We start from the raw sequence: 68,738 nt of genomic DNA on the forward strand, positions 1-68,738 counted from the left end.
ATTGGTTTTAAGGGGTTTCACAAGGTAGAGTGCTTGAAATCGGATCTATGCCTACGCAATTGGGCCATGCTCTTTCTAAGTAGAGCAATTCTCCTAGAAAATGGATGAAAAGTGTAACAAATTTTTAACTAATTATTCCGAAGTGTTACACTGATAATCGTGTTTAGAACGTGTTTGTGTTTGTAATTAGTCTGGTTTTTGTCAACGCGCGGCGCGGCGGCGTCTGCTACAGCCTCGTTATCGATAGTTGCGAGGGTAATTCCCGCGAATAAAGGCTAACAATCCTCGTCTGCGGCGATGATTCGAGAAACAAACACTCCGATGTTTATATATCGAGGTCCGATGAAGCCATCAATAACGGAATAAATCAGACTGATTGTGAGAACTTGTAGAATACGATGACACTCAAGTTTTTTTCAGAAATTGATAAAACGGCGACGAACACAGTCAACAGAACACAAGAAATAGTTTATAATATATATCAGAATTTTAATAAATACACTTCATTGGTTTAATATGTACCAGAGTTTCAGAGATGATACAGAGAAAGAGGGGAGAAGAGAGAGAGAGAGTAGGAAAGAGCGACCTTTCATATAGATTTACATAACACATATAAGAGCCATGATAATCGATAATTTATATACCTTTTTAGTAGCTTTTTTACATATAATTATCATAAACGTTTTGTTTTTTGAAATTTGTTTAATTAAATTAGGTAAGAAAATGTAGGATTTAATATTTTTTGAAATTCTGTACAATTCTATAGACATGCACCATTTATTCCTATACATATTCCATCGCGATCTCCCTGCAAAAATATGTAGTTTCCTTCTCACTGCGCGCGCAGATAATTCTATTTTCGGAATTTGATTTTGGACGAAAAGACGGCGGCGGCCTTCTACGTGAAGCGCCGTACCTTGAAGGGATTTGAGTACATGACCCAGATCCACAATTCCCGGTTAAGATTTGACTTTATGTTTAAAACAATTGAAATAATCTATAATTTTTCTTAACGGAATATTGTAGACCTGGAATCCTCATAAACCTCGGATTTGACAGACAATAAATACAAGGTGCAAGGGTAGAGCTGAATTACATTTTTAGAGTCAAATACCTTTGGAAAATTGACAAAAATACACAATAGGTTTCATGATATCACTTATAAACTTTGGTCCCCTGAACATGAAAGGTATCCATGATACATACAATTTTCATATAAATAGCTCAGTAGCATAAGTCTTTATTCGCCCAGTATGGTCGTCGCATTCAAATAAATTAAAGTAATTTAGCACAGTACCAGGATTTCCCTGTAGACGTAGACACAGAGAATTGAAGGTTGCACAGTGTACGCCAGAAGTCAGTTGCTCGAAATTTGGTTAAAACTAGCCGAGAAATTCCATGGTAAAAATTAGATTGGATTTGCAATGTACAACGGTATGAGCTGGTTAACTCTAACTAATTGAGCAACTAACCCCGACAAAATAACTCCAAAAGTTTCAATAGTCTACTTAAAACATTGTCTTGAATCTCAAAATGCTTATAGTTTGTTGTACAATAAAATGTGCAAAACTTCACAAGAACCGGTTCCGCAGTTTGTTGATTAAATTTGACTCGAAAGTTTAAATAAGTTCATTTTAAATGTTCTTAATCTGAAGTCAAATATTAGGGATTGTGTGAAACTGGGTTCTTGGACTCTGGAATCTTCACCAGACTCCACAATTCAAAAAACGACTATTTTGTTTATTTACTGCATTTCGAAAAAAATATCTCCGCTGTTGCTGCGTTCTGAATAATGATGTTGGTTTTGTTATCGGTTTGAAAATATGCGGGACGTCGCCAACGAAACAATTATGTTCAAGTGTTTTTGTAAAAGACTCTCACGCCTCTAATCCATACCCATCATTCACAGACTCTCTCCGACAGGGGCTACAGCACAATGAAGATATACATCATTTCATGAACTACGATCGCAATCTTCGACGTCAAAACATAAAAACTTTCATCACATGAGAAAAACATCGGCGAACAACTGTTCGAATATAATCTCTATTCGTTATCGTAAATGTTGATTATAGAATTATGAGATATAGATTTAGTCCCACTGCACCGAAATATTGTTATGTATCATATCTGATATTATTGCGGTAGTTTTGAGGCTTTACAGGAATTATCTGTAATAATACACAACTAACAACAGCTGCGCGTGAACCGACAACGAACTCGGGTCAGACTGTTCGATTGCATTCCAGCGATTTGATCGGTTTTACGTGATTCGTGTAGGCTTCGGTAGCCTTGACCTTTGCGAGAAGGACCAATCAGGGCGCTTTACGCGACGCACGTGACGTAGAAAATGTCCAGCGTACAAGTTCCGGGTTGCGCTGCGGTCTGCGAACTTCGGTTTTTACTCAGAACCATTTTTCCTTCTTCTATCTGGTCGATTGTATTGCTACAAAATATAGAAATTTATTCTCGAATTAAAAACAACATCATGAAAATATCGTGACACTAAAAACTTGAAGCTTGAAATCACAATATCCGTGATGTATTTATAAAACGTAAAATTCCCACAAGAAACAGGCCAAGAACACGTAAAATATCCAAGAATATGTCAATCCAACTTTTGAGCTGAAACAACTACTTCTAAAAGGAGCAATTATCTATATATCAGTTACCTTTCGAGCTAAGTAACTTTGAGAAATATGGTTTGATCTAACTCATAAAAGGCTGTTTGCAAAACGAATACAACTGACAAAGACTATGAGAATGTTATTAGATTCTATGTTTCAATAACCTTTTAACTCAATTTACAATGTCGAATTTTTACATCATAAAAATGATTTTCGAGCTTTGATTGCTTGTTGTCTATAGTTGTTATAAGGCAGAAAGAGGATGTTTTGTATAGAGATAAATCCCTATTGGTGGGAATCGTACATCTGTTACACTGCGGGAATCAGATAGCGTTCGTGTGTCTGTGTGGAAGGATTTCTAAATTTTATCCATTAAACTGCTGCCAGGATCTCGACGCATTCGAACACGTCCTGTGTCGTAAGCCCCCGAGATTAATACGATATGATTACACCAGGTTAGACAAGTGCAAATTGAAAATTGTATTCGAAATCGGCGGTTGGTTAGATAGCACTTGTTTTCTCGTACTATCTCGCTATTTCACGCCGCGTTCTCGTACGGCCAGACGAGGGGAGATTGACGATGTAACGGTCGGGTTCAACAGCACGGTGCCTATCTATGTAAACACTATATCTATATACTACAAGTTTAATCGTGTTTAAGTTCGAAATTTTGATAACGAATTTGTTAGTGAAACAGTTGGAGATGTTAAACACGGTAATAATAGGAAACCCCACAACGAATTCAAACAGATCTTCACTCAAACTTTTCAACTAAAGTTTCTTTTTGCGTTCACTTCATGTGGGTCAGAATTTTTCATAAAGGGCTCCATTTTACCGGAGATATACGACCCAAGGCCCACTGAAGTCTAAATCGTAAGATGGCTTAAGACAAGTCTAAGCTCGTTTTGGTTCTATAACAAATCTAACATGACCAGCCTTTGATTTAAGACCGCCACTGGACTCAAGTTATGACTATGCGCGACTGGGTCCAGATATAACCGGAGAATGATGAAGGGAAAGCGGCGAGGCAAAGAACGGACTGTAGCCGCAGACGAGATCTATAAAAGCAATGAGTATAATGAAATATCAGTTACGGCTCTGTGCGGCTGTAGTTTATATATCGCTGGCAGCAATGACAGACTTTAGTGAATGGATGAACGCTGGTTGTCTAATCAGTTTCTGATGGTCCCCAGAGACTTTAGTGACTCTGATCAGCTCCGGTGGCAAATAAGTGCCAAGTGACACTCGTAAAATGGATGACCCAAACCTCCTGGTGGAATTATTTTCAATAAGTCTAATGAATCTCCGGGTGAAGATTGCTGTGACGCGAGCTGTCTGGTTAAATCGTCATTCGTTTTTTTCCCCGGGACGCAAAATGGCAGATAAATCGACAACATTCGCGCGCGAATTAAACTCGAATTTGATGATGGATTTTGTTAAGGAGATTGCAGCGGAAAGAAAAACACTTACATTTGTCGATTGGTCGGAATGCGGTACTGATACCAAATGCGGGATGCACCAAATTTTCTGATGGTTTGAATCCGTTGCTGACGGCCACCCGGGAATCAGCACCTGAAATTTAGAAAATAAATTATTCAAATTATGATTTAAATTTCAGAACAAAATATTAAGCAAAATCATCAGATCGGGTCCTGATTAACGGGAATTTCTATCTCAAAATGTTTCCAGAAGATCTTCTAAACTTATCAGCATCATTCAGGGCATTTATTACATTTTTGCTGATCTAATTTTTGTACAGCGACACAGTTAAAATGAATTAATTTTCAACTATTTTCTAAAGGAGCAACCATTTCACGGTTAAGATCTGACTCAGACTTAACTAATTGAAAATGAACTAGATATAATTCTGGACACTGGACTAAGTTTTACAGCGACAGCTTCGTAATGAGTTTGCTATAGTTTTTCTAAGAAATGAAAAGACTGTATTCGTACCTGAAGTAGTAATGAACGCTCCGTTGTGAGTTAACGTCGTTCTGTGATGGTCTTCAGGAAGACTGGGAATACTGTGTTTCCCCGAGGACGCGTAGGGCATTGCATTAAGACCGTAACGTGCGAATCCGGCCGGATATCCGGGGTAAATAGCCGCTTTACTCCACATGGAACTAGTGTCTAACGAGGCGGCAGAAATCGGTACAGGATGAGTGCAGTTAGCCCGGCTAGCGGTCGGTACTGCCGAGAACCCTATCGGCGATCGTCTGCCCATAGGGGGCGTTTTAGAGGTCGCAGTGTCCGCTAGTGACCATATCTTCGGTTTACTAGTGACTAGTTTATCGGAGTTAGTTTCGGAATCGTTTGATGTGGAACCACATTTTACAATGTCTATGTGATTAGAATGATTCGAGTCCGAATTCAGAACGGGAGAATGCGATGGATGTTCAGAATCGGGAGAATTTACGCGGGAATTTCCACCGTGACCCAGCTGTTTCAGGTCGCCATCTTGTTGTTGGTCGCCTAAACGAGAACCTGTAAGATACAATAGATGAAAAAGACATATTAATGAAATGCTTTAAATTTGGGAAAAGGTTTTTTCAAGGAGTTGCTAAAAAAATATGGTAACGTGGAAAAATGATTCAACAAAAACTAGTTTTTTTTTAAGATTTGATTTCTTTCGAAAAAGTGAAAAGAATTCAAAAAGCAATTTTTTCCATATTTTCTATACAAATAACAAAAATATGGGCCGAGCTCAACGTGGCTGCAGGTTCCAACTGCGGTAAGTGAATAGTGGCGTATCTCGTTTCTAACTGCGGCAAGTGAGCATTCAACCCGGTTATTTCCAGGCGATTTGTTTCGCTCTTGTTCGTTCTTGACATATCATTATCGACGACTGGAATCTTAATTGATTTTTGTTTAACGCTCTCTTTCATCGCGCATCGTCTGCCATTTATTCAACGGATTATAGATTTCTACTGCGCCAACACGCAGAAGATGATAATCCTAGTGTTCGGCTCTCACCAGTCCTGAAAGCCCCGCATCTCGAGTCTTGTCGCGAGGCTCAGTTGTGTTCGGCGTAAAAGCGCCTGTTTCGAGCTGATAATGGCGGCTAACTCGTCAGTAAATATGGCCTTGTGATCCTACATGCAAATTACAACTTAAATATCGTATTGGCGGCGTTGGCTTTGTCTCCACAAATGGCAGAGTGATTAGTTCTTCCTTTGAAGCTTTCGTTCCCGGATCGAATCGGTAATAAGCACGATGGGGCTATTCGCGATAGGACGCGAATTAGAATCAAATTTAATAATGATTAATTCCTATGTTTTCTGTTTAGCGCCACGTTTGTTTATACTCTGTTCTATACGAATTGTTTGCTGCTCCTCTAGACCAAACTGTATCAATATCGATATCAAATAAGAACAGACAGCACCGACCAGACCGATAGGTTTATTCCGAACTTTTGGTTGTCTCGTTAAACTTAAAAGAGCAAATTTACAGTAACCAAATCGTGCGAGTTTATTTACATATTTACGTAAACAAAGATTCGTTACAATATCTTCAAACAGTTCTGGACAGTGTTAGAATATGTTGAATGGGCCCCATTTCAAATTCTTTCGTTAAAGCGCCTCAGTTTATGGTTCAAAAACACTGACCCAAAAATGTCTTCGATTGAAAAATTCCTGAATCCAAAGAATTTAAAATTTAGATAGTTAAACACGTCCTAAGATTATTTAACTATAGAAATGAATTTAGACTGGCCTTAAGTTGTTAGATAATAGCCTTAGAACCAAAATAAGCTTTTCCTGGATGCGAGCTGTTAGATTGGCTAAAGATCCGAAATGAGCTAAGACTGGTCTAAGCCACTGCGATCGATGCCACCAGGATCAGTCTCTGATCGAGGAGTGAATGACCTGCCCCGCCTCATCCTGCTTGTCATCGCATCGAATAAAGAAAAAAGAATCTAATTTCTGACGATCGCCATTTAATGTTCTCCCATCGTGAAATCATCGACGCCAATGTTCAACACGCCTGCACGAGTTATTATTATTGATTAGGGAATTATGAATCGTCTGTAACTACCGCCAATTCAGCGTCTATTATACGCTGGAATTAGGTAAAGAGAGAGTTAATTAGGGATCTATTCTGGCGAATTAATGGCCTCTTCTGTCGAGTCTGATACATGACCGGTTATCAGCGCGCTTCCATGACAACTATTTCGCGACGATAAGGACCGGTACGGTCTCGTTGAAAGACGGACGCTTATTACGAATCTTTTATCCAGACGTGTTGTATGTATACGGTGAGTATCTGCTCCCTTTGACTGAGATCTATTCGCCTTTTGATGCCACGAAAGTGCATTTATTTACACAGTTACGAAATGGTTTTTCAATAATACCAAAACCCATTTCTGTTTCGGCACGAACCGCTGCCAGTCGAAGCCACGAATGATAAATAAAGTTGATAAATAAACTCTTCGGACAAAAGGTTCACAGTTGAACCTTTCCCAAATCAATTCAATGATACTATAATGAAATCCATTATCGTAAATGACATGGGAAAATACTTCGCAAATTGTGGTATTAAGATATTCATTTTTTTTTCAGCGGAGAAAACGTGTGTCTAGGCTGGAAACAAGTTTCCCAACCTGTCGCCACTAAACAGTAATGTAACGCATATTCATTTCGGTGATAATATTGCAATTAATAACCGCTGACATGACACAATGAATAGAAAATAAGACTTGTTTTGTTTTTCGGAGACTAACATCAGGAGGGAAAATCGCTCTTTACAAGTGTTTTGTATCCATAGGACACACGGTATATGTAAGGGACATGATATGAATTATGGCCTTTACGAAGAATGTTCCCAATAATGATTTATAATCATGGGAAAAATTAACTAACAACAAAGTGTCATCCACGACAAACCGAACAGAGTTTCGTGTCAAACAAGACAAACCAATCGGAACAAAATGTTTTTAGTTGAGAAAAGAGACTCTTAGATCTCAAGACCTATACCCCACGTTGAGATGCGCGGATTGCAGCCCAAATTGCTCGTTAATCCTAGGCATCTTATAGGGTTCGAATCCCATATAGACGCCAGTGTTTTCTACGTGCAAACGCCATTTAATTGTGTATGCCCAGATGGAGTCAGCACATTTTTTTCAAAACTATTTTAACTCGAAACACATTCATTAAAATGCATGTACGCCTTTATGAAATATTAAATTGTCACAAGTGTTGAGAAATGGAATTACCATTTTATTCCAAGTAGTCGACAGTGCGAAAAAAAACAGATGAATATCAATGTGTGAAACATAGGCAAAGAAAAGTCCCGAACGAGCGCAAAATGTTGTATTCCGTCTGAGCAAACAAGTGTACATTATTGCAAGGCTTGAATTACACAAATGTATATTTATGAACAGAGAATACATCATAATTCGAAAGCTTATTTGCATATATGCAAATTAAGTCGTTGTATACGACGGTCGTGAGTGTTTGATTAAGAGAAAAAATTCGACGTTATGATGAATGCGGTTTCTATCAACTTGAAACTTTACAACTGTTGCACTAGGCGAAAATAACATTCATAGCTGAATAAACATCCATAATTTAAACATTAAATTGTTCACTTAGCATTTCATAAAAAAATATATCTATTTTTCCCCATAATCGAAAACCGTAACTGAACTAACTATCAAAATGAATACTTTCCCTTTAACTGATGATGATTTTTGTTTTAGTTCCAATTCTCATCGAATTTCAGTAACATTTTATCCCTTTTTTTACGAATTAAAAAAGTTGCTGTTGTGGTTTCGATGTACTTGAAATTTACAACTGTTGCACTAGTCGCAAGTAAACATACACCATCCCTATAGTTGAATAAACGAATATTCATAATCAAACATTGAAAATCTCAAATTGCATTTCATAATGATATCTAAGTGCCAGGGCAATGCAAGTGTTCCTGGTGACGTGTGAGTTTACGAGATTTTCTAACTTAATTTAATTCGTGAATGAACAATTTTAATAAAGTAACTAACTATAGAATGAGACCAAGTTACTATGACTTCTGTTAACGACGGTTTTTGGTCAGTTTTGATAATTTCCATGGCCATATTATATCCCACGATATTTGACATCTATACCGCGTAGCTTTTCAACGTCAAAGCTCCAACCACAGCTGTGCGGCCAGGAGATGGGTTCATCGAGAACCTATTGTAGCTGTCCTAGTACCACCGTTTTGAACGGGTAGGGTTCACCAAGAACCTGCATTAATTTCAAAGCCACAGGTGTGGGGAGGCACAGAGTGTCCGTGGACTTTCCGAGTAACTTTATGCTATCACATTCTCGCTGGCTGCCTGGAATAAACTTTATCGCAAAACTCAGATAAAGGTTTGTTCCAACCGGCAGGTTTCAATGAAGCGATCATGATTTGTTAACTGCGGCATTTTGAATATGAAATATGAATAACGGTTTAATCTGTTGCGTTGTAGCCGGGCAACACGTCACGATAGGTAGAGAACTGAGATAACATATGCCGTGCATATCACAACCAATAAATATTCGCCGTATTGATAAACACCCGGCAATAAAACATATTTTCATGAAATTAAGATTAAGATTCGATTCCTGATAGTATTGCGGCGAGGAAGTAAAAGCCGTTTTCTATTTTATACTGTATTTGAGTCGGGAATAAACCGTAATAAACCTGCAAAATCAACTTATACGTTGATTCAAGCTCAGATTCTTCAAAGAACTTAAACTAGAAAAACACTACGATGCCATCAATGGAAGTCATTCTGTGTCGAAAGTCATCTTGTTCTCTTGCTACCGTGGAAGAGCTGATGTTTTAGAGTTTAAATAATTTTTGCACAACCAATACGGAACGGAACCGGCAGCAAACATCAGACTCCGACAGCACCATATAAGTCAATATTGGGTCTTAACAAACTCATTACTGAAACATCGATTGGTTGTAGAGACAACTGCGGAACGTTGTCAGAGGAGCTACGCGCCACCAGTGGGACCCAATTTCCGCAGATGTCCGTCAACATGTTAAACAAATGTTTACCTGCAGATATCATGTTAATTCGCCGATAAATCACGACCAGGAGAGACGGGACACTTGTACGAAATCTCGGAGATGCGGCCTCTCGACGTTAATTAATTCTTGACGATAATAGAGCAGCCGCAAACTCTGAACCACGGGTTATGACAAATATGACGAATGCAAATACTAGCAGAAATTATTAGCCTCTTCGCCGTGAAAGGTCTGAGAGACTCTTCAGCACCGATCCGGTTATAGTAAGTGTTTGATTGAGCGGACTATGGTTTTTGCGGACACTTTTCGTTCGACGTCATTAAGTCATCATTTTGCCCGAATGCATCGGATAAGGAAGCCCTAACCTGAATCCAAAATCGATCTAAAGCCCAAAAATAGATTTTCAATCGGAACCGTTACTCAAATATAGCACTGATTTTGTATTCCACGTTTTATGCAGATACAAAGTTTTTTTACGGCGTTTTCAGAACGCTCCACGTGACCTTGCCGAAAAGTATGGACTTCCGGATGTAGAGTCTAATGTCCCGTTGCTGTAGCTCCAGATGCCGGCTTTTTCTCCGTGGAAAGAGAAATTCACACGCCTGTGTGTATGACAAACAGTTAATGCGTGTGCAACTACTTTACATTCTCATTGACGGGATTATACGAGATTATACGAGACTTGCCGAGATTCCAGGCTGCACGGAGCCTGGTCTCATCATTCGGGAAGGTTTTAGTTCGATGCTGGAGGGCTAAAGACTTATCGTACAGTTCCGAGCGCGCGTAGCCATGTGAATTTATGCAGCTGCGAAAGCCGAATCTGCAGCCTCCATTATTCATGTAAAGCCGATTTAGCAAGCAGCTTATCCTCTCTCTCTCTCCTCGCTAGTCGACTCGCGACTAGAGCTGCCCAACCAGTTTCGTGTGTACATGTTCCGTCTGATATTTACTTTGTTTCCTGCGCTTTTTGCGAGGTTCAACGCGGCTCCCTTTACTGTAGGCTCGGGCAGCAGCAGGACAGTATTCAAGACGAAGCACCATTTAACCTAGTATCAGTTTGCAGTCCTTAAATCTAGCCGGGAGCAGTAGCAGTTTCGTAGAGAACCCGTTAGTTTGTACGTTTAGTTCACCTGCAACTTGAGGGTGAACTGACCCACACGGCCCCAAATTGCAGATCGCCAAAACTGCGAAGTTGGCCAGTTCAGCAGCCACAATTTACCAATTGATCAAATAGTGAAACCATTGATCTTTATCATACAGCTAAACATATTGGTAGATTAGTACTAAGTGGAACTGTATTTACCGGTCTATAGGGACTGGTACATGGTGTTTATTGAGTTCCAGCGTTGAAGATACCGCTGTATAATGGTTTAAAGTCTTGTCAACAACTTGTCACTTCGAATTCGAACATAAGAGTGAACAATGTCACAAAGGACATTAAAACTAATCCATCGGCGAAGGCGATAGGGATAAGAGTTCTTATAGCTGGTCGTACTACTAACTGTGTGTATATATATACCAAGCAAGCGAGGCTTCCATCAACTTGGAGTTTGAGTAATCAAAATTAGTAAATCTACCCCTGAAGATGACCCAATGAAGCCATTCGAAAAAATTGAAACCAAACCAACCGAAAGATAGGCATACCATCTCGAGACTAAAAGACCGCTAAACTTCTCAAGCTTTCAGCCATAAAGACCATGTGTTTGTCCGGAAACACTTGGACATGAAAAATTTAAAAAAAAACTAATCTTCTGCAAAAATGTCTTCATCAAAAGATACGATTATAGAAATGTCACGGGTCACAGTTAGCGATATCCGTCCGATATCCGTATCTCCCGAGAGAAAAACGTGCTATTCGGTTAGAACCGATTCAATAGACGGATCAAATTTAGATACAGGTGATAGGTATCGAGTACGTGTGTGTGTGTGGACCCGGCCACCCAAAAAGATGCTACCATTATCTCAAAGCGAACATGGCGGCCATTGACAGTTTAAACGGGCATTATCTTCCCTAAAGCAGATGGGATTCTTCTAATTGTCCCCCGAGTCATGGATGTAGCTTTGTGTCCGGATCGGATCGAAAAACTGACAATCCAACGACGGGTCTTCTGTTCTTCGTATGAATATCAAATTTCTTTCGAGCAATAATTAAAAGATGTCTGTTATTTGTTGCACTTAAGAATCTAGTTCAAAAGTCGAGACTCCGGCGACAGGCTCCACCCGTACCGCGTAAGATTCGTGTCGCATTTGGTGAAGATAATGGGTGACAATAGGACGCGTAAGATACCCAATTAACTCTACATCAATATAGATCTTTGTTGGGACGTTCCTTATCTTCATTCTGGTTTTTTATTTCGAGAAAAAAGAGACACCGATTTGAAATTAACGGATTCTTTATCGATCGTTTTGGCGCCTGTCAGGTCGTGCAGGGCTGGCCTCAGTTAGCGTGCAGAATACAAATCGCATGCGTATAATATATAAATGTATGAATTTCAAGTTTGAAAAGATCGTAAAATATATAATCAATTATCGATTATTCAACGGATGAAAAAACAAATTGAATTGTGGGCGAGGAGGAAATTTGAATATTTATTTATGTGAACTTTGTAATGATTAATGACTTTGCGACGATTATTGAGTGCGTCTTTGAACACGGTGCGAACAATCGCCCCTGAAATTTCAATTGAAGAATGAATATCATCAAACACGTGTTAACTAACGACATATACATATATAGACGTGCTCATCGGAGAATAATTCCGCCATGGTGGTTTAATAACGCGCTATACACCCGAACAATTTAACACGTCAAACCTAAAGTATGATTAAACATCTTTCTTTCTCGATTTAACCGCATTACGAAGATGGCGATGGTTTTAATGCGCGTTTGTCGTGGAGACTTAAGTGACTTAACCAGGTTTTAAACAACATTCGCTAAATGACGTTGAGTTAATAGTCTGTTTCTATACATATAACAACCCGGATTAGTTATTCGCCATTTTATAATTGACTTCGGTCACATTTATTTCAAACCCAACCGAATCATTGATACAGTGGAATTCGCTGAAGTCGATCGTTATTTTGACGACCTTTTTGATGATGACTTAGAAATTGAATTAGAAATGGTCTCAAAATAGAGATGACTCCAATAATGCGACGGTTTATCAGATGAAGTTAAGTGAATTTCACTGTAGTTTGTGTACATCGTAGTAGTCAATATGATCGTCTCTGTGGTTGGTTTTACAAAATGCGAAGAAAGTCGTATTTTTTGTTGTTAAATCTTTTTTCGAAAGACGCGAATGAGTATTTGAGTGCGAGTAAACACCACCTCGCAATGAATACCGCATTGTAAATGTTCTCTGTTCTCTTAAATGGAAGATACAAAAATATGACTCAGAAAAATGTGTCAGTAAATAAACTGTGCATGTATACTAAAAGATTATATATACAGAAGACACTTGTTCAATTTTTATGCGACTCAATATTTGAGGGATCAACTGGAGATGTATTGACTCAATATTTGTTGATCAATTTTGACGGAATCGAATTTCGACTTTTTTGTTCTCGTTTGGAAATGTTTTCAAAGAGGAGAGAGTCGAGTTTCTTATTTTTAAACGTACTTCACACTAAGCTCCCCTCGACGGTGGCCCTGCACCGATACAGTGCGTCTCAGGAAAATGTTCAATAGGTGCGAAGCATTTACTAATAACTTAGTTATAGCTTAGAAATGCAGTCACAAAGTGTCAAAGTTTCGACGAAATCTTTTATACTTTATTTCTAACATTTTTAGAATCTTATAAATGCCTTCTCTTGCCCATCCTTTGACTCTAAGAGTTTATCAGTTGAAACGAGTTGACTCTCATAACTTCGGTAACTGGATCATGGTCTATGGACCATACACTAGTCTATACCCCCAAAGTAAATCATCACTGATAACCAAACGGACCCGAATTCAAATTTCAAAAATAACAAACTTACCACTTCTATTGTGATCGTCTTTCTCATCGTCATCATCGCTGCATAGTTTGTCATCGTCATCATCATCATCACAACGGTTCTTAGGAGACCAGGTCATTTTATTTTCTTTTTTTAACCGGCGCCGGGCGTTCGCGAACCACGTTGAGACTTGAGTTAACGTCATTTTTGTGATGATGGCCAACATTATTTTTTCGCCCTTCGTCGGATAGGGATTTTTAATATGTTCTTGGAGCCAGGCTTTCAGCGTGCTGGTACTTTCTCGCGTTGCATTCTTTCTGCGGGCTCCATTCAGGTCCATAGCGCCATAGCTGTAGGAAAATACGACATACAAGTATTTCAGAAATGACCAAATGGGTTTATCATGTTTGAGTATTGAATTTCGCTCTTGTGACCGCCATTATGATAGAACCTAACCCAACGGTTCGCTTTATTACTTTCGAAACCACAAAGAAAGAAAAAACTCGACGATCTGATATTTGATGAGGCCAATTATAAGACAAAGCGTCCGTTAGATTCGGTATTCAAGTTTTCGAGAGAAAGAGAGAGATTGTGAAGTTCTTTTCGAGTGTCATCGTAACGAATCGTAACAAGAAAAGTTATCTTTCAAGTTTTGTAATTCGAGTGGGAATGAAGTATACGCCGAATGGGACACTTGATCTCTCCTTTTTTGTGTAGTCACGCGGCCGAAAATTTCACAAGCCAGAAACAACAAGCGAACGAGTCACCGGGCTAGCGCCGCCGATATCTCGTTCTAGACTGGTAGGTATGCGCGGTTTAAACGCGACGGCACCGAAACAATCGAAACCACGGCGTCGAAGGCACCATGTTCTGAGATAAAGATCGTCGCGGCCTAATCTAGAGATGTCGCCTAAGATAATTCCGCGGCAAACGGCTTTATTATTGTTATTATTACTATATATCTGGATCCATACCGCATGTGCTATGTCAGTATATACGCTCAATGCGGGGACATGATCTTGTAGATAATATGACAAAAACCAGATTTCTCATACAACGAAATCGAATGATATCAAAGCCCGAACGTTGAGATGCAACAGCCGCGTGAGCATTTTATATAGTATTCTATTTCATCAGTTCATCAGAGTTTCTCCAATTTGATTAAGTCACGAATGTTTAAAAAAATAGATATTTTTCGAATGGCTGCAGATAACGTTACATCGACCCCTATTTACTGTCTCTCCACAGGAGCCATACAATTACATACAATATGTAGTATTTTCCACTCGAATTGTCTTTTGAATTAAAAAAAGGTTTTTAGTCAACATGCCCTGTCATTCGAATTTTCGCTAATCTGATAGTAACAATTTCCGGACTGTATCCCCCTACTGCGAGCAAAAATAAAAACCAACACGTTGAATTTTACCCTAAAGGATCTTACAAATCAAGACCAGTCTTTATGACTTGGCAAAATATGATTGCCAAAATAAGCATACCGTTCAAACCTTTCAAGCCCTACTAACTTGTGAAGTTGTTGTAATTCGGAAAAAGCGTAAGGTAACTGTGCCCGGAATCTTGATAAAAACCACCTCGTGTTCGAAACTTTTACAAATACATTAGAAAATCAAGAAAAAATAAACCACTTTGCTGCCAATTTCAACAACTATCGAGTCAATTTTTCATGAAGGTGATATAACTAAATTAACTACGCGCAATAAACTGCGTTTAAACACGCGATGAAAATATAGGTTTTATCAAACAACCCGTAAATATATACAAGTTAATTCTCTGTTTCGATGTGTGACATTTATTTTTTATGATTTAAACTATAGTCAACAACATGTTTACAACATGGTTTATAATAGTCCCGGATCGAGATTGTTAGGACAGGGGCGTTCATTTCGAGACGTAGTTACTACTTGTGTGTGTTATGAACCGGTTTTCTATATAATTGTATATAGTATATAAAATGTTAGAATGATTGATCGGTCTTTTTAAAAGAAACTTGTTCGCTATACAAAATGTGTACGTGTAATAATGTCTCTTTGATATAGAAACCACCGCCAGCTTTTCATCTACGATCGGAACGGGAGCTTTGAAGCGCATTTACAAATTCAAATAACTCCCTCGAATCGATCCGTATAGCCCGCTACCGCAACAGGTCCGGGTCGATGCGCTTTTTGCGTCCGTCCCCTCGAGGGATTTACCCAGCATGCGATTAAACTCGATCGTAAACGTCGGCGATTTTACAAGTTCTCAATATAGTTCTAGCTTTTAAAAGTTGACTCGAAAGAATCGTGTTCCGCGTTAGTCAACGGCCGAAACATTGTGGTTTCATTTTGATAAATCATCGATTTCTGTGCATAAAATCGTGCATTTTTGATGTGGGACATTTCTGTTAGCAAAAATACATAAAGAGGCATTTTGGCTGTTAGTCTACAGTTGACGAGGATTACAGTGTTATATTCGATGCAGACGCTCCCTAAAAAAACAACAACAACACGATCCACCTCTTGCTCGATGAGAAAACCAGAAGGTCAGATCGGTCGCGTTAAAGCCACCGTTACACGCGCGCACGTCTGAGAACATTAACTATCAAATAAACAGCTAACAGTCATTAGAGGCAGGCGTATTGTAGGAGCGGTCCCCCGGGCGGCAGGATACACTGTCGTGTATACGGTATAATGACTAACTGCTACGGACAATAAATACGCACTCTCCACGATCACCGCCGCCATCGCTCGCCGTATAACAGCTTCCATCATCGATCAGATTCGTATTTCACACGTAAAAGAACAGATTATAAATTATTTCAATTATGAATAATTTTGCCGCGCAAATTACTGTGAAATGGCGCGTTATTGTCGTGCATTAATGTGACGCTCTCCATTTCTTTTACATTGTTCGCCGTATTGGAACAATAGGTCTAATAGCACCCGGCGTGCGCTGACAATGCTGTTTTGACGTATCGAAAATGGCAATAAAATAGCATCAATTGCTTCCGAAAAGTCGGAGACGATGTATCAGATAGAAAGACACATAATCATCACTCAGAGCTTGAAGTTATCACACCGATTGAGCCTAATTAACAAACAAATCTTGAAACTAAAATTTGAAGAGAAACGTTTGAATCAACGGTTCAGATAAGACCAGGGTTTAGTTAAATCTGGTCACAATACAAGATTACCATTTATGATCATATTATGTCTCGGCGAAATTTGCGACGTTACAAAATGGAAGAAAGGAACATATTCGAAAGGAATATATTATCTATGCTAAATACATTTGAATTATTCTGCGAATTTTAAGTTCACTCGAGCATTTAACAACGTTACGAGTTTACTATGACTGTTTTTAATCTTCTAAACGCACCTGACGTCTTTATGGAAACTAAACATCGCGAGGACTCTATAACTCGAAACCGCCTGCGGCAACTGTCAAATGATTTTGATTGTAAAATGACAAATTACCCGGTGCGATGTCGGTAGACACAATGAGATTTTAAAAATTGAATATATTCATTAGAATTTATACCACATCTATACAGAACGCTTGTCTCTGTTTACTGCTATCAGCAGTTCGTAGTTTGTGTTGTTAATTGCTGATGAACACGTTATATAAATAACACACTGGGAGCTAGTTGTTCGATGGTCCAGATGCGGACTGGTCCAGAAGTTGTTAGATTGGTTATAGAACCAAAATGAGCTGAGGCCCGTCTTAAGTTGTTAGACTGGCTATAGAACTAAGGTGGTCTTAACGTAGATTCTAAATCTACGCCATAACTGCCCGACTAATCCCATTTGCTCAAAAAGTTAGTTCAGTAAACCATCGGATGATTATGTTAAACAAAACAATCTCCTTGTCACCAACTTTTGGGCACCGGTCAATCTCTTCGAGGGCAAAGCGCATAGTTCATACTGTTATCGACTTACCTGTTCATGTAAGGGTAAGCAGCCATCGATGTATCGTACGGGTAACACGCCGCAGGTTGTGATAAACTTCTCCAGGCCTCCATATTATCCTTCAAGCCATAAGCGGAATTCTGTAAGAGATGGAGGAAAAAAACGTGATGAATTTTAATATTTCAAGACCCGGAATTTACTCAATCAGTTGATCCAGTTCGACTGTTACGAGTCAGGATTTGATGCTATCGAGTTACATAATCTAAAACTACATTATTTAGAGTCAAATCTAACTGTGGAACTGGATTGTTATGTTTTCAATAAATGGATATCTTCAAGAGGCAAGAGAGGTTGATGCACGATGCATTTCAAGCATTCCAAGAAGCTAAAGATTTTTGAAAATATTTGAATTTTTATGGCTATTATAGGAACGATGACATTGTCAACCTTATAGAGGTCTTAAAAATTCCGCAGACTTTAAAACCGTTAGATACAAAACGCGACGAGTAGGCTACACAATACTAGACATATTTCAAAAGCATCAAAGTCACTCTCAAAAACATGCATTAAAACCAGCGGTAATTACATGGAAAACTTCAATACGGACTGATATTTGTACGAAAAAAGGAACAAACTGCACAATGTCGCGCTGTCAAAACAATCTTTCACGGCGTGGCTTTTCAAAAAGAAATTTTTTTTTCGAAAAAAGAGGTTTTTCTTCAAAGCTGATCGGCTGAGTTTCGCGTCAGTGGTGTTTATTATCATTAAAGACCTTACGAAATATTAAATCGGTTTTTTTGAATCTACGATTTTTTTTCGGTGAAACGAAGGACTCGATTTCTTTGTCATCAAACGTCGAAGATACGCACATTTCTGATATATGTATAAGATAAAAACGAGTCCGAAATGTTTCGTAATTGAGCTGTATTTTATTTCAACGTTTCGACTTCATCCTTACAGCTTATAGTCATCTTCGGGAATACTGATGTTGTGAAAGTTTGTTACGCGATATTCATATAAACAATCATACAGCATAAATACAGTTACAAATTTGAATTTGAATATAAACTGTTTTTTTTTTGTATTGTGCAATTTCATCTTATCTTACAACGTGGAGTTTAATACTTCATCTGATATGATTTCCATTAATAAAATGGCCAAATTTACTTAAATTGAGATGCGACTGACACAAATTGAAAAGCAAACCTCCTTGTAGATATCTATACACGAGCTAAACAAACTGTTTAAACCTATTTGGAATAAGTATATTTACACTTCTCGTGTTGGAAAGAAGAGATATGGCGACGAAATCCTATTAAAGTTCGAGATTGTCTCGGACCTAATTCTGTCATTTGACTGTCACTCGAGTCAATGCGACTCTTATCGGAGCGATGTTTAGATTTCGAAACTGTGTGAATCCAGAGGTAAACAAAGTTGATAAACCACCGAATACAATGACACTATACATCGATAGATATGTAATTGAGGTTCGCACTTCATTGCAACGTATATATATATATATATATATATATATATATATATATCAGTCGACGATATTTCTGCTGATAATTTGATTCAATACATTACAATTAATTCGAATTTCATGTTCGTCATCTGTCAAGTTATTTTGAATAGAACTTCAACGGCCATAGTTCAAATTCAAATTCGATTTGAGTTACGATATTTCTCAATTGTGAGCAAGAATTTTATTGAACGATGATTCCGATAGATTTTCGATGAACTCTTATTTCAACGACACAATTCAAAGTTGAGGGTGCTCCTATAAGTTGAGAAAACCAGAAATATAAAAAAGCTCTTCAAATAGATTTACAGCCAGTTCACCAGGGCCCAGTTCCATAGTCATGGCTTAGACTTAAGACCAATTTAAGACCAATTTAAGACCATCTCAGTTCTATAACCAATCTAACAACTTAAGACCAGTCTTGAAATTTAAGACCATTTTTGGACATAAGTCTCAACTGAGGAACCAGCACCAGAAGTAAAGATTTGCCTCTTAAGTAGATAAGGGAGGGAGGGACAATCCTAATGCTAAGATGTAGAAAAAAGATCCTACTACACATTTAACTAATTGAAAATGAAGTTATAACATTAAAACATGAAGGCATGTGAGGGAACTAACAAAGCCCAAAAAAAGAATTAAAGACATACACAATTGCAAAATACCATGGAAACTGTATATATGTATATAAGCTAATATATTATTTGTCAATGGCTGTCGCTTCAAAATTGATGACGCTATTTTTTTCTTTGTGGGGTTTTCTTCTAAAAAGACTCCACGTTCATATATACGCACACAATGGTAACACCTTGTACTTAGGAATTATAGGTAGCAATTTCGGGGGTTTGGTTGTTGTTAATCACACCGCTAATGACGTGTCTTTAGTTAAACGAGCCAGGTCAACTGTGACAACTAACCGCCCCCAACTGTACGAACAGCGAACGACACAAAAATGTGATGCACACTTTCAATATTGCGAAACAACGAACTGAATTTGTTTTTTTCACACAAAAGCTCGAAAACTCGCGCAGAAAATGTCGTTTGTCAACAGATGGTGCAAATTAACATTAAAAAAAATGCCCATTCTCCCAACATCAATATCCCAATAGGATATTTACCCATCAACTTGTCATTCAGACCCATAACTAACACGATTGTAGTATATAGCTTCATTGTGTCACCTTAATGATCGACGCTATACAAACTGATGCGAAATGTTCTTAAAAAGTAGTAACTAGTACAAATAAGGCATTTTGAAATCCGCTGATGAAACATTCACTGAGAGACCCGTGTTGCTGAAGATGATAGTATTGCTGAAGATGACAGTATTGCTGAAGATGACAGTATTGGTGAAGATGACAGTATCGGTGAGGATGACAGTATTGGTGAAAATGACAGAAGCGCGAGGAAACATTTCGGACTCTATCTTCCAATCATTTTGCACGCGTAAATTCTATTTTCGATTAACTGCAGAATTTTGCTCTCATAAAAAGCGATTTAAAACGGAAACTAGAAATAAAGTTCATTTAGGTCGTGCAATGCTACAAAGTTGATACAAGTGACGTCACATCGCGTCATATCGACCGTCAAATGCAAGTAGCTAATCGAACTTAACTTTCAAAATTATTGAGTGTCCAAATCTGTCGTCAAATAAGACGCGTGTGAACGATATGTGTTACGTTCGTGCGTAAACTCCTTTATTGTTTCGCCAAAGCAATAAAGCCGGTTCGATTCCAGATTTGGGTGGTCGAATGCCGATTGCACCGTAAGGTGCTGCCATCTAGCGAGTCAGTCGTCGCGTTCGGGAATCGTGACCGATGAAAGCGGTAATGATTTTAATACTAAGCGCCGAATTATTTATTGGTAATTCATATTAGTCAAATAAATTATAACCACCACGACTAACACGTACAAACTATAACATTCTCGAGCCAAGCCCTGACGTCATCGCCACAATGAAAGTAGGGAAGGTATTCAATTGAACTCGTGTACACGGTCGGGCGGGCGAGCGGTTCGGAAAGACACGATCACGAGCTATTCAACACATCAACCCCAGGTGTTTCATCATAATATCATCAATACCTCGTACACCGCAACGTAAACAACTACAGTCGTTCCTATTGGTCACATAATCCCTACCGGATTACCGAATATATATTATAATGAATTTTATTACCCTTGTTATATTATGATGATGTCGATGATGACACAAAGAAGGGATCTTCGTTCGGCGAGGGGCAACTATGTACCTAGTGATATTTGCTGATTATGTCTTCAAATAGTCGATACTATTGTAGTGTGAGTGATTTATGGAGAAATGCAATAAGCGAAAATGTGAAAATGGTCAAATAAAATTTCCTTTTTAGGGCAGTGTTGAAAATGAGTCCGTTGGTGCCTGAGTTCTGGGCTTTCGCTAAGAGCCGTAATGGTCGCACTTGTATCAGCAGAACGCTGTGTATATAACTATTTTCCAATGACTTTGTATTATTACTTTAGGTCATCCTTTCGAACTTTTGTTAGATCGCCGAAAACGTTTGAAATCTAGGCAGAGTTTCCGAAGTAACTTAACGATTCTGGACAAACAAAAACAACCGAGGTACAAACTATCCAATAACGAGTCATTGAAACACACCATAATCCACCGGAAGTATATCAAATACATGAAATTACGTGATAGAAAAAAAATAAAGAATTGAAAAATTAAAAAAGTCTGAATTGAGATCACAATGTCCCAGCTGCTTGCTAAGAGGAATTAGTTGTTTGATTTTATAAGTCCTCGACAATAGCAGGATTCGCTCTCATTAACGAACTAAATTAAACATTGATACTACGTTAAATTAATGAGTTTTATGTGACGCAGTGCATGGAAGCAGATAAATGAATTCACGTCCGTATATTTATCGTCGCTACATGTTTCCTCATCAGTAAATCTCGTGCGGACAACGAGTAACTATCCGACTAAATTACAGCCTAGAAACCATGTCCGACACGATGCGAAACCACTTTCCTGAAAATCGTCGGAAATTGACCGCCGTTTTAACCATTCTTGCGCGACGTATTCCGTGACTGGAGAAAGAAAAAACGATTAACAACCGCGAACGGGCCGCTGGCGGTGTAGCGTATACACGGAGCCACCCTTGTTCTGTTTTATATCGCGCTTAGCAGGATTAATTTTCAAGCAATTTGTATGCTTCCTATGTCGTACGTAAAAAGCCGATGATTAATTCAGAGGAGAAAGCGATTCGACTATTTCCCCACTCGTAGAAGGAGAGAGCAATGATAAATTAATTAGTCCGGATTCGAACGGATTATCCGACTTTAAAATGACAATCAACGACGCTCGGTAAACCGTGACTAAGGCCAATGAGATATTTTGATTTCGTTCAGCTCTGGATGACTTCACAATCATCGCTGTTGATGTCGATGACGTCATTAGTCTTTGTTTTCAGACAAACAGACTCATCCTCGTTTACAAAGGAATCGCGCGATAAAATGGACTTGTTAAAGCATTGTCGGAATTGCTTCGAAAGTAACCTTTAAATTATAGCGCGATAACATCACATTAATATCGACATTGACATTAATTCGTCGTATTAAAACTTAAAAATTGGTATTCGGTAAATATCAATAATCTGCTTCAAAATCTCTCTAAAATAATCTTAATCTAACCAGGGAAGTGTACACACTTCCCTGATCTAACTGACTGATACTCAAAAGGAATTTCTGAAAAAAAGTTGACAAATTCAACAACTTAACGAGGATAGGATTTCTAAAGGACTTTTCAAAACCTCTAAATCTATTGTAACTTCTCGAACTTTAACTTGAAACAATATATACATATACTCAGTCAATAAGGCCAGTGTAAATGGTGATATATTTGACAGGGACAGACAAGTAACGATGTACTCAGACAACATGTATTGTCAGATGACCGCACATCTACACTACAGACAATCTAATAATACAGCTGAATACCACAGCCAACCACAGCCAGCGCACCCAGTACCAGAGCGACACCAGCAGGAAAGCAATGCTAATTTAATTAGCCTAAGTAACAAATTCATCTCCTCAACTTGACTCAGTAATTAATCATTCGTGACAAAACTGACCCCAAACTCGAATAACGGACGACCAGGAGAAGTATATTAATCCATTAATGCACAGTCCATTAATCCACTTTCATCTTTAATCCAATCGAATCTCTATAGTTCTCGTATGGATCGAGCGGTTAATGATTAATCTGGTTTTTTTGCTGAAACAACTGACCCTCAACATCACAGGGTCGCCAGTTGTGAATTCAGTTTAATTCTATTAAGTTCATCTACAATTCTGTGCTGTTAAAACGATAGCCACATCAACGCGCAGTTTCGAGTTAGATTTTGATACAATATTATATTTACTTTGCAAAAACAACCTTGAGTTCACAAGTTTCCAACGATGTTCCAAACTTTAGGGCCAAACTTTAACCCCGGAATCCGGACCTAGTTCTACAGTTGTGAGTTGACGTTAGTCGTTAAAAACGGCTATATTTGAATTTCAAACTACTTACCAATGGAGAGTAGAAAGCGGACGGATCGGCAGCGGCGAAAGCACCGTAACCGGCGGCGGCCTGACTTGCATAGGCGGCGCTACTGTAGACAGTATCGGCGATACCGGGCACCCGAGCGGCTGGGTAACCGGCCAGCAACGAGGTGCTGTACCGACATGAGCAGACCGTCTGCCCCGTGTGCGGGTCTGTGATGATTGGTCGACCCCCCTCGCAACAGCTGGTCGGTACAGAGGTCGGTGCCGCGGCGGCTGTGGCAGGCGAGGATAGTAGCTGAAGAGAAGAAAAGAAATATTTATAACCATTGAAATGTTTATTTTGTGAATCTGGCCGGACTTAGAGGGAGGGATTATGAGAGCCTTTCATCTGGCTGAGGCCAGTTCTACAGCCGTGACTTGAACCCCACAAATGGTCTTAAATCATGAGTCTGGTCCTAAGATGTAATATTGACTTTAGGGCTGAATAGTTGCATGGTCAAGACATAATGAGACCAGTTTAAAACTATTTTATGTCTACGGCCAATCTAACAATCTGATAACTCAGGACCAATCTTAAGATTCTAGACCATTTTTAGATTCACGTTACGAATGTGCAACAGGCCACAGCGAAAGCCCAAATAAAGTGGAACTCGGTAATCTTTATTCTGGGAGGGGCCGTTTATACATCCCTGCGAAATAAACAGCATTATTGTGTTGTATCAACGCACAACGAACTATTTAAAAAAACTTATCTAGGCTTCGATGTGACTGTTTTGCGAGGAGCATGTGCGATTCTTTTTACACCCGTATTTTTATCCTGTCGCCTCGAGTGACAAGTTGTCACCGAAAAAGAAACATTGTTATCATTCGAACCGTCAAAAATATCTCCGTTTAGAGAAAAAATAAACGGCTCTCGACCTCGCTTACCCCAGATAGGCTTTAAACGTGGGCTCGACACCAGGTAAACATTGACTGCGCTCACGGTTTATCAGTTGATCAACATATATACTACTGATAAGCCCACGTCACTCACACATCAAACTTGTCACTTTGTTATCTTTAGTCGATGATAATTTGGAAACAAAAAGCTGATAGTCGTGCGGCGGATTCTAATTCTAATCAGTTGTACATATACGCATAACGCCGATACCGAACACCCGAGTACAATAGGGTTTTATTTACCAATCAACTCCTCAGCACCGGCTTAAAACAGTTTATATCAAATATTTAAATTTCACTAACGCGTCGGTCGGTCTATTGTATCACATTCTATACGGATTTAGATATCCAGGATACAGTCCAGTGAAAGGATCCGCGAATTTATATGGCAAAGCATTCCCTGTTATCAATTCATGGCTATCATTGATTCTTCACATGTCACCTTCACTGTCACTATATCAACTAACATCGAATTATTCATCTGCGTTCAATAATACAAATTGAAACAGTATCTAAACGTATCGTGAACATTGGTCGGCAACTAAATATGAATTGAAGTTAAAACTGATCTATATTTCTAATTGTTTACTCCTTAGATATAAACAATCAACAAACGTTTCTGTAAATAACCGACCGACCATCCGACTATCAAGTTTCAAAATCAAACCCTCTGTTTCCGTCCTGGCAGGTGTGGTGGGTTTTTCAAGGGGCGCCAAAAGCATCAACAAGATTCAAAAACCGATCAACAGAATTATGGCATCGGAGCAATTTGATAAAGTATTCTTAAATGACCAGCTAGCGTACGTTTATTTCAAATGTAAAGTTGGCAAACAGAAACTAACGGGACTGAGCTTTGAAGGTATGATTTCAAGATAAAGTTTTGATTAAGATATCTCTTCAGGTATACTCTGCTCATAGACAAGGTCAAAATGGTTTAGAAACGAATACAAAAATTGAAAAAGTCTGGAGAATTTTATTCCAAAAATTTACACTAGAAAAATACACGCTCTTCTCGCTCAAATGGAATTATCTATCTCTATCGTTGTAAAGTAATTACTCATTTTTCAGGAAGGACTGTGTTCTATATTCCGCGAACTGATTCTGTTACTGAAGTTCAAAGTACAGAATACAATAACTGTGGATTCCGAAGTCCATGAAAAACCCAGTATCTTCACGGCGAAATTGTAACAATTTCCGAAGCCTATTTACCACGCTATACTCATCACAAAATATCGCAGAAATGACGGAATTTTCAGCAGAGAAATTCCGAGAAAGGTTTCTCTTCGAGACCGTGGTCTGACTAATCAACCTATTAGCTAGCGCCTGAACAAGCCACGAATATATAGCGCCGAGTTTAGGAGGAGAACGTGATGACAGAAACTGCCGTAGCTAAAAACACACTCTCCGTGTAACTAAACAAACAGATATCTTTTATACATGTACAAATTCATTCAAGATGTCACAGATTGCGCGCGGGTATAACATAGACCAAGTTGCAGCAACAACTGTTCCGTTCTAGTTTCACCAGTCAAATATATGGGCCGAGAACCATTAAAATCTCTTTTTAACGCAGGGTGGTCTCTTGTGCAGGCCGGGGATAGAATGGGAATCGCACGCGTTCGAATCGTAAAATCCCAGTCGATCCGCGCGAATCCGGCGCGCGATGTGAATGATATCGCGTGACGATTACTATTTGAGATCGCGAGTGTGAGATTTTAGAGATTCGAATTTATGAAAACCAACAAAAGACCAGTGCCAGTGAAAGCCAGTAAAAGTATCAGACCGATGAAAGATGCTACCAGCAGAGCTCGACAGTGACAGCCTTTTTGTGTTCGCTTATCTTTAGCATTTGTTTTGTTTTTGTGTGTATTATTTTTTTCAACATAGTTCGCCATGTGTTACACCGCGCCGTGTCTCATCGACAGGCAGGCAGTACACACACATCGCAACCTGCTTCACTTTGTGAAAGAGAAAAATTATATTTTCGTTTTATGCCCGGGAATAGAAATACACATACGCGATCCCGGATAGTAATAATGAGTTTGATTATTTAAATCTCTGGTTTACGATGCTGGAATAAACAATCCACACAATCATAACCTGCTACACGACCAGCATGTGCCGTACATTTTGTGTTGTCGCGATGGGGCGAAATTCAGACGAAAGTTTTGAATAAGAAATCGTGTAATATTTCTATTGAAAAAAGCTTCCAAGTCGTGTAGTCTAATTAGACGTTAATCTTAAAATTTCATTTCGAGTAAACTTATTCACCGTGGCCAAAAAATGTTCCCCTCAATTTACTGAAAAATTTCGGCTAAGAAAATACGATAAAATTTCATTTTTTACCGACAAAAAATTTTGAGAAAAAATATTTACCTGCGTCGAAGACATAGTCGACTCTATGTATAAAATAGAAGAGCACGTAATCCTGTAGAATCAACGCGACGAAAGCCGATTCCAATTTTCACCGCGCTTCAAGAGTCCAAATATCGAATTTCTGGATAAGACAGAAATCGCTCGTGTACCGACAATGTTCCGATGTGTCGTCCCGATGTCGTCAAATCGATAGATTGATAAACCGACGGATCGGTTTACTCGATTTCACTCGATTTCAGTCACCACAACCCGACGACCGATCTAACTAAAGTTCGCTTCTATATATCTGTTATTGTTGCTGTTGTTGTAAAGTTGTTTCTAGTTTCCTCCGCGTTTCAAAAGTGTTCGATCTCAGATTGTTATAGTCCACGACTAACACGTCGGACGCTGATAGTAGACATTGAGAGAGCTCGGCCCAGCAGGTAATATACCTAAACACAACCACTACAAAATTGTACATGTAATGTTCCTACGCTAACAAGTGTATTTTAGAAGATCGTGGACATATTACTGACCCCAGAATGCTAGAACCGCTGTTCGGCCAATCAGTGGCTTGCTTACAAATGTTTTCTCGAGTCAAAGCAAGTGATTGAGTAGTTCGTCTGATTACGATGAATGGAAACCTACTACGAAGCCACGCCCACCAGCTGGATTATAAGGTGCCGCCCTTCGACGCGTGATTGACAGCGGAATAAGAAGCCAACGAGATCGACTGAGCGAGCGAGTGAGAAGAGAAAAGGTTGAGGGAGGGAAATTGAGAGGAAACCCGGCGTGACTTGAAATAGAAAAAACGTTTCATTTTACTTCCCAATGACCTGTTTTGCTGCTGCTGCTGCTGCTGGCCTGCCTCCAGTTTCGGGTCCGAAAGCTTTCATGTAACAATGTTCTTGACTGAGTATCTCATAATGTATGAAGCTTCTTTTTAGTCTGATTGTGATATGCGCGATTCCCCGAGTGCGAATTTTCGCCCAAAATGTCGGTGTGTGGCACACAGAGTCCCGTTGCATACGAACTATCGATAACACGATATAACGTCACAATTCGAATAATTTCATAAATCCTATTGTTAACCGTTTTAAAATCAGCTCTGTTTCGCTTTATCCAAAAAATACCTAAAACATCGGTTACTTTTTCTTTATGTAAACGCGGCACAGCGGAGGAGGCTGTGTGGCCCGCGATGACGTCACAGACGCGTCAGTCAGATCGTAATCGCTGCTGGTCGTATCGCGGCGCCAAGCAATCCGTGATCAGCAGCCCGGTTTTTACTCACATCCTTTAACAGACGACTCTGATGAGTACGATAAGGTCTGTGTGTGTATCATCTATCTATCTTCGACAATACAGGAGTCTCGACAAACAAACATCTCCGTGTAACGACTACAAGGCCAAATGATCTTCATTGACATCCATAAATAACTGCCGCGAATTTATAGAAATATATATATACTTATTATTGAAATATCACGTAGTAGCGTCATTGTGTGCCGGCGGTCCGAAGACATAGAGGAGACGTCTTTAAAAAATGAAAGAATTTCTTATTATGATTTCATACAGAAACGGTCGTAGTTGGCGCCCTGATGTTTGTGTATCATATCACTGGAAATATCAGATACAAGTCAAATATCTAACATTAGTAGCTTTTACTATACATTGTACTGTGGTAATAAACTCGGATATAAGTCGCTTGCCGGTTCAGGCAGAAGACTCGCTGAGACCTTGGAGTAATCAGACTGATTACTCCAAGCTGAGACACACTGAACGGTGGACAAATCAATCAATCATTGGATCAGCAAAATAATTGGGGGAAATCTTTGTATTTCAAGAAACTAGATTTAAATGACGCTTCTTCTATATTCTGTATTTCTTATGATTTCAAAATCAATGTTTTGCAAATAACTACAGAAATCGAATCAATGAATGAATCGGTAAAAAATATAAAATGGGGTAATCTTCATTCAAGGTGAAAGTAGTAAAACCAGCGACTGATAGGGAAACAGGGCTGGAAACACTGTTTGTATTTATGAAACAGATGTAGTAGTTATGGTGCGCTCTCAGCTTGTTGTCGTATTGTGAAACCATCTTCTGAAATCGATCGTAAAGAAATCATCCCCTGAACCCCTGGGCCCCCTGGCGGCTTGTTTTTATTGCGTATCATAACAGCACCTGGATCTAATATAAACCGGCGGCCGGGTTCGGACTGCGAGGGTTCGCGCCGCGTGTTTCCTGCTGAGGACCGATCGAACCTAAGATCGATCGCGCCGGCGCGTTGAGTCAATATTGCGGTGGTTTATTTATTTGCTTTCGAGAAAATTAGCTACATTAACACAGGTCTTCGACGCGTGAAATCCAATGAAAACAAGACCGTGTGCTGTTACTTACATCTGTAACTTTTTCCGTCGTTTTCTGAGAGAGTGAGTGAGAGGGAGAGGGAAGGAGGGAGGGTGAAATGGAAGCTTTTAAAAGTGTACACTGCACAGGCATTGCATGCAATGCTATCTCATCCTTAATGCAATTACTGCCTACACGTAATTGAAAGCGTATGCGACTCAATTAAACTCTGAGAAAATATCTTCATTTGTCTAAAATTTGTGAATATTTCAAGAAATAATGTTGATTCTTGCTTAGATTTTATTTGTGACGGCTCATTTTTGTGTCTTTAAACTGCTTACGAAACGATAGAGGAATTCTGAAGAAATATTGAAAGAGAAAGAATAGTTGTTTTCAAGGTAGTTTTTGGACATTTTGATATTGAAGAATATTTTGGGGGCCACAATTTTTGTCACCTAAAAAGAACACGGAAGAGTTTTAGGTTCAGTTTGGTTTTTTCTGGGGCAGTGAACCCTGGTTTCGATCAGTCACGCGCAATGACCTATATGAACTACGACCCTTTTCAGAAGGAATTAAACTGCAGCGAGTAAACATATCTATTTCCTTCTCGTTTGTTTATCTCATTTTGTAATAGGTTATGACGTCACGGTTACTGTGCGATGTATCAGTTCTATAGCAACAAATTGAAGGATTTGTTTTGGAACAGGTTTGCTAATTATCGCGAGCAGTCGTTTAATAGAAATAGCTGAGCGCGCGGGGAAGAGATTGGATAGAATTAGAACTTGCAGCTCCCGACAGAAACCAGACCCGTGCTGATGTTTTGACGGGAACTGGGGCTTCTCAACCGACCTACCGACTGAGAGTGATGACATTTAGGAAATCATGCTATGATGATACCTTGGAAGTTAGTCAACCAATCAATAAACATAGGTTCGAGTCTCAAATCCTTTATTTTTCTATCCACCTATAGATAGATATACCCAGATGAGTCAGTACGTTAACCCGACCATCAGGTTCGAATCCCGAATTTCCCGACATCAGTACAATAAACACTTCGCACTCGATATAACTAATTCAATCCATCTACAATTAGGTTCGAATCCCGAATATTCTACCGAATTCCCACTTCATCTATTTAATGGTATTAGATGAATGCGCATTTTCCTGGTCTCGCAGCCGAGAGAGTGCCACAGCGTTCAATCGCCGTAATATGTATCAATCTTGTGTCGTGTGATTAGATGAGCCGTTGGCGGTGGGGAATAGCACCGACGAATCGAATCTTTCTGCCTATAATATTGTGATTGATGGTCAAAAAGTTTAATCAAATCTCTTTCGTTTATTTATACAACTAATTACCCCAGGGACACCACAGCAGCAGCAGTAGTGCCAGGACGCGCGCGCGCGCGAGCTGGCTTCCGACAATAAAAACGTGTGTTCAATTTTACACTACGCTTCATCTTGAAGAAAAAAACATCATCAAAAAGACGAATTCTATCTAGGGAGCGCTCATCAAGTACGAAGGCTGATTCTCGGGCCAAACTCGATGGAAAATTTCCCTCTAAGTCGAATGTTTGGCGGAAAATGAACTGGCCGAGGAGCCACATTTCGGGCTCATGGGCTGTGGACAGGGGCAGATCCAGGAGGACCATTTAGAAGGACTTGTCACATCCAAAAAGGGACACTTCGATGTCTAAAAATATATATGATGAAATGCTTGGTAAGAAAATGAAAATAGGCACTCAACGAATTTGATAGACTTGAGGCCTACACATTGCAACTAAGTCCACCTGAATCAGTCCCTGGTAGAAATGGACACAGGGCCGAGTTCCACAGTACATGATGGATAAGTTTGAGTTTAAAGTTAAAATTTGTTCAATTTCGTAACCTATTTCTCTGAGCCACATTTCAACTGAGGTCTTTAAGATCCACAGTTCTCGGGATAAGAAGTAAATAGATTTCTACTGTTCTTTCTTCACGATTTATCAATTTCTAAAAACGAAAAAAAAGTTATTGACTGTTTCGCTATACTCTGTCACTAAACGTAGTACCCGTACGTCATCGTTACTTCGTCTGCTAATTAACAGTTTTATTAGGCACCGAGTCAATTCCCCGAAGATACGACCTTTTATGTGCAGACGTCGTCAATGAACCTGACACAGAGAGACTCGCTGCTATTGACAATGCAGTCTGCTGCAAATTAAGAAGACAGTCTCAATAATACCGAAACATGTCAACGATATCAATGTCCACAACATCTCCCAGATATAATAACTCTAACGCGATATTATTAAATTTGTCAACAATAAATGAATCGGTTACTCTCTTTCTGCGCTGTCTCCCAGGACGACGAGTAATTCATCAACCGACGCGCGAAAATTAAACGCCAAAATCATCGGCAATATTTGACATCCCATTTTGACAAATTGCTAAACAATACTAAGCGTCGTACACACTCGATTTGACGCTGTTATTATTTTGCAATCTGATGCAGTGATCGGCGTCCGCTGATTTGACGTCTGAACGTTGACAAACGTCCGCTGAATTACTATACCAGTATAGTGATCATCGTCGTTACCAACCGCGCCGATTGTTGAATCGATCGTCACGTGATATCGGGCGAGATTTCATGCGTGATTTGAATGTATCTTTCGCTTGGCCGATTGGTGCACATGTTTCTTGAGATCGAGTTTCTATTTCCTGACGCGAGTCGAGAAGACGACGAATTCTAATCAAGACCCCGCGAGTCGTAGAGACAGACACCCGTTACATGGCGACATGTTAAATAATTTCCGAACTGATAACGATTCGTTCTGTTGGATGCAAGTGAAAACTGACATTTTTTTTTCTTGTCATCATTTGAAGTAGCAGCGCTGAACTCGACACATTTGGCATCGTTAAATCTCTGCCAATCTCCGAGTATAAGACGCCTGCTAACCGTATTCACGCCTGTGACTAAGAAGCCTTCGGATTCGAACTAAAGATCCAGGAACATGTTCCGTAAGTTCCCGGTTAAAAGTTTTTAAAAAACTCAGGATGGACCAAAGTCCATTTTTGGTTCTATATAACCAAATTAGACGAGTAGGGTTAACTATTTATTTGACGCACGAGCTTTCGCTATACTAATGTATAGAAGCTTCATCGGGTAAATGAGTGAAGTCAATGGAAAAACAACACATAACCTGCAATCTAATAACTGTTGATCAGTGCCCAATTTTGGTTAGAGATAACTTTGAAAGACTGCGAAACTGCCGGCCAGAATTTCTATGCTCGGATTGATGTTTTGATTTCAAACCTAACTGTAGAATAATTGTATGGTATGAATGTTATAACAGTCTCTGAGCGAATCGGGTCGGACTTGCTTTATAATTGACCCTCACCCACCAACAACACGCTGGTTAACCTTTGTCCATTTGGTTTAATTAGTTCTGGCTGATGATTGATGGACGAAAGTGGCCATTTTTCACACGTCGGCGCGGTATTCTTGTCAAAAGGTCGCCAATTACCAAAAGAAAGACCATCATCATGTTTAGTGGCGAATTTCGAACATAATTTACAGTTTGTGGTCGGCAAGACGAAATGATCCGCCATCCCTGATGGGTCATTTGATCAGCGCAATAAGCACCGGGTATAATGACATCTTTACAGGGAATCATACTTCTGTTTTGCCTCGGGGACAACGCTGTAAGTCACTGCGTTAACGACATGATTAGACCCAACATAGAGAATTAATCCACACGAAACGATGTATGTCAAATGAATCGGACACTCCCCTGATGCCCGTTTCATTTTGCAATCGTAGACATATATATATATAAACCGGCTTTATCTGACACTGTAATTTCGTCTCTGCTTCTCAATCTTGTTGGTAGCGAATGAGAACTAATTAGACCTCGTTTGAGCCGGTGAAGAATAACAGTTTGTCCTGACACCCGGGGCCTCTTTCCGTGTTAACAAATGACTGTACGATGGTCTACCATTAGCATAGAGATGAATCGGCAGTTTCCCGTGGGGTACCGACTGAGCTGCCGCACCGTCTCCTCCCGATACAGCTCCCTCGTTAGTTGGTTTACTTTTCATCAACAAACTTGACATATTCTTTACAGAAGCGAATCTTTATTTTCAATGCGGGGCGATTCTGAAACCTATCTGTACAGAAATCAACTCCAGTCTCACTGACGTGTCTCCTTTTATATACGCGGCGTCCAGTTTTTCATTTTTTCTATCACCGCGGCCACAAGGGAAATAAACACGGCACAACCCACACCCACCGTCCTTTCAAAGAAACCTATTCAACATTGATGACAGCGGTGTTGTGGAGCACGAGCGGTCATCTCGTACCCAGCATAGAAAGTCATCAATATCACTGCGCGAAATTCTACACTTTGTCGTGAGAAAAGTCACACATTTCTCGAATAAAACGCGTGACGTTTCTTTGAGCGGCGGTTGTTAATTTCGTTTCACTTGTTGACGGTCACAATAGGCCGGAAGCAGAACCATAAAATGGCGAGTTAAGCCGTTGGTAATTAGATGGACGATATGTTCCGTGTTGTATGAGCTGTTCCAAAGATAATATAACAAAAAGGAATACGAGCCAACCCAGGAGCCGACCCAGGAGCCGACCCAGGAGCCGTCCCAGGAGCCGACTCAGGAGCGAACACGTGTTTTGCTGAATAAATCTCAGTCCTCGAAGTTTTAGTCATTAAGGACACGTGGTCGTACAGAAAGGAGCATTTTATGTCTTCAAGTCGAATTGAACCGACTGAGACCGCGAGGCGAAAAGATATTCAACCGCTTTATCGTCAGGTGATTACCCCAACGTGACCAAAGTTAGAAAATAAAATGGCGATTAAAGACAAATGGTCTTTTTTATTGAATGGTGGTAATTTGATCATGTCACAAGAAGCTGTACGCAGGAATCATCGTTTGAAGGGTCTGCGTGGTCCAAGGGTGTTACTTCAATCCTTCAGAACCCACCGAGCGCCACTCGGGGCATTATTAGCAGGTTTCTTTTTCTTTCTCCAGAGAAGAAGTGTTTTAATCAACTCTTTTAGTGCTGCAGGGTCCTTTCGTGAACAAGTTAAAGCTCGGCTCGGCAGATCGGCTCGGCTCGGCTCGGCAGATCGGCTCAGCAGATCGGTTCGGTTCGGCTCGGCTCGGCTCGGCTCAGCAGATCGGTGCGGCTCGGATCGGCTCGGCTCGGCTCGGCTCGGCTCGGCTCGGCTCGGCTCGGCTCGGCTCGGCTCGGCAGATCAGCGCGGCTCGGCTCGGCTCAGCAGATCGGTGCGGCTCGGCTCGGCTCGGCTCGGCTCGGCTCGGCTCGGCTCAGCAGATCGGTGCGGCTCGGCTCGGCGCGGCTCGGCTCGGCTCAGCAGATCGGCGCGGCTCGGCTCGGCTCAGCAGATCGGTGGCTAATTGAATTGAAGATTTATACGAGGCTGATTTATAGTGGGCCGTAATTATAACGGATGAGACGGTACTAATGAAAAAGCCTCTCAGATAATCGACAGTGTAAATTACACAGGCTACAGTTCATTGTTCCTCGCGCTTTCTCGATGATTATTCCCGCTAATATAAAGCCAAGATTGCTTTTTGTTGGTATTGCACACTGCTCATTTAGTGGTATGGACAGAGACATTGTTTGTATCTGCGTGGATTCGAGTTTAAACGCGCGGATCCGGTGTTTCAGAGGGGTGACCAATCGAATTGTACCGTTAACAGAATACACGAATACACAATAAACTACTGAGCGACAATCTGAAAACAATGAGCTCCCGCAGCTATTCGAATACAACCTTCTGATCGTCTGTTTACAAGCTTCGGGGACTGTGTGCACTGAGTCAAGGCATTGATTTAAAACTGATAGATTTTAAAAGTTGGTCACAGGGCGAGTCCTAAATCTAAGCCATGTTTTTGCAACTGTACCTTAGTCTAAAGAGTCAAGGCATTGATTTAAAACTGATTGATTTGAAAAGTTGGTCACAGGGTGAGCCTAAATATAAGCCATGTCTGTGCAACTGTACCTAAGTCTAAGACGGTGGTTCAGACCAGTGGCCATGACTTGGGCCCAAAGATAACATACAGTGAAACTAGCTCCAGTTGTCGTAGATAGGACGATCGTAATGCTGACGAGTTATCAAAATGAAAAACAATCACACTGTCGTCTTAGTTAGTTGACATGAATAAGAATATGTTTTATTCGACAACTTACAGTTAGTAACTTAAGCATGATATTTATTGGAATTAAAAATGTAGAGACGACTTCAGCGACCACGACTTAACCGAATTTGACTGCATTGACTGCAATCTTTAGTTGAGTTATTTTCGGGCTTTGACCATTCATCCCGTGAGCACCATCACGATATATGGGAAAATCATATGCTGATTTAGTAGACAGAATCTCATGAATAAGAATGGAAAATCAAAACAAAAGTTTTCTCTTGTATTGAACGCGGACATTTTGACCAGATTTCCCTAAATCAATAGTTCAGGCATTCGACCGTGAGGAGGGTGAACGATAGGACTCGATTTTGTAAAAGCCACGTTTTGGATTAACATTCTGTAGAACACGCTGTATCCATACGTTCAAAAATTTTCATTCCATTTGACGCAAATCCCTTGACAGTTTCATAAAAGACTCATAACCGACCGGGGCCAAGTCGGCGGCTGGTGGTGACCTGTCAAAGAGGATTAACATCAAACCGAATCGCAACACCCCCGAGTTAAAAAATCCATCTCACAATGAACCCATTATATTTTCTGTCCTTGGTAATATAAATTTTAATCATTGTCTTGAGATCAGTTGAAATTGAAAAAAAATTGAAAAAAAGCGCGGATTTCGTTTTCATTGAAACGCGGCCATAAAATTTGAATAATTCAATCAAATCGTTGATCGTTATATAATAAAATTCAAAAGCATGGCTTAAACGAACAAAGCGGACGTGGATCGAAGGCGACGTAACTGTATTTTACCGGGAATTAAACTCTATTTTATTGAAGCGAATATTCGTAACAAGTCGTGTACGATTTAATATTGCAAAAAAAGAAGTAATAAAACATTTCGCCTTCAACGCGACGACATTATTCCCTACGACTTTTACATTGAATATAAAACATGGAATAATTTGTATTTTCGCACTAAAAATGATCTGACAGTTTGATTGCCCTACGTGAAAATGAAATCTAGGTTACGTAAAATCGTGGAACTATTGGTTCAGAGTGCAAGCCATAGATTTGGACCTACACCAACACAAATGTAGGATTGGGCCCATAGAGTCAGATTTACTTAACTCACACGGCTGTGGAACTGGATCCAGAGTCAGGATAAACCCACACTACTGTGGGACTGGGTCCAGAGTCACATTAAACCCACACAACTGTGGAACTGGGTCCAGAGTCAAATCAAATCCACACAACTATGGAACTGGGTCCAGAGTCACATTAAACCCACACTTCTGTGGAACTGGGTCCAGAGTCACATTAAACCCACACTTCTGTCGAACTGGGTCCAGAGTCACATTAAACCCACACAACTGTGGAACTGGGTCCCGAGTCACATTAAACCCACACTTCTGTGGAACTGGGTCCAGAGTCACATTAAACCCACACTTCTGTGGAACTGGGTCCAGAGTCACATTAAACCCACACTACTGTGGAACTGGACCCAGAGTCACATTAAACCCAAACAACTGTGGAACTGAGTTCTGAGTCACATTAAACCAACACTTCTGTAGAACTGGGTCTAGAGTCACATTAAACCCACACAACTGTGGAACTGGACCCAGAGTCACATTAAACCCACACAACTGTGGAACTGGACCCAGAGTCACATTAAACCCACACTTCCGTGGAACTGGACCCAGAGTCACATTAAACCCACACGACTGTCGAACCAACTGTGGGTCCAATGTCAAATCATCCACATTTAGCGTCGGTTTGAGCATAACGAATAGTCTATGTTCTGAGTTGGTAACTCACTGTCCGCTACTGGTTATAACGATGACCAGTCACACATTGAACATTTTGCGCTGTGTCATAAATGTAAGATTCCGAGCACGAAACGACGATGAATGGTGAGAATTGTAAATCAGAATCCCTCAATGAATTGTGAGATTCCTGATAATACTATCAGCCGTGGCGCACGTCGTAACTGTATCATTATTCTGTTAAACAAATACCCGGGATTTATCGGCACAATTCAACTAAGCGAGGTGTTTGACGTGAAATTGAGCAGAAATTCCAAATGAAATTAGATCTCTAATTATGAATGAACGTGCTGGGTTTAGTCGGGTTAATTCACTAGGCCTAGGTATCAATAATTCTGTGTCGGTGTATTAGCGAGCGGCAGGATCACGATAGATTAGCCTAACAATGCCAACTGGATATTGTTGGGTGGAGTCGTTCATTTCATATTCCGCCCGTGATTAAAATACTTCAGGTATGGCGACGAAGCAACATCTGCCTCCATTTGTCTTTTGGAAGGAATTGTTGGCCGTCTTTTTCATCAGCGCTCAAAAAAATGATTAACAATTTACGACGAAAACCGACTTAAACCCGCACGCAACTGTGGAGTGGGAAAATTAAACCCACACAACTGTGGAACTCTGTTCGGAGTCAGATTGAACCCACATAACTGAGAAACTGGACCCAGAGTCAGGTTGAGCACAACTGTGGAGTTGGAATGAAAATAAACCCACACAACTGTGGTTCCAAGTCAAATGAAACCAACGTAAATTGTAGAACTGGATTCAGAGTCAAATTAAAAACTCATTGGTGTTGAATGTTTAGGGAACCGAAACTAACCCCGATCATCATTGTCATAAACAGCGAAATATTGTAAATCAATTGCGTCAGTGTTTGTGTGTAAAGTTTGAGCGTAGGATTGGTCGATTACAGGCTGATAATAAAGTGGTCCTAAAATCATAAAATAACCACATAATTCCCACACACTGCGATTGGGGTCGTTAGTTACGGTCATAAAAACCAGACTTAACAATGTATTCATTAGACGCATTAGACAGCGTTAATGAAACGACGAAGCCATAATAATGTTTACCCTGTCGACGAGAAGGTAACGAATGTTAGCGGACTATTGTGCTTACTAATTCATGGGCCCGAATGACATCTGGGGGCCTGGTCACCGATTTGTTTTGATTATTGTAGCCCTATTGTGCACCGAAATAGGAAACTAGTTGTAAAAAGTTGCGAATCAAAAGCTTTTATGAGATCGGTGACAAATTTAGTTCACGCGTTTATAATTCAAAAAGTCCGCGAAATGGAAAAGACGTTTGAAATAGACTATAAGTCAAGTAGCGCGTAAGAAGACAGGGAGATTTCGGGAAAGGACGAGTTGAAGCTTAAAATAGAATCGAGTTGTGCGGTGTTGTGATTAAGATTTGAGTTAACTAATTCACAATTGGATCCTGGTGGGATATTATGACGGTTATGCATGAAACCTAGCCTGGTCATAGCTTTAGTTCTGGTCGCGAATCTTTGATAGAAGTTTTCAATTTGTTCTAAGCTGATCTCGAAGACGATGTCGAAACACTTTCGAACCAGTTCCGCAGTTATATGAGATCAGATTTGTGTAAATGTTAACTCATGAAAATAAGCTGATTATAAGTTAACTGAGTCCATGCTCTAACTCGCACTGTGGAACTGGTTCCTGGAGTTCTGACAGAGAGAAATTAACAAATCAGGAAGCATTGGAAGTGGTGATTTGGTTGAGTCCCCGTGAGGTAGTTATCGCTAGTATTAACGGTTTTATGGTCGCACTGGTTTACAGAGATAATCTTTACCTGCTCATCCACATCAGATGTGATACGAATCCGGTATTAACAGCGAACAGCTCATAAAAATAGCGGTGGTCAACGAGAGTTAAAACAAGAATTCAGTAACTAACTTGTCGGTTGAAATCTGAGGTTTAAACATTGAAAATGAACTTCATAATTCTAACTCGAAACTTTGGAACTGGTATCGGGATATTAGGATAACAAAATATTCCAATTTGACATCAACTCCATTTTCATACATCTGACATAAATTGATTTTGACAAAAAGGGAACTGATAGTTGCAGAGGTGCAGGGTATATTCGGAAGATAGAACATTCTAATTTCATTTCGACCCGCAAACACGATCTTAATATTTCACAATGATAACACGCACCTTACATATTAGGATAGCAAAATGACCAGGGCCCAGTTTCACAAACAAAAATTAACTCAAATTTTTTATCTAATTGCTATTGGTTACTTCATTTCTTCGATGAGGACAACAATTAAAACTTAACCGTTTTAGGCTAAAACTTTTTCGTGAAACTGGGTCCAGTGCATCAAAAAGTTGTCATAATCTAGAGTTAAAAAACATTTGACATGAGTTCAGAAACAAATCAAATTTCATCAAAGAACAGTCGAAATGGGCGCAGGATATTCGGATTACAAAATATTCTAATTCGATTTCAAAGCCCATACACCGTCTTAACATTGCGCGGCGCAATGATAAATTGCACCTTTTTCTATCTCTTGAAATTAATGTTTAACCTTCCTTGGAATTAAAAAAACTTATTGAATAAAAAACAGATTTTTCAATAGTCAATTGAATATTAAGCTTTAGCGTTAAATCGCGTCGTTAATTTACTTAGGAAGGTAATCTTTATTTCTAACTCATCTCTGACCTTTTCTGAAATCCGCGGAACACGATTTATCATCAGGTGAGGTTGTTAAGGATTATTGTCGGTTCGAAACCCGATTTCAGAAAGAAAGACTCGTTAAAACTGGTCGAACTGAACACAAAGCGCCATTAGACTCTGTTCCACTGTTTGTCTTTAGTATTAAAACCTGATTATACATTCGTTTATTCAATAGCGTGAAAAGCTTTCAAAAAATCAATTATTGAAATTTCCAAAAAAAAAAATTCTAGCATCATAAATTAGTTTTTGTTACGGAGACTTTTTGTGTTCGCAGGTGAGTTGAAATTAACTGAACCATGTGGCGCCCCCTAGTGGAATTGTCTTGTGCCGTAGGTTATACTAAAGGACGTGTCTTGTACCGTATTCTGGATAACCACCTACAGAGATGTTAAGTAAGTAGGTAAAAACCTTGAGTCGATGATATGAACATCTATTGTCTGACTTCTGTCCATAATTTTTGTTTCTCGATGGACTGTCGGTTTCAACACGCCCCCTGGATATTACCCCTATAAAAGATTCTAAGTGTATGTGATATTTTAGAAATTGATCCTTGAATGTGTTCATCTTTCTTATTTCATATTTGTATATTCTCATGCATCTCTTTATGACAGGTTGTAATTTAATGTGGAAATAAAACTATTATTATTAGATAATTATTATCTTGATACGGTTCCTACTTAAAACCCTCGACTCATTTTTTTTTACTGAAAAATGAAAACAAAAAATTCTTTGAAACGAAAGCAAAAAGCTAATTTTCATATCAATTAATTGCGCAATGTGATACAATAATAACAAACACCTTTTAGCGATTGTTGAACAATAAAGACACGTTTCAACAATAATAATTGGGCCTTCATGAAAAATTCATTCCGATGATTTCCTGCCAGATTTTACGATCCGGTCGTAGCTGTAGCAGCAGCAGCAGCAGCGGCAGCAGCAGCGGCAGCAGCAGCAGTAGCTTTTTCATTAGGTATTGTACATTAACACTGCAAGTGAACGATAAATCAAAGGCGAACTAGGAAATTATATTGTCTCCGAGATTTTCGGCCACTTTTCAACGAAGCCATATTTCATAGAGAACCGCGGATCTGACATGGTTGGACAAATTGCTACACGAAGTAAAGTGATCGTTTCGTGGACGACTCTGGCTCGTATTATGACTGTAATATGACTAGTTACGACAGGCTCGCCCGTGACAGATTCTATGTATTGAGTGACGCGCAGACTAGCCTGTACTGGGTGACAGGCTCACCCGTGATAGGATCGAATGGGTTTAAGCTTTTCGGATTGAGTTGCCTCGGCCCAAACAGGCACGGGTCCATTTTGGTGATCGGTTCCATAGTCGAGAATGAAGTAAAAAAGTGATCTTAAATCTTAAGTTGTTAGATTGGTTATAAAACTGAACACGGTCTTAGACGTGTCTTAAGTCGAAGCCTGTACAACTGGGTCCTGTATTTGAAATACCATTGCGACCCGTGTTAGATTTCTACCCAAAATGGACACTTCGTGTAAGATCCAAGAATTTCTTTCTTTCGAAACGCACCCAAATGATCCGTTAACTTTGAATCATTCATTACCTATAGTCGTGCCCACTCTTTCCTGGGAAAATCAGGTATAAAGGATGTGAAACATTAGCACATTCCACGCGTAGGAAGTCTTACACATTCTCGGTCGGATTCTATGACAGTTAGGATTTTCCGCTGTTAGTTCTGACACACGAACTCAACACGTGCTCGGGATGTTGCGTTTCATCAACCGAAAAACGAGCAACAGTTGAAGAAATACGAAAAAAATCCCTTTAAACTTCGGGTTGAATTTCATCGAATTTACGATTCATCTTTAAGCTTTCTACGAATAACCCGGTTCTTAATTAGAGCCAGTTCCATAGACAAGACTTGAAAACTTTGAAACATTTTCATCGTGTATGAATAACTAAGCTGAGGATCTATATAAGGAAAAATTCTATAAAACCGAACCTAGGTTGAGGATTTGTCCCTAGGGATAACTATGATAGCCATAAGTCTATGAAACAGGGCCCAGGTGTTAACGATATAGCCTTAGGGATAACTTTGATGCCCAGTCCATAACAGAGCACATTTTTGTCCCTAGGGATAACTTTGATAGCTCAATCAGTCTATGATGGCTCAGGTTATAGATTTTCTTACTTATCCAATTATAAGGATGATTTTATCATCAATAGCTTATGAAACTGGGATTTCTTTTTTAGTTTTTTTTTTCTAAGACCAAACTAAACGGAATTCCGAAGAGGTGATTTATTTACTACAAAAAGCTTTTCTCGGTAAATGGCCGAAAAGCTTCGAATCAATTTCCGAAACACTTTGACGTAACACGAGAGAAGTCATCTGTTTCGCGTTAACTGCGTTAATCAGGTGTGCTCATATTTTTATCGTTCTCCGTGCATCTTGCGTCAATGTGTCCCTCAATGCGCACATGTACCTCTGATTCGAGCAGTGCGTATCACCTGGCGTTAAGATGGCCGCCATCAGCGTGCACCTGCAGCAGCTTACTGCAGCCTTGTGGTCGTTTACACTCGTGTGTGCCGGCGCCATTTTACTTCCTGGATGACGTCATGCGTGAAATGTCTTGCGGTTCGAATCCGCACTAAATTAACCCTTAGTGATAAAAAGTGAAATTTTTTGCCGGGGTGAATCTGAGAGGGCACACCCTTAGAATATCAAATTATGAAAAAAAAATATATTTTTGCGTTATAAAGCTTTTCTTCGTTTTTTCCAGGAAAATAAGTTGATATTTTTATGAGCTTTCGAATTTCTAATCAATTCAAAATTAATTTCATTATAAAGTAAAAAAATTGATTCAAGTAATAAAAGTTAACTTTCCAGTAGAATTTCGATTTTGCACCGAACCATGGAACTTGAACAGTTCAAGACGTCTGCCTTACGTAACACGTTATAGTTCAATTTCAATTATGAAATTCAAAAGAAGTTAATTTCTATTAAATCGAATTGAGGTTTTAATTGTGTGTATTCACGCGCACCTGTCACGGGCACCTGTTTAGGTTTTCTTATATCATCAAACATGTAACTGAAGAATTCCCTTAAGTGTCGTTGAGTATCGAGAGCTAGAGAGGTTATTCATTAATTAGCTCGTGTAACAGAAGCGCTGAAGACAGACGATCAGCTACTTCAGTTCGGGAAGCATTTCAGGTGTTTCAGGTGTTTCAGGTGTGTTTACCTTGTGTCGAGTAGTTGTGTAGGTGTGTTTCGAAAATGGAAGTATAAATAACCGATTTGAAGCGTCCCGTCTGTGATCGAATTCTCAACAACCACTCGTCATCAATTAAGATATCGAGAATGATCATAATTTTCCGCGCCGTGAACAGCGCAGACGTCCATTACTCGGGAACGACTCAATCGATTTGTTTATGGGCTATTACACAATTGGAGCTCTCTTCAGCAGCGAACTCAGCGGTCCTTACAATCTAGAGCAGGTGTTCCCGGTGGGATCAGTCCCCGGCTAATCTTTCGTTGGATTTTCCCGTTTCGGCCAGCGTGCACCTTGCAGTTGATTAGATCCGACACGAGTTGTCGGTTAATTGTGAACACGTCGTTTCGTCGTATCAAAGGATTCGTCGTTTGTTCTGTTTTTAGTTCTCCTCTCAATACGCGCACAGATACATGTGCTTAGCTCAATAAAGCATTAATTAAGCTCGACTGCAGTTCTAGGGACGCTCTCATAAAAATTTACTGTTCAATTAGAAAAGCGTTGTCCTGAAACGGGCCCCTGAACTGAACTCGGTCAAGGGGTACAAAAATTGACCTGCAAACTGATTGAAATCAGTCTTAAAGACTTATATTTTGGAGAACTTTTCATTTGGACTTTCATTATATAATAATCTACTTATTTCTGGAAATCAGAAATAAGTAGATTGAAATTCTAAGACGGAAAAGTTGAAATTAGATGTACATTTATACGACTGGCGTCTCTTTCTTGCAGTAATAATCAAGCTGATTTTTGTCATCATTTATAGCACCGAATCTTCTTCCGACCACTTGATATTCTACGCCTGATTGGTAGCGTACAAGTGCCTCACGCAATCCGTCAGAAGATCATTTTCCCCCGAACCGAGTCTAGAAAATCGTTCGTCGCTTGTTTGTTCCACTTCGTGTAGGAATAATTGGAAATTCACTTTCTGCTCGTATGACTGGCCATAAACCAGTAATAAGCAAGTAATTTTACGGCTAGGATAAGACAAACAATTTAGTTCACCGGGGATTAATGATCATTCGGCTGGTTAATCAATATCGTCAGCTAATTATACCCTCCTTCACCGCACCACGCACGCCACGCACTGACTGTCACGCACAACTCGCGTGTTCGCAGACATATCGCTGTAACTGAACTTAAATATTTTATCACCGACATATTTTGATAATTTGATATTACGCACAAGACGTTTCGTGGCATCTGTGCTGAAACTTTGCTATGATTATCGTAGAGTTGACTCTTTGATGAGTCTCGATGCTTTGACAGACGATCATTATGTTGACGACCTTGCACCTGGTAGATTGAATTAAATACATTTTTGGACCCCAAAGTAGTTCTCTCGCCTCTCTCCTTTCACTCTCCTCTCCTCTCGCCTCTCTCCTCGCTCCTCTCCCCTCTCCTCTCCCCTCTCTCCGCTCCCCCTCTCCTCTCCCCCTCTCCTCTCCCCTCTCTCCTCTCCCCCTCTCTCCTCTCTTATCTCTCCTCTCTCTTCTGCTCTCCGCTCCCCCTCTCCTCTCCCCTCTCTCCTCTCCCCCTCTCTCCTCTCTTATCTCTCCTCTCTCTTCTGCTCTCTGCCCTCTCTCTCCCCTCTCCCCTCTGCCCTCTACCTCACTCCCCCTCTCCCCACTATTCTCCCTCTCCCACTCCCACTATCTCACCCTCCTCTCTCTCCCTCTCCTCTCTCTCCCTCTCCTCTCTCTCCCCTCTCCCTCCAACCGTCTCCCCTCTCCCCCTCTCTCCCCTCTCCCTCCAACTCTCTCCCCTCTCTCCACCACTCTCTCCCTCTTCGCCTCAGAAATAACTCATTCTGTGGTTGTTGTAATTCTCAGAATGATTGTTTGTATTCTCAATGTGCTAGTGAGTCACAGTCACAGCGTCAGTCACCCGTGTAACCAGACCGATACACGAAACAAAGCCCGACTGTTTTTGTCATCACAAGAAGAGAAGTATAACCCAAGCTCTCTCCAGCCGTCGCTCATGAATCGCGGCGCTAACTGGACACAAATTCATCATTTTGTCGAATGTGTTAAATTTTTCCTGTAACACGTCCGAGCGTCGTGTTAATTACAGTATCATCGACGTGCCGGGTGACTTGTTAACGTCTTAGCCCGAAGAGACTGAGCGCGAGGGGCATCGCCGCCTTGTCGAACCCGTGTAGTTTTCGCGTCGTTTCCTCGCGGCCTTTGTGTCGGATTAATTAGTACGTGTCCATCGGGCATCGGAACATCTTGAAAGAGAAAAAAGAGCGCTATCAAAAACCGGGATAGGAAAGAAACTCCACGAGATGCTACAGAATTTGTCGATCTCCTTCGGCAACTGAAATATGGCTTAATTGGACGCCACCGGAAATGATGCCACATACCTCTTCCGGTATCTCGTGGAGCTTGTCATCCGAGCGATTTTTTTTTGTAAATCAATAACAATATTTTCATGCGCTTCAAATTAAGGAGATGGTTTTTCTTGTACATTGATATCACCGATGCTTTATAACACCTTAACCTGCTTGTTCTTCGATATGACCCTTGCTTAACACCCTAACTTCCTTTTACCCGATACCATCCTTGCTTAACAATCTAACCTATTTTGTAGGCTACTTCGCGCAATTATCAGGATCAGACACAAATTTCGGACAAGTTTTTATCGTAGATATTGCGTCTAGTCTGAACTTTGCAAAAACACGCATTCAAAATGTGCCTTTCATCTTTACTATACACGCAATAGTCTATAACAATACTCATCTGTTCTCACGAATTCGGAGAACACGAGAAAAAAAAACTATTGCATCGAGAAAATTCTCTTCTATACGGCCGAAAAAAAGAACGTTACAAATTTAACCTATTCATCGCGGATGTGATCGTTTTGTTGTCGGTAGATGACTTCATTGCTACTAGATGAATGCCGAATATGTTTTCAGGTGTCGTGTCCCGGACGCGAAAAGCATCGGATCTTTTCAAAAGGGGATATTTTTGTTACAATCCGCCTCGGGCGAGAATCATGTAACCTACAATTTGTGACAGCGAAGAAGACACGTTAAACCGGTCATTACGGCGTAAATGTGTTCGTTAGAATTATGGCTAAGATTCTTTTCACGAAAACCGGCAATATATAGGGCTTTAATTTGTAAAGAAACATAGAGAAGGTGTCAAACATAAATTTCCCGGTGCGATAAAAATTGCTATTTTAACCGTGTTGTGTTTTGTCGAATTTTCTGTTCATGGCGACTTTGAAGAAGGCGAAAAAATGCTAACGCGGTATAAAGAAGTTAAAGTCGGGCCCCCGAAGGACAACGTGAAAACCTGTAATTTTGTGTGTGGTTTACTTTTTTGCTAAACAGGAATGATAAATTATGGAAGTTAGTAGTCGATCTCTGTACAGTGTTTTGTATTGTGTTGTGCGAATTTCGCTGTGGTTAAAAAAATGCGACATCAAAACATTTAAAAAAAAGCCACGCAGTAATAGTGTGACAACGTTGACAGCAAAATGAAAATTGATGTGTGGAAGATTAAGGGTCACTTGTAATGGAAAAGTTTCTTTGAATATGACATCAAAATGTTATGAATATAGGTCTCGGAATGATAGATTGGAGGATTCACCAATCTGTCAAGACTGTTTTAGTTTTTAGACACCGCTTTCCCACCACAGCACGGGAGAAGGTTCACCAAGAACTTATACATGACTGTTCTGCTCGCTGTTCTCCCCATACCACACAGTTGTGAGGAGAGGGGGTTCACCAGGAACCTGATGAGACTGTTCTACTCAAGGTTCTCTATCTAATAGGCCTACCACAGTTGTGAGGAGAGGGGTTTGCCAGAGAAGGTTCACCAAGAAGGTTCCACTGTTCTGCTTGCTGTTCTCCCCATACCACGCAGTTGTGAGGAGAGGGGGTTCACCAGGAACCTGATGAGACTGTTCTACTCAAGGTTCTCTATCTAATAGGCCTACCACAGTTGTGAGGAGAGGGGTTTGCCAGAGAAGGTTCACCAAGAAGGTTCCACTGTTCTACTCACTGCTTTCTCATACCACGCAGTTGTGAGAAGATGGGGTTCACCAGGAAACTGATGAGACTGTTCTACTCAAGGTTCTCTATCTAATAGGCCTACCACAGTTGTGAGGAGAGGGGTTTGCCAGAGAAGGTTCACCAAGAAGGTTCCACTGTTCTACTCACTGCTTTCTCATACCACGCAGTTGTGAGAAGATGGGGTTCACCAGGAAACTGATGAGACTGTTCTACTCAAGGTTCTCTATCTAATAGGCCTGCCACAGTTGTGAGGAGAGGGGTTTGCCAGAGAAGGTTCACCAAGAAGGTTCCACTGTTCTACTCACTGCTTTCTCATACCACGCAGTTGTGAGAAGATGGGGTTCACCAGGAAACTGATGAGACTGTTCTACTCAAGGTTCTCTATCTAATAGGCCTGCCACAGTTGTGAGGAGAGGGGTTTGCCAGAGAAGGTTCACCAAGAAGGTTCCACTGTTCTACTCACTGCTTTCTCATACCACGCAGTTGTGAGAAGATGGGGTTCACCAGGAAACTGATGAGACTGTTCTACTCAAGGTTCTCTATCTAATAGGCCTGCCACAGTTGTGAGGAGAGGGGTTTGCCAGAGAAGGTTCACCAAGAAGGTTCCACTGTTCTACTCACTGCTTTCTCATACCACGCAGTTGTGAGAAGATGGGGTTCACCAGGAACCTGATGAGACTGTTCTACTTAAGGTTCTCTAATACCGTGGAGTTGTGATGAGAGGGGTTCGCTATCATGGCTGTTTTCTCACCACAAGGGCAAGTTGTACTCGCTTCTATTCCACCAGATATAAGGCATCAATCCTGTCCTAAAATTTCTGGACATTACAAACTTCTCAAAGAGCGTCTGATGAATCGTTCCCAGCGCGCAGTGTTCTTCTCTCCTGAATCATGTAGCTTAAATAATGTGATTAAAGCGGTTATTTTGCGCCTATCGCCGACGGGGCTTTTTAACTCGACGTCCATTTTACAGTTTATCGCCTTGTCACAAAAGCCTTTACAACCCGAACCTTCTTTACACCCATCGCGAACAACATTCTGTCGTTTAAACAAACCAGAAACAATCTTTACAAAGTCGCCGTGTCCCGGTTTTACAGTTCAAACCGATCACCGCTTCTACCCCAGAGGTAATTTTGTAATTAACGGTATATAGGGAAGTTATTGCTGGCATGCTGTGTAAGGCCTGGTGACAAAACCTACGCCTCGGGACCCTGCAATGGTATGCTCGTAGCCTTTCAAGACGAATTATACAAAACTATTGTAAGACACCGTTACGGGCCGAGCATAGATCTCTCCCGTCTTTTTTTGCAAAGCTCACGAATTCCTTTAACTCTGAAATGGGAGGTCCTTTGCCCTAGCCTGATGCAGGTGTGCTGGGTCGTGGTGCGTGTCGTATAGTGGAGTGAATAATAAAAGAAAAGATGCTTGCGTTGATCATTAAACCCGCTGACAATGGCGCGCATATTGTAAACATTGCCCGGATAAGCGAAGAACACATTTCTCCAATGTGTTTGACATTTCGTTTCCACAATAGACGTTTGTTCCCGACAAATCCTACGCGCAGAGAAATGAGAAATATGTAACATTTCAACTCTCGACGACGACGAGAATGGTTAATTGTGTGCTTTAATCGTATCCGATTTCAAACTGAATTATAGTCGTCTTTTCAATACGTGTTTCTTGTCAATAATAGAACACGTTAGTTCGGTCGGTTGTATATTATTCGAACGACGAAGAAGACGCCAGAACAGAACTTACAAATCGAAGTCAAAATTTACAACCGGTGACAACAACATTTCTTTAAAATTGTCTCCTTTGTGAGTAACACGGTTTATTCTCGAGTCTATAAGATTGACGCACCTGGTACCTATATTATTATCTATGGGAAATGCCGATTTGAAGTGCCCCCACAACGTCTTAAAGATAGATAATGCGCGCTATTTAGAAAATAAATAGCGAAACGTCTTACATAAATGCGTCCGTTAGCTTTCAAGGGACGGATTAGTTTTAAGTGTTAATTCTTGTAAGTATGATTTATGGTTCTTCAATTGAATTCACGTTCACGTTCAACAGCAACTTCACGAACGGTTAAATCGACCTCAATTTTCCATTTTTATTGATGATACAATTCAATTATGGCTCCAGATAATCGATTATGTGTATACATAGTTGCTATGGACCTCAACGGGACGCATTGTTGACCGTTCGGTATATCGGGTTACTGTAGGAGATTCGTCGACTGCACGAAGGCGTTTGACCGGATGTCTCGAGTTTAGTTGGCTATAAAGTCGACGGCAATGTTGTCACCCCACGCTGGGCTGTTTTCAAAAATATCGAATTACACTCGGTGATTTGTAAGGGAATTTTCAATCTAACTCCGAATAGAGCTAAGTGGATAATTATTTGTATCGTGGGGTAGGTGACATTGTGGCATATGGACACGTATCTGGTAATTGTTATAATCAGGGGGTCGTTTGCGTGCTTGGAAAATCTGTGGTCGGATGAATCAGCGCCATGGAGTTTTGGACATAGATTATCACAGTATGATCGAGTTTTGAAACGTCGGCGTTATTGGCCAATTCCAAAGCTACAAATCACATCTGATACTTTGAAGTATATTCTTATGAAACCAATGCGTAGCATTTTCAAATAACTTCCAATATCTATAAACAATAACCGATATAATTATTTGGGTGCAGTTTCTTAGCCTTAAAACGGTTCGATTTGAATAATTGTCCTCGCCGAAAAACAGGAAGTAACCAAACCAAAAACTTCTTCGCAAAACTGACCCCTGAATCTAATTATACGTAAAAGGTAACCCCCCCCCCCCCGATTTTTTCCGGAACTCTCACGAGTGGTTGGTGTAGCGCCTGCATGCATAGCTCATTGATAGGAGAGAAAAACCGTTGGCTGAAACGTGACTTTACGTGAAGTAAACGGGATTTCATTCCTCCAGTGTTTATATCGTATTAGGACGAATTGACAGCAATCATCGCAGGGGACGCGAGGCGGAGGTTGACTTTACGCGCAGTGTCTGAAGGGTCTAATGCCTGCACACCACTCAGCTTCCAATCTCCCCGTGAACGGGTAATCAAATAAAAATTAATTAGCCCCCGTTAAGATGTTATTCCATTTTAAAGATGTTTCCGAACAAATATTTGCGCAAGTCTCGGCGGTGATATTGAGTCAGCGCTGAACGCGAGAACAGCGCGAGGAAACTCGTGGAAACTCGAGATCTTACCGAGCTCGCATTTTTTATGGCTCTCGATAAAAATGCCAAGAAATCCGATATCTTACAATCGATTCCGTCCTCTGAACGGAACTGGGGATTTTCGTAAGCAGTTGTTCACTGGTAATTTTATCTTCCGAAAAGTAACGCCACTTTAGACTAATATACACGTACCATCATACCTCAGCCTGCATCTATCCGGCGTTTGCAGAATTCAAGTGAATATCATCACTTAGTCAAGTCATCATAGCGATGAATTATTCGAATGACGACTTACACCGAGCAAATTGAATTAGAAATACATGTACATTGAAAGTATGACGACTTTACGAAACGACTTATCAAAATGACTCTTGATCGACTTTGCCTTGTAAACTCACGACCCAGTTCCTGAATCGTGGCTTTTCCGAAGCGAAACAAAAAATAAATCAATTTCATTTTCTTCAATAAAGGAATTATCGTCGACATCTTCGGCTTAAATTTCACTCCTAGCAACGAAAGAGCTAAATAACTGGCAATATCCTGGCCGGAAGCGGAAATTCGTCGGATTAAACCCAGTGGAATTATAAACTTGAGCGGGAACCAGTCGAAGGGGAGGGCGCAAAAAATGCTTCCAGACGCTTCATTAATCGGTGGAATCTCCCGGTGGGAATTTCGTCTGCCCCGATCGCGGCTGGACACGTGATCGGGTGCCGTTTGTTTCTTTACATTGTAAAAGTACATACAAGCTTTTAATAATCAGTAATACCTTAAACAAACTTCGTATATTCAATAGGATTTTCGTGTTGGCTCAGATTTTTTTCATGCTTTCGAAGAAATTAATCCCCAACATAATCATTTGCTGTAAACGTCTTTAGGGAATATCTAGGCCAAAAAAATTGATACCTTGTTTCTCCGCTCTGCTGAGCTTAAATGTTGACCCGGCCGGCCGCCTATCTACCCTATACATTACTTTTTTTTAAATCGTGATCAATTTAACCATAACAGACCCGGCCGCTATAGAAATGAACTGTTTATAAATTTTATCATATTTTACAAAAATGACCCGGCCGCTGCGGAGAAACAAGGTATCATTTTTGTTTAGCCCTACTAGTAATATTAATGATTATATATATCCCGTGATTTAGAATTCGGATAACGATACAAATTTCGTTGCTTAGAGTTTTAATTCTTCTCTTCTAAAGTAAATCAATCTGAAATTTTGGATCCAAATTTTACAAGAACTTACATCGTGGAACTGAAAAAATGGACGTTATTGAAGCGATGAAAAACTCGAGTTCCTCAAACCTGAATTCGTTTCAAAGGTATTTTTGTTTCGGTCGCGAATTCGTCCGTTCTTTCGGTAACTTGTCGTTTCAAATTCAACCATGAAAAATAGTTGTTACCGAGTTGAGAATCGATACGGAAAACTGGTAAATTCAGCGCGTGAAAAACCCGCGAGAATTTCAACAGTTGTCGAATTTAGAGTGGGTCGGTGAGACACGACACGGAACAGTACTTCAAGCGTGAATCAATTCTTATACAACACGTTCATCGCAGCCATGTGGGAATGATTTTCTTTTGAACATTTTCTTCGTCGAAAACAAAAATTGAATCGGGGACAAGAAACGGCGAAGTTTTATTATTTAAAGAAAAGTTTACAGCTTGAGAAATTCGATACAACATCTCGGGTTGAATCAGAACCCTGCATTCACTCAATCTCGACTCTCTCAGCTGATACTCAATATTTTGGTCACCATCCAATTTCTAATCTTCAATACTTCACAATGTGTACAGAACTTTTAATGAAAAATGAACTACAAATACCAGATTTTATCAGCACACTTTCAAAAACCGATTCGTCGACACTTTACATGTGCTTAGCACTTTATTTGAGACACTAATGAGTAGCCTTACTTGAAAATCAAAATTAGATATAAGACATTTTATCGGCACAAAAACTGATCATCCACACTTCATAATATGTTCAGAACTTCACCTGAGACCTATTTAATTGAAAATGAACTACGAACATGTATATACAAACACCAGATATTAGACATTTTATCAGTACACTTCTATACATCAGGGGGTGGTTGCAGGTAGAGTGCGTGCTAAGGATACGCAACGACTTCCCAAAGCTATAAAATGGAGCTTGAACAAGGCACAGATTTTGCTGCAAATTAAGGTGAGCTGTGGGTATAGTTTAACCGTGTATACAACTGTCGTCTGTTCAATGATTAAACATTGGTAATAAAATCAATGGTGCTAATAAAACTGTGTAACATATAGCGGGCCTACCACTACCGAGCTTCCGGGTCTCCATCATACATATCTTATACATGACTGCAAGTAACATGCAATATCTCCACAATGACCCTGATGTTGGCTTGATTAATTCGGTAGAAACGGCATTGAATATTCGATGAAGCGCTATGAAAAGATATGTTTGATTTTCCTAATTAGACGCACGATGTCATGCAAACGGACGACATTGTTGGACTAATGCGAACATGTGTCGCGCGATACCGTCAAGGTCGTCAAACCGAATACGTCCACAGCACGCCGCGTACCCGGAACGATCGTTAGGAGCCTGGGTAAATAATCGATCAAAACAGGAACCGAACAACATATCCATCCCCGGATGACGTTTCAACGATTTTTAATTGAGCTTCGCCGATAACGAATCGGTTTGAAATGCATCGCAAATGACGCCGGCGTGTTCGTGCATTCATTAAGAAAATTCGACCAGTTTTTTTGTGCATTTCATAAAAAACGTCGTCGCTTATTTAATGCGACTTAACATTCATTCATTCTTAATTAATGGCGATAAATTGATTTACAAATAAAGTCGAGTCAAAAAAGAAAATTTGCGAAGCTCTTCACGCGATAATAAAGCCGAACCCATCCATACACTTAGTGGCCCCGAGCTTCGCTCTTTGTTGACGTAGTGGCTAAATTAAATCGGTCCAAATTGAAGATAGCTAATTTCGAGCTAGGCGGCCTCGATGCGGACAATAGCAATTCAGAAAACTCGTAATAAACTAATCTCAATATAACGGTTAATTGTGACAACGAGGCTATTATGCCATTAGAAGCTTTTGAAGAGAATCGTCTGCCGTGTGACGTCATCGGAGTTTGCGCGGACAATAAAGACGTTAACTCAGATGCGATTCAAGGGGTTTCCAAACCGGAAAGATGAGTATCTTAAATCGTGGACCCCGTAGGCTCTGTCATAAAAGCCCTATTAACAGCAGGTGGTCATTAAAGACATATGGACGCAATATTGTCTACAGTAAGGAATCGTATAATATCGACGATAGTTCAATGAGTAAGTGTCGCACCGATAGTTAAGACGGAAATCTTAAAACCCGAGCCGTTAAATCGTAACTTTTGAAAACATTACCGCGAAGCCCTCTTTCTATTGTATCCTCTTTCTTAAAAGCTATAAGCATATTTAAAAACATATGGAACTAATGGAATTAATGACATATGAATTAAAGTTGAGCGTTCTTGAGTGTAGGCCAGACTAAGGAGCCGAAAAAGAACTAAATTTCCGATGATTGTGGAAATTTGTCGGAGTCGAAGAATTAAATCCACATAACTTTGGAACTGGATGCAAAAAAGCCCCGAGGTTGTGTGGAATGGGTGCGAGTCGAAAAGGTTCCAAAGTCAAACTAAACCCGCCCAACAGTGTGTGGAACTGGGTCTAGAGTCAAATGAAACCCACACTTGTGGAATTGAGTCAAATTTACACGGAATCAGACCCCCTCATTGATCTGACCCTTGGGACCATAACCCTTGGGTGGATTTAACTCAATAGCTTCCGGAAAAAAATAGAACATCTCAATTGATCCGACTTTGTATGGAACAAAGTTTTGCTCATTTCAACACAGATAATGTTACGCAATAAAGTGATGACCGCTGCTGTCGTTCATTAACACATCAATAATACCACATTTCCAAATCTTCAATTCAAACTGAAGCCGCCGAATTATAACCGCTTCCATTGTTAGAACTCATCTCTTCACGACGAAGGCTTAATTCGGCCATTTTAAAAGAAATCACAAAACATTGGTGGAAAGTTTGTAAGTAGTTATTGTGCTTGCACGTTCCGTAACAAAAACGGATAGTGTTTCGAGGATTTCGCTGCGGGGCCTGTGGCATTCTGAGCTAATCACTCACTACCCGCGGGGTCGACTCGCTGCCGATTGAAATTTATACACATGTCGTCAAATTAACCCTTTCATTAGAGATTAACCCTTTGTTATCCAGACATTAATGTGTCCAATTCGACGGTTTCGCCCTGTGTGTGTAAGGAAGAATATTGTGTCATCAGTTGGTTTCTAAATCAACACTTCCTTCTATTGAACTCTCGTGATTTCTGACCGTCGATTCTTTTATTTTCAACTCAATCGTTGATTTAGGATTCAATTTGTATCTGATTCTTATTTCCTACGAGTCACTTCTATTTGCATTTATTTAACTTCGGATTCAATGTGCGTTTTATTTGATTTCGAACCTATAATAGTTCCACAGTGGGTCTAATCCTGACTCTGCACCCAGGGTCCAGTTTTACAGTTCCGAGTTCAGATTTAATTCTGAGTTAATTCATTGAAAATGAACCAACTTTAACTCTGAGTTAACTCTTACTCACAACTGTGGAACTGCGTCTAATCTAAGTCTGGACCCACTTCAACAGTTGAATCGTAGGCTTGTTTTAACTCAAGTGTTCAAAATTCGAATTCCACAAAGCCGTTGAATCCGTTTGAGACAGAGCTATAAAAAGCACCACCTCGAGCCGCGGATTGACGAATATAATACAAGATGGAAATGTTGCACTTTTTCTGCCGCTTCTACTTCAAAAGTTTATCAAATCGAGAAAACTCCTCATATCCTCAAATAACATTTCGACATATTGAATTAATAAGTTGATAAGCTTGTTTATACGACCACGCGGGCACCGATTCGTTTTAATACTCTACTGATCTATCGTCGCCTGTAGCCCCGGGGGAGAGGGGATCATTTTATTAACCCTAGTACCATCTTTCATTATCTAAGATTAACAAAGAATTCTTCAAGAAGGAATCATTTGAACTACTCGGTCGCCGCCGACAGCGATCGAACTGCGCAGGATTTGTGTCGCGAGAAGACGCTGGAATCCCCCGCGGCGGATTTTCTTCAGATTGCGGCGGTAGAAATGTTAGTTTTTTTCAGACGAACTCAAATAAATGTCGATTTCTGGTTGGCTCCGAGCGGTGTTAACACCCGATAGATGAAACTCGGTGTCAGCAGCAAACACAGCCACAACCTTTCAAGAGGAATAGGTTACAAGATGGAAAATGAAAATGGAAAGTGAAAAATGAAAGTTAATTTCCGCGGTTACAAAATTCTTCAAAATTTTAATATTCCATTCTGTGTCGTTACAGATATTGAATTCTTTATTCGAATAAAACTTGTTTTCCAAGGTTGACTCCAGGATTCGGTGGCACTGAATGTTTGATTGGCCAAAATGAGCTTAAACTGGTCGTAAGCCGTTAGATTGGCAATATCAAGGCGAGTTTAGACTGATTGAGTTTTGAGTTGTTAGATTGGTTTATAGAACCAAGATGAGCTTAGACTAGTCTTAAGTTTTTAGACTGGATATAGAACCAAAATGGGCTTAGACTGGTCTTAAGTTGTTAGATTGGTTATAGAACTAAAATGAGCTTTAGTATCGATTTAGTAACATCATTTTTTGAAATCTTTGAATTTTTGTACTCCTGTAGTTTGCCTGAAACAGACTTTTCTATGAAACTGGAACAAAATCACGCAGTTCAATATTAATTATCTCTCTCTCCCTGAATTCAGATTTCTCGCTTGGATATTATGCGTGGTACAGAATACGAACACTTGGGCAGGTGTTGATCGAAACTAATAAATTCCGTGCCCAACGAGGCTTTTAGGGACCATTTGTCAAAACTTCACATTCCACGATATTCATGGGAATTTCACGATCGCATATTATAAAACCTTATTGACGACAATACGCGAAATGAAATGGAATTGATTCGAAGTCTCCACTTCTTATAGAATCAAAACCTCGAGTTTAAATTGTTAAACCATACGGTCATCGAATCAACGGAATTCACATGCAGTCAAATCACGATTTAATACGTGATGATTGCCTTTCCTAAAGTGTTTTCCAAAATGAATTGGTCATTTCGCACAACGCTTGAAATGTCAGTGAAGCGAACACGGGTGAAATATAGCGGTCCACTTTGGTGTAATTGGTGGGAAGATCAAAGTGTTGTTATTGTGTGTGAAATATTAAAACCCGGGGCTATCGATGTGTTTAATACTTGAATTAACCTCGTAATTCCGCTGATAATTGGAGTTTATTTCAGATTGTTCTCATTGTCCGTAGAAGATCCGATATCGAAGAAATTTGAACCGAAGAAATTTGTGAAAATACACAATTCTATTCTATTCTTCAGTTCCAGCACGGTACTGTTGTGAGTTAAGATTTGACTCTTTGAAAATGAACTGGTTTTAACTCTATAACTCAAGAGTTAACCCTAACTCATAACTGTGGAACTGGCCGTTAGTTTGTAGTAGCAGACAAGAGGTTTATAAGATCAATCCATCATTAATTTGTTTTATATTCGCAACACGGTCGGTGGCTTGCTGCATGTATATCAATACAAACTGGCGCTGTTCTATAACACCGGATACTTACTAACGTCCTAATACTATTTAATACGCCATCAAACACATGTAATGTTTTGCTTTGTCACGACTCACGGGACGGCGGACAATATCGCTGAACCCTTCCCCGCAAACAATATCCCTGTGTCGGCTCTACAGAATCAGCTTAAAATTAAGTACGCATTTAACATGCGTGCAACGCGTTAATCCCGTGATGAATACCGTTTTAATGACGTTTTTCTCAAACATTTCCCGCTCTTATCAGCGACGATTAAAGACATCGACGTTAAATGCAAAACAGTCTCCGCCGATACTACATTCATATACATGTGTTTGCCCGGTGCTCGGCGTTAAGCCGATAGAAACACTCGCTAAATCGCGACGAGTCTGTCGTTATCATGCTAAATACAGTGACGATATTTCACGCTCGTTTCGTTACTGAACAAATTAGCAGAATGCGTCTAAAACATTGATTTAATAGGTTTTATGGCCGTTTCGATGTGCGCAATACAAAGGCTTAATTTCGTGCGGCAAAACAGTCGTCGCCAGGCTGCAGACCGGTGTCTTAAAAATAATGACAAATTGCCCGTTTCGTCGCTTACTGATATGGTGTTAATACCGGCGTGTAGCTAGGAAGCTTTTGTTTCTACCAATAAGCTTTTTTAAAGTTTTTATCCGCAGGCGCCATGTTTTTGGTTACCACACGCTGGGGCTCGGGCATTGTTGAATATTTTCTCCGTATTTTCTTTCAAATTAATTATTTTTCTTCATTTCGTTCACATATTTTGATTGAATGAAAATGAAAGCAAAGTTGAAGTTATGACGATTATGTTGTGTAGACTCGTTTTATTCCCGATACACTTTAGTTTCTACTGCAAATAAACCGTTTACAGTTTCCAGACATGGACATCTATACCACGTCTGATGTAACCAGTTAGCTGCGGTGACCAGTCAGGGTGTGGTGACTCTATATAACAAGCCAGGGCCCAATCCACAGTTGTGAGTTAACATGTGACTCAAGAGTATAAATTCATTAAAATTGAACTGGTTTTAACTCAGAGTTACCTCTAACTCACATGATGGAACTAGATCCTGAGTTCAGAGTTAACTCTTACTCATTAAACTGTGGGGGTATCGGGTTCAGAGGACATTATCTTGGTCGTCACTGTGAATATGAATAAAGCCATAGCAAAATCGAATTAAAACTTGAGCATTCTATACTGGGCCAGCGCCGGCTACACCATTCAATTCCTCAGCCCGGTTTGTCAGGTCTATCAATCCTATTCCTTCCACTCCCCTCCCCCGGTGGTTGTCTCATTCTGTTCACACGGAACCGCGCTTTCGCCGATAATTAATTCGATTTCGGACGAATTTATTTTTTCACCATTATCCACGAGAGCACTGAGCGCTTGATTCGCCCCAAACGAGGTTAACATTCGGGTCACTTGACGAGTTGACGTTCCTTTAACAATGTAAGAGGGTGAAATTTAGCGCGACGCCGAACCAAATCTGAGCTTCTCGCTTTTTTCTCTATTCGCGGATGAATGCCGAAATTAGCTCGCTTATCAAATTATGAGGCATCACGACACGTTTGGATCTATAGCCTTGATTGTGCTTTGACAACCGGAACTAGGGTTTTACATTCGATTACAATGTTAAACGCCGCGCGCTCGTAAATAGGTGCAAATTAATTCAAATTTTATAACGCGTTCCATAAAGAGTAGGTATCCGTCGTTGAATTACTTTGAGTTCGTATTTTGATGTTAATGAAGCCAGATTTGTATTCGCGATAGAAGCTTTCGGCGCTAACAAAAGCCGCGGCCCGAAATTCATTATGGCGATGTATCAGTGACTGGGCGCGTACGCTGATAGCGACGTCAGCGAAACAAGCGAGTCTCAATCGAGAAACAGAACGCTTTGTTGTCGGTTAATCCCCCTACAACACGGCCGACAATAGCGGCAACACTTTGTGCAAATCGGGTCCTTACAAATAACCGAACACTGATCTAATTTTTAGCTTATCCGCGCGTTCGCGCGTCAATAGCCATCGTCGCCGTCCTTTTCGCGATGTTTCGGATAAAAAAAAGAAATCCCGCCGAATGAAAATCGACTTTGTGAAAAGAAAAGTAGCTTTCTTTATTCGGGCGATCGGTTGAAGAGATTCTCGCGCACACCGAGACGCGCTGCGCAGCCTCGGAGCCGGTTATTAGCTCCGGTAACTGATTGAAGGAAAATGATGGATCGGTCAGAACCGCTCGACGACAAGTCGATCGTAACGCAAACGCGTATTTCAAAAGAAAATAGATAAAAAGGTTTGTTCGCCGGAATTAGTTATAATCCAAATAAATGAACGAAAAGCTTCCGCGATATTTCGAGTTTAATTCTGTTGAATTTTGTTATTGAAAAGACGATCGTGTTTGACACTGATGGATTTTTGCGCGTTATTAACGGATTGAGACAGCATAGCGTTTAATTAAGCAGAAACGGCTTCATTAGAATCCGAGAGACCCGAGTCAAGTCGCGCTGGTCGCCGCATCGTCGCGAGATGGAGACCCGAGTCAAGTCGCGCTGGTCGCCGCGTCGTCGCGGGATGGAGACCCGAGTCAAGTCGCGCTGGTCGCCGCATCGTCACGGGATGGAGACCCGAGTCAAGTCGCGCAGGTCGCCTCATCGTCTCGGGGTGGAGACCCGAGTCAAGTCGCGCAGGTCGCCTCATCGTCTCGGGGTGGAGACCCGAGTCAAGTCGCGCTGGTCGCCGCATCGTCACGGGATGGAGACCCGAGTCAAGTCGCGCAGGTCGCCTCATCGTCTCGGGGTGGAGACCCGAGTCAAGTGGCGCAGGTCGCCTCATCGTCTCGGGGTGGAGACCCGAGTCAAGTCGCGCTGGTTGCTGCATGAACCCACACAATGAACCCGCTGTGGAACTGGATCCACTCTCAAAATGAATTTATACAACTGTGGAACTTGACCAAGAGTCAAATTAAACCCTCACAACTGTGGAACTACTGGATTCAGAGTCAAATTGAACCCAGACAACTTTGGGACTGGATCCAGAGTCAAATTAAACCCACACAACTTCGGGACTGGATCCAGAGTCAAATTAAACCCACACGACTTCGGGACTGGATCCAGAGTCAAATTAAACCCACACAACACTGTGGGACTGGGTCCTTGTTAGCTCCTATAAGTTGTGCTCACCCCTCTGTTTGCTGTGGCGTACTCGACGAGATCTTAAAGAATGACTAGTGAGGTTGTCTACATGACGCTGGAGGAGTACCCGGATGTTATAAACAGACGGATGCTCGGACACGCAATTCTGAGCCGATCTAATCTCCACGCTTCTACGGATAAGATTAAAATTATGCAAATAAGGACAGCAGTTTTCATTGATGTTTCGCTGGAAACATGGGTTAACTTAATTCCATAGAAAATGATGATGCCTACTTCATGCGTCAACACACGCCGGGCTGATCACCCGGATTTCTCGCTTTAGCAATCCTCTAAAGTGGGTTTAACATATCGTGATAGCTGACGATTTTATTCGATCTTTATTCTCCGAGGGAGACTCCGTTCATTCTCCGGGTGTTCATCCCGTAAAGCCGACACACTTGCACTGTCAACTCGAACCGTTTGTTCTCTTGCTCTGGTTGTAATAGTCACCGATTAACCTTTCTACATTCGCTCTCAATAATAATTGATTTAAATTTGATTGGTTCGTGGCGTCGATTCATGCGGGATTTAAGAGGTCGCTAGTCTGGGTGGAAAGCGACGAGTCTTTTCAAAAGATGCGCATCCGAATCGCAGAGAGAGAACAAAATGAAAGCGTGGATACGCAGTTCCATCAGTCAGTGACATGTTAAATATACTCAACCCTGGAGACAAATTCAACTCATTTAAGGGACTTGAACATAAATCTAATGTTAGCTTCACGGACCACGGGATACATTAACCCTAATTTCTGGTTGCCTAGGCTGACCTGAGCCAGTTGAAGAAAAAACCGACAATTATGAAAAATAACTAAGAGAGTTTTAATGTTTCGACTCAATTATTCTATGAGCCACGCAATAATGATTTGCCCCCAAATTTGGTTCGGGTCTGGTACGACATTTTTGGTCGGGCCAAACTTGCCCCCGGCTAAACAGGCACGGGTCCCTGACACCTGAGTGAACAGTTGTTCCGGGCCAAACTAGGCACGGGCCAAAAATGCTCGTGTAATCGCGGCTTATAGTTCTGTAATTCCTGGGCCCAGTTTCACAAAACTGTTAACTCAAATTTTTGGTGTGATTGCTATTAGTTACTTCATGTTTTGAATGGGGACAACAATTCAAACTAAGCCGTTTTAGGCTAAAACGTTTTCGTGAAACTGGGCCCTGGGGCCAGTTGCACAGTCGTGACTTAAATCCAAAAGTGATCTTAACTCTTAAGACTGGTCTTAAGTTGTTAGATTGGCTATAGAACTAAGTTGGTCTTAGACTGGTCTTTAGTCTAAGCCATGACTATGAAACCGGCCCCTGGTCTTCTATAGCGTAGGCCTACACGTACTACTACATGTATATGGTAGCTTCCGATTGGACAGCATCTACAGTGGAACTGTACACACGCCATTTATTGATAAATGATCAGGATGATCGAACGTCGTATTGACTTTCGATCACGGCTCGATCACGGTTCGATCACGACTCGAGCCGGAGGAGAGAGAGAGTAGTCGTGCCGTGATTTTTGTTTTTCAATCGTTACTTTCTGTAATGAGACTCGGTTCTGATGGTTGACGGGTAAATATCGTCTGTTCCCCGAACAAATTAACCGCTTCATCTAACCGTTGAATCGAATTGAATCGCGCAGTCACACAGTGAACCGGTCGACCGTATAGCGCAGGTCTGTATAACGTGATGTTTCTATAACGGATACGACGACTCGGGACGGACTTACTCAGAGCATACATAAAACAGAGATCAGGGATATTTCATAAGATGACAGGGGCGGATTTAGGGGAACCACAGGGAGCCCTCCCCATCCATAAAAAAGTCCTATCCATACTACGTATGTTTTTCGCAAGTTCTTTTTGCTGGCCAGTTTGTTTCAGAATCTGTCTATAAATCTCAGAAAATATCAGGGCCGTATTTTGTCCGCCTAGAAATTTTGGAAACAATCCCTTCTTGCAAATATTGATTGTCATATCCTATAAACTGCCCTTTTTCGGGCTTCTCTGTCCCCCTAAAATTCAAATGCTAGTTACGGCCCTGAAAATGATCCCTCTTTTCAAATTTCAGCCCAAAAACCGCTAAAAAGCTTCGAGCCTACGGAGTTTGCTGTTCAGGTATATGTATATATAGAACTAGGTCTCAAAAGTCGAGCCCCCAGAAAGATACGAGATTAACTTGTCTACTCTCGGGGTTTGGTTCAGTTTTCAGTAATAATTCAATCACTTCGATTTTTCGATCGGTGTTAAATACTTTTTTTTATAGAACCAATCGGCTTATATAGACTGATCTTATCAATATCATAAAACCTGAATCAGTTGAAGATCACAATATCAGTGATAAAACGATATGAGTAAGATTACACAATAAATGAATTGAATGCTGAAAAGTTTATTTAATACGAAACATTTCGGGTGGTTGCAACTACTCCCACACAGGGTTTGTCTTTCTCGGTAGAATAAAGTTACTTTGACTTTAATAATTTCGTTCAAAAGAAATATATGAATAAAAAGATATAGTCTTATAGATGAAAGTGTTTTTCTTGGTCTAATATTAATGCGGATGAATCGTATAAAGAAGAACCCAGAGGTTAAGTTGACTTCTTTCCTACGAAGCCAAACAAGTTTCCTCGATGTTCTTGAGTCTAATAAATAACGATTATAAATAAGGATTTTCTTCTCGGTCTAATAGTAATGAGGATGAATAGACTATACACAGAATGGATAAGATATTATATTGATGGCCCTAATAATAAAAAGTTGATTATGATCTTGTATAAACGACCCGTAACATCTTGTTCGTGCTTGATTAAGTCAGTTAGAACTAAGCGTACCGTCATCTTTACCCGATAATCAATAATGAAAACTGATGCTACGATAACGAACTTATCTATTGATAATATTTCCATGGTTAATGATCTCACTCCATCCTCTCTCTCTCTCTCTCTCGTCTGGGAATCGACGACGTTCTGTTTAACCAGACCGTGACAAATGAAAAACAACAAGATTGGTGTATTTTCCTATTAATGGTTTTGAAGAAGAGGCAGCGGTAACGATATAGTTTTACATGCCAGTGATTTGTGTCTTTCTACAGGAAATTCTTTCTACATCTTGCTACAGTTCAGGAGAGACCGACCGGTTGGCCGATTGGAAAAGTCACCGGTCACCCTGCAGGTTTCTATAGTCAATTCAGGTGAATTGGTTTGATTTCTGGTGGTAGCAGTCAGTCTTTTACTGCATCATTCCTGGGTTCATGTAATAGGATCCCGGTGGTAGCAGTCAGTCAGTCTTATCCCAAGGGTCTATTTAGAGATAAAATTAGAATGAATTAAAATCAAATACAGATTGAAGATTTGATGCACTTAAACCGAATAGGAATTCAATTATCAAAACCATCGACCATACATAACTATTGGTAAGTGAGATATTTACAGACAGACTACAGCGATTGAGGGGTCTATATTCGATAGTGGGAAGACACGTGGCGCGTTGAAGTGCCGCCGAGATATCAGACGCACTCATCAACACAAACCCCTAATGCTGATCTGTTGTTAACATTGGCCCTTACACGCTGAGAATCTCGTCACATGGTCGCGAGAACAAGGATTTAGCGAAGAGATGCTGCCCCGGGCTAGAAACTACACATAACACAAACGGCTAATTATTTAAGTCTTTGTCGGAGAAAATCTCACTGCGCAGTCGCCTATAAGACCGTGCCTTTTTGATCGTAAGTTGACTCGGAGCCTCGGGCGCCACTGACAATTCTGTTTATAACAAAACGTTGTGAACACGGCCTGCGCTATGTTTCGCTGTTTCAAACTCTATCGTTTTGTAAATAACATCGATAAATAAAAGTGTGTTTATTTCACCGAATTGAATGAGTGTGTGAATTCATTATAAAATGTTCATTTGAATGTATGTAGTTCTAATGACTCACCGTAGAACAGGATCCAGTTCTACAATTCTTGGCTAGAATTTCACCAGAGTTTAAGATATTTTAAATGAACTAAATTTAATGCAAAGTCAAACGACGACTGTTGAACTTGGTCCTGAGTCTTGAGGTTACAAGGTCAGGGTGCTTCAAGACGTTTTACTGAGGCCAATGACAGGTTTAATCAAATTCCCCGAGTTCAAATCAACATCTTTGTGAACTTGCAATTCAGAAAAAAATGAAATTCTAAATATTTCTTCGTCATTTCTTCAAATCAACTATTTTACATTCATTGAAAATGAGTTTTTCGATCCAGAAAATCAAAAAATCGCATCGAAATATTTTTCATTCATAAATCCTAAAAAAACATCAATGCAGAAATCGTGTAGTTCGGCTAATAAAATGGTTAACACGTAGCTAAAGACAAACAGGGGTAATTCTGGCGTGTTTCCCGCCGGTGTTCTGGGTTCCGCCGTGCGATCATCAGTGAGGAAATATATGTATATCCATGCCGAACATATAAATTATACCGCTTACAACAAACACAAACACGATGACAGTTCGGAACCTATTCAAAAATACCGAAATTCAATTAATTATCTGTGTGTTTGAAAATGTAATGGATTTTAAACCCTATGACGTTAACAAATGTGCGCCATTGAAGGAAACCGACCGTGGATTAGAGGATTCCAGTGAAATATTTACACGAACTCGTTGTCAAAATATGAATAATAGCATGTTCGGTTTTGTTAACAATATTGAATGATGACCTGTATAGTGAATTCATCGGTTCGTCAGTCGCGGTCGTGTTTTCAGTATTAATCTTTATCCACGTCGTTTTAATCCTTTCATTAGTTGAACGTCGAGTTTTTGTTGAAGACATGTTCGGGGAGCGATGCGCATCGTGAAAATACTAATAATCATTATACATTGAATTACTACGTGTTTTGACTGTAGAAATATCGCTCTATATTTGAACTGTTTTATTATCAGTTTGTTATTACAAATTATACACACAATATTCTGACTATAGCGTATTTGATTAGAGGCTAGTAACACCGGCACGGCTTTAGTCGAAAAGTGGCCCAAATCTTAAGACTGAAACTCATGATAGACTTAAGATTGATTTTCATCGGGTCTAGAATATAGCGACTTGAGCAGAGTCAACTGTACCAATATGTCGGTTTAAAATCGACTACATGTATATACAAAAGATTAAAAACGAATTCTATTTATTAGAAATTACAATCAAGAGACACGACGTTTCACCTGACGATGATCTCTAGAGATAGAGTCTGAAACGTCATGTTCTTTTAGATTAATTTTTGATGAATTAAATTCGCTTTTAATCTTTTAGATTTTGTAAATAGTGAGTCTGAAATCTGGTAATCTATTCTCCACGAGTGAACAGACTTTTCTACTTGTAACGTATCACAAGTTTTTTTTGTGTAAAACTCATTTTTCCCGATGTTGCGCATGTTGTTCCATTGCATGTTACAAGTCATGTGTTTCTAGACGTTTCCCTCCGATAGAAATCTGTATTTTTGTAACCGATGTCTTTTCGACGCAACCACAAAACGCGCCGCGATCGCGCTGTAATTTATGGCTTCTTTTATACTCGACGAGTCGGGAAAACGTCCCGCGTCGCTCTAACGGGCGTCATCTGGTTCTAATCGTCCAGATTTCACCAGTAAGAAACACTGATAGCTGAATATAGAAATATCACAATACCAGCCACACCGTCGATGACACAACTTATTCTCGAAATGACAACATGATAAATTCATTCTCTCCTGGTAACATGTTTCAACTAATTCATCTTACCAGTAAAAAAACTGGGCATTTTTGCCCGGAAAAGTAGATTTTCAGGGCGGGGGGGGGGGCATTCATTGAATAACAAGTGGATATTCATTCTATATCGACAGCGTTCTTGCTATAAACATAAAATATATGATGTATGCAATATTTATAATGTTATCACAAAGCTGCTCGCTGTTCCCTAGCGACATCTGTAGTCTATACAACTAACTATACTTATCATCATACATACTTACCACTACTTATCACGCGTTCATCCGAAACAGAGAATTATCGAAATATATCTATTCGGATCTTTCGCCGCAGAAATTAATTTCTTTCTGACTTCATATTTGATACTACTTCGGGCCTTAATGAAATTCTATTTTTGAAAAGTGTATTTGTTTTTGTGCCGTCGCAATAGGAGAATTAGTCGAATAGAATTTCGACGATGTCTTGGCGGTAGGTAGCTGCGCTCTCTGAGTTCGGGTTTTGAAGAGGTCTTGAGTCATAGAGCTCAAGGATCCTCGACAAGCCAATATCACCAGTGAAGAATAATCCGAGCTTTTAGAAATTTCCTTATGATTGACGTCTCTCCGTGCGAATGTTAGAAAGCTTCCTCTTCGAGATAAAGAATTGATCTTAAGTAAAAACTAAAAGTTAGAATTTCTTTCTCGCGACGACCAAATAAATACTTATCTAAACAAAAGAATTATTGTTAGTTTGCGTACATTCAAAGCTTATTTCTTCTTACGGACAAAAACGTATAAAGGCCTACTCAATTCGGAGAGCTTTTACATACTGCAAAAAAACTTGTTTACAGAAGAAAGATAATTAATTTCTAATTTTTCCGTGAACACGGAAAAGCATTTTAGACCACGATTATGCTTTCATACTTAAAATGACTACTCTGGGAAATTCGCTACCATATCAAACTTACAAGCATATGGAATCTGAAAGAAATAAAGAAATTAATCCAATTTAATACTTTTTAATATAGTGAATACTTTTGAACGCTAGGTGGCAGCAATGGCCAGGCCTCGGTTAAAATCATCGTCCCAAATCACGTTCAATCAGAGGGCTAGATAAACATCGGCATCGCCGTCTGACCTTGACATCTTGTGTTGTTGACGACACTACATCCGGTGACAACTGCAGCAGAAGACGCTCTCTCATCGCGCGTCTTCGAAAATCGATCTCGGAATTCAAGAGAACGAACTTTTTGAAATCGAGCGCTGCAGATCCTCTTCGCTCCAGCTTGTCGTCGGTGGAGGAAAAATAATACGTCTGGTTTAAAACTAATTCCGACGCAATCTAATGTCGCCGGTTTGTTACACAGTAGTTTATTAGTGTAATGAAGCATCATCAATACGAAACGATGATAAACGAGTTGGAGTAGCGCGCTGTGACACGCCGCCTCGCCTCGCAGCACCACCAGCAGTATACTCAATTAATGGATGATATTGCGGATAATCTTTTAGTTACAGTTCATTGATGGTTGGTTAATAAGTGGTTAATTTAGACTGTCACACGCAGCACGCAGCACGAAGCGGTGCCGATAAAGGCACTATGTCGCCGCCTATCTATATCGGTCGAAACTGTGTTGACGACTTGTAATAAAAATCGCGTCACTGACCTCGTAAACAAATAGATACCAAGTATGGGTACATTAAGATGGGTGACACTCGACGTCCGTTGAATGAGGGGACTTTCAGTTAAAACTCCCAGGACTTCAGGGTCGGGTCCAGGCGGGAGTACAGGAGCACGTGCCCCCGTCCTAATTTCCCTTGTGCCCTTTTCAAAATACAAACATGCAATATTTCCACCCGATACTAATATATCTGCAGCACAAGATTTGAACAGCTTACATTATCGTGTTCTCTGTCTGTCCCTCAAGATCATAGAAAATGTATTTTGAAAATTTTTCAAACCCTTGTTTTAGCTGCGTGGATGCTTCACTTGCCCCTTTTTCATTATATATGTCCCCCTTTTCATTTTCTTGCGCTCCTGTCAATGTCTGCCCCTCGACTAACAAACGACATGTACTACGTAATATGAAATATTACATTTCGATAAAAGAATCCCCTTGAGTCCTTGAGCTATGATAATCTAGTCATAAATATGAAATGACGCCAGTGTAAGGTGAGCAAATTTGTGTCGAAATCTTTAAACGATTTTTAATGAAATTCTGAACGGTTTGGATTTCATCAAAATGATAACATTGATAAACTGTCCCACTGCGACACGAGGACGTTTCCGTTATAGTTTAAAATTCGTGTTGATATATTGATAAGATATGTCATTTTGACGGGCGCCGGTGTTCACGATTGACAAGCGAAGTTATCAGGTCCCGTATCATACACAGGTTCACGACAGACAATCGATGATGAAACAATCGGGCGTACTATAAATATGTGTAAAATTAGGTACACGTGACACGCATTATGTGGAAAATTCCACTTGTAAAATTTCCGATTTGACATCGATTTAGTTTTAATACCACAGTAATAGTAATAATAATCTATTTGCTTATACAGCTCAACTCTATAAAAACATAATCATTTTACTTTACATTAGAATAAAACATTTAAACATTATAGCAGAATAAAACAATATTAAACGTGCAATTTTTTTTTAAACGGTCTTCAACGTGATTTAAAAGATAAAAAAGGTGGGAGCTTCACGGCTATTTTTTGGGGGGAAACCGCGTCAACATTATGTCGGTGCAATAAAGGTAAAAGTACCATTCTAGCTCACAAATGTTTGATGACAAGAGTGAAACTTTCTAAAACGATCAAATTGTGGTTTAATGAAAGGAAGT

At 40.2% G+C, this 68,738-nt stretch overlaps 1 protein-coding gene across 1 annotated transcript; it reads right to left on the reverse strand.

The window, feature by feature from the left end:
* Positions 1-540: 540 nt before the first annotated feature.
* LOC141901971 (uncharacterized) lies at positions 541-27,282 on the reverse strand. Its single transcript, XM_074789583.1, has 7 exons — positions 26,820-27,282; positions 23,530-23,799; positions 17,492-17,601; positions 13,602-13,909; positions 4,581-5,111; positions 4,098-4,199; positions 541-2,446 (listed from the first exon to the last, which is right to left on the reverse strand). The coding sequence occupies exons 1-7, from the start codon at positions 26,832-26,834 to the stop codon at positions 2,427-2,429; spliced, it is 1,356 nt and encodes a 451-aa protein (XP_074645684.1). The 5' UTR covers positions 26,835-27,282; the 3' UTR covers positions 541-2,426.
* Positions 27,283-68,738: the final 41,456 nt, after the last annotated feature.

This window comes from Tubulanus polymorphus, chromosome 3 (genome assembly GCF_964204645.1).
Source record: "Tubulanus polymorphus chromosome 3, tnTubPoly1.2, whole genome shotgun sequence".
NCBI classification, from domain to species: Eukaryota; Metazoa; Nemertea; class Palaeonemertea; order Tubulaniformes; family Tubulanidae; genus Tubulanus; species Tubulanus polymorphus.

Bases quoted from the DNA above. Each gene is read 5' to 3' on its own strand.
- LOC141901971 (XM_074789583.1), bottom strand. The intron at 17,602-23,529 runs GTAAGTAGTTTG...CATCTCTTACAG, and splicing joins CCGCTTTCTACTCTCCATTG to AATTCCGCTTATGGCTTGAA. The intron at 2,447-4,097 runs GTAAGTGTTTTT...TATATTTTGTAG, and splicing joins ATTCCGACCAATCGACAAAT to CAATACAATCGACCAGATAG.